This window comes from Miscanthus floridulus, chromosome 15 (genome assembly GCF_019320115.1).
Source record: "Miscanthus floridulus cultivar M001 chromosome 15, ASM1932011v1, whole genome shotgun sequence".
Taxonomy (NCBI): Eukaryota; Viridiplantae; Streptophyta; class Magnoliopsida; order Poales; family Poaceae; genus Miscanthus; species Miscanthus floridulus.
Window position 1 is genome coordinate 73,233,333 of NC_089594.1, and position 72,089 is coordinate 73,305,421.

General features: G+C 45.4%; 2 protein-coding genes and 1 long non-coding RNA gene across 6 annotated transcripts; 2 read left to right on the top strand and 1 right to left on the bottom strand.

The window, feature by feature from the left end:
• Positions 1-7,574: 7,574 nt before the first annotated feature.
• LOC136508512 (bifunctional nuclease-like) lies at positions 7,575-11,050 on the bottom strand. 4 transcript variants are annotated; one of them, XM_066503197.1, is made up of 10 exons: positions 10,820-11,043; positions 10,281-10,730; positions 10,012-10,185; positions 9,825-9,874; positions 9,664-9,720; positions 9,511-9,576; positions 9,353-9,427; positions 8,154-8,269; positions 7,975-8,066; positions 7,575-7,857 (listed from the first exon to the last, which is right to left on the bottom strand). In XM_066503197.1, exons 2-10 carry the CDS (start codon positions 10,621-10,623, stop codon positions 7,802-7,804), a joined length of 1,029 nt encoding a protein of 342 aa, XP_066359294.1. In that variant the 5' UTR covers positions 10,624-10,730; positions 10,820-11,043; the 3' UTR covers positions 7,575-7,801. The 4 variants fall into 4 exon arrangements, with proteins under 4 accessions (XP_066359294.1, XP_066359293.1, XP_066359295.1 ...); XM_066503196.1 differs by having other exon boundaries at positions 10,281-10,680; positions 10,820-11,042; XM_066503198.1 differs by having other exon boundaries at positions 8,163-8,269; positions 10,281-11,050.
• An 18,410-nt stretch (positions 11,051-29,460) lies between these two features.
• Positions 29,461-33,238, top strand: LOC136506797 (uncharacterized). The gene has a single exon (XM_066501693.1). It carries the CDS (start codon positions 30,241-30,243, stop codon positions 32,950-32,952), a length of 2,712 nt encoding a protein of 903 aa, XP_066357790.1. The 5' UTR covers positions 29,461-30,240; the 3' UTR covers positions 32,953-33,238.
• A 3,094-nt stretch (positions 33,239-36,332) lies between these two features.
• Positions 36,333-50,242, top strand: LOC136506466 (uncharacterized). Its single transcript, XR_010771616.1, has 5 exons — positions 36,333-36,548; positions 37,195-37,352; positions 48,930-49,086; positions 49,587-49,713; positions 50,224-50,242. It is a non-coding gene; the product is annotated as an uncharacterized lncRNA (long non-coding RNA).
• The last annotated feature ends 21,847 nt before the right edge of the window (positions 50,243-72,089 follow it).

The following is a 72,089-nucleotide window of genomic DNA, read 5'->3' on the forward strand; positions in this document are numbered from 1 at the left end:
GGCAAGTCAGAGGCTTTGGAGTGATGGACCGCCTGGCGGTGAAGCTTGAGCAAGACTTGGCGCCGATGGACGAAGGCAATGGTGAAAAGCAAGTGAAGTCAAGATCGATGAACCAATATGATCACATGATGATATGAAGTGGATCATATCATTGTTGATCGTGTTGGTGCCTGTGTTGCATTGATATTAGAGGAGATGAAATAAAATACGCAAGGCAAAGGTATAACCTAGGGCATTTCATTTCATCGGTCATAGGTGTGTAGAGAAGTTGATGACCGAGTTTAGGATAGATGGCCGTACTATTAAGAGGGGCAAACTTGTTTGCATTTCGGTCATCTAGTGACACTTGAGTGATCTAACTTTGCATCATCGCTAGGATCGAGTGGCGTGGCAAGTTGAGTGGCTAATCCTTTGGAAAATATTTATGAAAAGCTAACACACATACACATGGTGGTGTACACTTGGTGGTGTTGGCATATTTGCAAAGAAGAAGAAGTTGGTGAAGAAAAGGAGTTAGTTGTGTTGGTCATAGAGTGATCGAACACGTCCGGTGTGTCTATCGGACGTGTTCTGTATTCTATCTAGACTTCGGATTGTCAGACGGAAGTGACCAGACGCATCCGGTATGGTGACCGGATGCGTCCGTTATTTGGACCTAAGGTGAGCGACTAAGTGTTAGCGGTCAGACGTGTCCGATATGAATCAGCGAGTGTCGGTGTTTAGCGTAATAGTTGATCGGCCGCTGGGAGCGTCCGATTGACCTAGAGTGGCTCTAGGAGCTCTCTAGACTCTACCGGACACTGCGTCTCTTGTGTCCTATCTAGAGGGACCGGACACGTCCGGTCGGCCCTAAGAGCTTACTAGACTCGACCGGACGCAACGACTCAGCGTCTGGTCTTTTCGAACAGCACGTCTGATGCAACATGTCAGAGAGCCATTGGCAGCAACGGCTAGTTTGAATGGGACACATGGCGGGTCAGCTATGACTGGATATAGAAGACCGGACGTGTCCGGTCCAAACGATCTGTGCGTTCGATCGTCCTGAAATTTGCCCAGTGAAGGGTTTATGACTAGTTTAGCCCATGGGGCTATAAATAGAAGGTGGTCTCAACCATGGCTTGTGCTGAGCACCTCGGGGGACTTTGTGTCCATACTTGAGAGTGCTTAGGAGCCCTCCATCTCACATATGCTTGATAGTGATCATCTGATTACGTGAGTGAGCAATTCTAGTGCGATTGCATCATGAGATTGCATCGAGTGGCACTATGTGGTCATCTTGTAAGCCGATGGTGCTTGTTACTCTTGGAGGTTGCCACCTCCAAGATGGCTTGGTGGTGGTCTCTGTCGAAGTCCGCAAGAAGCTTGTGCGGTGCTCCAGAGAAAAGCTTTGTGAGGGGCATTGTGCTCGCCCCGTGGGAGCCACGAAGAGCAACCCTAGTAAAGCGAGACGCGAAGAGCGACAAGTGGTCCAGCCAGGTCAAGTGCTAGAGCTTGTGGTAAGTACTCCACGTGGAAGAGTGTGACTTGTGGGTCACCACTAGCAAGAGGACCGGCGGCAACCTTGGAGCTTGTCTCAATGGGGACTAGCGTGTTGGCAAGCACGTGAACCTCGAGAAAAAATCATCATGTCATCCTTGTATTCCCGTTGGTTTGCATCCTCGTTACACAAGCTTATAATTACTTTCATATCCATTATGCTTGTGTAGTTGCTCTTCTAACTAGTTAGCTTGTGTAGCTTACTAGTTACCTTCTTGCTTGTGTAGCATAGAAGTAGCTCCCTTTCATGGTTAATTTAGTTTGTGTAACCTTGTTAGTTACATTGCTTAGTTTGTGTAGCTAAGTATTTACGCTCTCTAATTTGGCATTGGTTGCCTTGTTATTGAGCATTGCTAGTGAGCTTAGTTGGCTTTGTGCTTTTGCTTACTAGCATGTGTAGGAGCTCCCTCATTGCTTAAAATACTAGTGGCATAGGTTTGTTTCGGTTAGCCGACATGATTAAGTTTTAGAAATGACTATTCACCCTCCCTCTAGTCGCCATCTCGACCTTACAGGGGAGCGGCGTCGGCCGATGTTTTTTGTCCCACCGAGATCGACACCTAGCTATCCGATCAGATGGACGGCTGTGAGCAATTAGGCCGAATTTGGCCCAGGCTCAGGTTGCGGCCTGGGCGCGGGGACCGCGGTGAGCACGGCTGGGCCACGGGCCAGTTTCGCCGCTGGGCCGCAAGTACAGTACGAGAAAGTTTAGTTTTATTTTTTTCTAGAAGCACTTTTTGATGAATTATGTTAAGTTTTGACGTTTAAATCTCTGCTCAAATTTGAACCAACGGAATGATTTGTTTAGAGAGTAGTTAAGTACATGGAAATGCTTCTGATAATATCATTTTAAGATTATTTTTTATGTTTCCGCTGCAAAGTTGATGTTTATTATCTTCTAATTAAATTCGAACCAATGGGAGGATTTAATTTTGAAGAGTAGTTATAGTATTCAGTAAATTATGATATCGTTATTTTTCTGACCAACGTTGATAATAGCAATATTATAATCTTTTTTCATGAGTTTTTTCATGCATTAATTCTATTTCTGCCCAACGGTGATGTAGAATTAGTGTAGAAGAATGTTATATGTTGTATGTTTTAATTTTGACCAACGTTAAATTAAGGCATGCAATTATTAAGTTATATTTTCTCACTATCTCTGATGGTGTTTTTTAGGACTCAACCTTATGGCATTTATCTCACACATACCGCCTCTTGAAGGGAGCAACTATCGTGTATGGCGAGAGAAGTATGAATTAGCACTTGCGCTATCTGAAAATGACCTAGCGCTTACCTCTCTGTGTCCTACTGAGCTAGTGGACCAGGTGAGGGAAGAAAATAAAACTGATGCTGATTTCAGTAAGAATGAAATATGATCTCGAAAGTAAGAAATAGAAAATTTCAAACCGCAAGTGCTTGACGGTGGCTAAGTCCACTATTTCAGATGTAATAAGGGGGTCTATCCTAGATTGTGACACCGCCATAGAGTATCTCAAGAAAGCAGAGAGTCGGTTTACTAGCTCTTCAAAGGCTTATGCCAGTACTTGATAAAGAAATTATTCAATGAGAAATACTATAGTGGAGGGAAAAGAGAGCACATACTGAAGATGAGCAACACGACTTCCAAGCTAAAGTCAATGGATTTGGGGCTCAAGGATGAGTTCCTGATTCATTTGGTTTTTGGTTCCTTGCCTAAAGAATATGAAACTTTTGTTGTATATTACAACATGCAGCCCGATAAATGGGATATTGAGAAACTCATTGCAATGTGTGTGTAAGAAGAGGAGAGGCTGAAAAGCTCACAGGGTGACTCTACTAACCTTGTGAAGGACAACAAGAAGAAGAACTTTAACAAGAATTCCAAACCTTAAGGGAAAGCCCCTCAGAATGACCAACATCAGAAGAACAACAATGCCCAAGTTGAAAAGGATCGGTGCAAATGGTGCAAGAAGCATGGACATTACCAGAGGGACTATCTAGATTTCCTGAAGAACCTTTTGAAGAGAGGTGAGGACTTCATTATATTCATAGATAAGTCCTTGTATTTAAGTTATGCAAAATCTACTTGGTGGATTGATTCATGTGCAACTATTCATGTTACAAATTCATTACAGGGATTCCATACGAGTAGGACCCTACAAAGAGGAGAAAGAAGAATTAAAGTTGCAAATGGAGTTGAAGCTTAAGTTGAAGCCATTAGAGATCTCTCTCTAGAATTAGATGATGGTTTTATACTTCAGCTTTCAGATATTCTTTATGTACCCTCTTTGCATAGAAACTTGATAAGTGTTTCACGACTAGACGATAATGGATATGATTGTCATTTTGGTAATGACACATGTCAGATTGTGTTTAATAATAAGTGTGTTGGTCTTGCCTTCTTACAAGACAAGCTTTATTTGTTATCACTTTCTGAGAATGTGAATGCTGTGAGCACTGAGAATGAGAATGCCTCCTCGTCTATGAATGCAACAAATAAACAAAAGAGAATTCATGATATATCATCGAAATTATGGTACTATCTTTTAGACTATTTTTGAGGAGAAGAATAGAGCGATTGATTAAGAAATCAATTCTTCCGCCTTTAGAATTTCAGATTTAGAACAATGCATTGATTGCATAAAAGGAATGTATGTTAAGAAAATAAAGAAAAATGTCAAATAAAGCACATGAATTTTAGAAATAGTTCACACAGACATCTATGGTCCTTTTCCTGTGAAGTGTGTGGATGGTTATGATTCATTTATAACATTCACAGATGATTATTCTCATTTTGGCTATATTTATCCAATTAAATAAAGATCAGAAGCATTGGATAAATTTAAGACATTTAAGGCTGAAGTAGAAAATCAGCACAACTTAAAGATTAAAGTAGTAAGATCTGACCGTGGGGGAGAGTACTACGGTCGACACACCCCATATGGCCAAGTTCCTAGACCTTTTGCAAGGTTGTTATAGGAAAATGACATAGTTGGCTAGTACTCTACATCGGGCGAGCCTCAGTAGAATGGAGTAGCTGAAAGACATAACTGTACCTTAATGGATATGGTAAGAAGTATGATAAGTTACTCTACTCTACCGATAAGTTTATGGATGGAGACGTTAAAACCCGCCATTCATATTCTTAATCGAGTGCAAAGCAAGTTGGTGCCCAAAACACCATATGAGTTGTGGATAGGAAAGGAACCCTCACTTAACTATTTACATGTGTGGGGTTGTCCAGCTAAGGCTAAAGCCTTTAACCCAAACATAGGGAAGTCAGACTCCAAGATAGCCAGTTTCCATTTCATTGGCTATCAAGAAAAGTCAAAAGGTTATCGCTTCTATTGTTCTGACAGACATACGAAGTTTATAGAAACAAGACATGCTATGTTCTTGGAAGATGATATGGTCAGGGGGAGCATGACAGCACGGGAAATTAATCTTGAAGAGAAGCGGGTATACATGCCCACTTCGATGGTTCAGGAGCCATCCTTCACGCTACTTGTTGTTGCTGTACCAACAGTGCAAGACACTGTAGTAACAGCACCCGTTGTTAGTTCTCCTGTGGCAATAATGAATGAACATGAGGACCTGTCGTTCAGCATCCTATAGAATCCATTGTCACACATGAGGAAGAGCAACAACAGCCTCATATAGAATAAGTGTTAACTAACGAGGCCCCTAGAAGGTCTCAAAGAGTCAAGAAGCTAGTCATTCCTGATGACTACGAAGTCTATGAATGTAAAGAATTTCAAATAGAGGGTGATCCCACCTCATTTGAAGAAGCCATGAGAAGCGCTCAATCATCAAAGTGGCTTGAAGCCATGCAGGATGAAATAAGATTAATGAATACCAACGGAGTTTGGGACTTAGAAACAATTCCTAAAGGAGCCAAGACAGTAGGCTGTAAATGGATCTACAAAACTAAATATGACTCCAAAGGGAATGTAGAAAGGTTTAAAGCGCAACTTATGGCAAAAGACTTCACGCAAAGAGAATGCATAGATTATAATGAGGCATTTTCTCCAGTCTCATGTAAGGATTCTTTTAGAATCATAATGGCGCTTGTAGCACATTATGATTTAGAATTATATCAGATGGATGTAAAGACAGCATTCCTAAACAGGGATTTGGAGGAAAAAATTTACATGGCACAACCAAAATGTTTTGTTGTGGAAGGAAAAGAACGTATAGGATGCCGCCTGAAGAAATTTATTTACGGATTAAAACAAGCGTCAAGACAGTTGTATTTAAAGTTTGATAGTACAATAAGGAAGTTTGGGTTTCAAGAAAATATAGAGGACAATTGTGTTTATGCAAAGTTCAAGAATGAAAAATACATTTTTCTAATCTTGTATGTGGATGACATCTTACTTGCTAGTAGTGATGTTAATCTACTACTAGAAATGAATAAGTTTTTGTCCTCAAAGTTTGATATGAAGGATCTCAGTGAAGCTTCGTTCATTCTAGGAATAGAGATTCAACGAGATAGAGAAAATGAGGTTTTAGGACTATCACAAAAGACATACTTAGAAAAGATTCTAAAGAAATACAGTATGTAAAATTGTAAGCCTTCACATACTCCCATAGTCAAGGGTGATAGATTTGGGGAATTTTAATGCCCTAGGAACCAATATGAGATCGATTAAATAAAAGCGGTTCCATATGCTTCAGCTGTCGGAAGTTTACAGCATGCTCAAGTGTGTACACGCCCTGACTTAGCATGTGTTATCGGGTTAGTTGGCGGATATCAGAGTAATCCAAGAATAGAATACTGGAGACTAGTAAAGAAAGTTTTGTGTTACTTGCAAGGCACAAAAGGTCTCATGCTAATGTACAGAAGATCTGATTCCGTACACATAGAGGGGTATACAGATTCAGATTATGCGAGAGATGATAGAAAATCCACGTCAGGATATATATTCACTCTCACAGGAGGAGCTATATCGTGGAAAAGCTCAAAGCAAACTGTCACTACATCGTCTACGATGTATGCCGAGTTTGTAGTGTGTTATGAGGCCACATGGCAGGTGAATTGGCTAAAGAAGTTCATGTCCGGATTGAAAGTGGTAGACGACATACATAAGTCACTCAAGTTATACTGCGATAATAATCCAGCAGTATGTTATGCTCACAACAATAGGTCAAGTGGTGCTGCCAAACACATTGACATAAAGTATTATGTTGTGAAAGACAAAGTCCGGGATCATATAATTAGTCTTGAGCATATAAGTACAGAAAACATGCTCGTGGATCTGCTTACAAAAGGCTTACCACTCAACGTATTCAGAGTACACTTAGCCGACATGGGTTTAAGGGAAAGTCTATGATTCCTGGATAATAAGGACCTATATGAGAATCTGTTTCAAAACAGAGAGGTGCATTGTAGCTGTTAATCTAATGGCAACTAACCGTGACGATGAAGCACGCCTTTTGCACTGATCTGTGATGGAATGAGAAAAAGATAAAGTAAGTTAAGTTTAAGTCGTAAGGTGAGATCAAGGGGGAGAATGTTAGATTGATCTCTACCAACTTGGCCCAACAGCCAATTGGCCCCTTGATCCGCGCCCTGATCGGGGGCGCCCAACCCTATCTATGGTTGGTGGACCCCATCGCACGGCGCCATAAAAAGGAGGTAGGGGCCGAGGCACAAGGCATGAGGTTCACCTGAGCCGCCACAAACCCCACCTACATTCTAACCCTAAGCCGATTTAGAGAGGGGACGCTGCCAGCGACGGAAAGCCGGCCACCGTCTTCATCGCCGCCTCTGCGACCGCGCCTCCACTGCGATGTCCACACCGTCGCCGGACTCCACTGCTACTCTACATCGACACCATGGCCAGCTCCTCCACCAAGCCTGCCGATGGTCTGTAACGCCTCTCCACTCTCATCCTCACTCTCTATCTCTCAGTTTTAGTTCATGTTCTAGGATTTACTATATCCTAAATACAAGTTTATACTTGCTAGATCTACTCCTAGTGATCTTAAGTTCTATTACCTATAAGTTCCCACCCCTTTGTTGCAAAAGTACTTATGGGTTCCCACACCCTTCGTTGCCTAAGCAGGTAAGCCCAACCAAACGGGGCTTCTTAGAATCCAGAATTATACTATCCGTGTGTCTATACATAAAGTCTGTAGGTATTTACATGGTGCTTCTTAGATGTTTGCCGAAGCTTCATGTGCTTCAGCAAAAGGCCTCCTATGTACACCCCCATCAAGGCCTAGCAAGTTGAATTGTGCACCCATCTGTGGATGTTTCATGTATAATGGCCTGGGCCTGCTATATTGCGTTCTTTTTCTTTGACCGCAACGTGAAAAGTTGGTCTCTGTATTGAGCTGGAAAAAAAAATAATAGGAGGAAGGAGATCAGTCGATTAGAAGGATTACTCAAAGTAAAACTGAAAAGAAAAACAGTCTTTAACATTGCAGTTGTGCAAGTCCGCAGGAGCTCACCAGCATCTTTGTAGCGTTCTTCCACTGCAGCGATGAGCATATTCCGGACCAAATCAAACTCTTGGGCCTCACTGCAATGTTGGTCATCAGGCCTGCAAAGTGGAATGGTTGCAGTTGCAGAGTTTAAGAAGACACTTGTCCATACAGGAATATATAAAAAACAGAATTTGTATGTCTACCTGTCAAACCTTGTGATTTGAATGTCGTCAGAGCCTACGTAACTCTCAGCCGCCTTTGGTTGTACGACTTTCAATCCATTGTTATATGCAATACGCCTGTTAACTTGTATAGGGACCTATGGATGAACCACCAAATTGGAATAAGTACCTTACCCAATGAGCAATAGAACAACTTACAGAATTTGTCTGCATATATTATACTAGTGCATCAACTCGTTTAGAATCTTAGGAGATAAAAGTATTATATGTTGCTGTTCAATACCTATGACTAATAAAAATTACTTATATTAATTTACATGTTTTTTTTTCTGTTTGTTCATTTTCTAACACAATCAGCATAATAGATACTCTTTAGTCACTGCTCAGTTATGATAAACTTCTCAACTACTGTTTAATATGTTTTTTTCATTTATATCCATATTTTTTATCCATTGCAAGACACTTTTGTGTCTTTTGCATGTAGTTGAAATAGACCATAGCGGCTCTTGACCTTGTTGCAACATGTGTCTTTTATTGTCATGACTCATGAATCTAGATTTTGATTTTCAAATTTAATCTAATTCGTTGCTATAGATTTTTTTTTATCCTCAAGTTAAGCTGAAACTTCTTTATTAACTCTCCTTTTGTTTCTTTTTTTTGTTGAAAATAAGAATTTTAGGTCGTAGACTGCACTCTAAGTACTAGAGTGACATGACGGTTATTTAAAATCTGCACCGTGTCACTTAAGATCTGCAACAGAGCTTCAAGTAATATCTAAGATCGGGTATCGGTGCTAACCTCAAGAGAATATTAATATTTTTCATAATCATTGTTTACCCGAAAAAAAATCTCTAGCGCATATGGTGAGAATTAAGGGGAAGACTCCGTTAGGTCTGTAATTAGTAATAGTAAGATTCCTAAAAGAGGAATTTATCTATCCATATCATTGTATTGGGATCATATCATCCCCCAACAGCAAGGTTTATAGCATCAAAATCAGAATAGAACGGGGAGGTTGCTTTGCTGACCAATCAAAGGAATCATGTTGTTTTGATTCTCCAATTGAATGGTTTATAGTTTATACTCAAACGAAGTATATATAATTTACATGGTCACTAGGCCAAAAAGATACAAGGTAAACCTTCAGTATCAGCAATAGGTGTGGTCCACACACAAATATTGTCATCTGGTACTGAAAAGTAAATGAAGCAAATGCATACCTTGCAACGGAAAGCAATGTTGATAGCATCCGATGGCTTGAGGTCGAAACTAATAGTATCTTGGTCATTCCCAATCTGGTGTCATGTTGACATGCTTTTTTTTCAGACCAATAAACTAAAAGGATTGTTTATGTGATATAACTTGGGATTGCAATTACCTTTGCAAGATATAGTCGAGAATAGTATGCGTCATGGACCATTTCTGTAATCCGCACCAAACGCACCTGAAAAGCAGAGTACGTGGCCAAAGTGATCGGTGAGGCAGCATATCGAGCAGCAATGCAATGGTTTTTTTTTTTTCTCCAACACACCTCATATCCCATCCTTGCAGTCATCTCCAATACCACATTATAGATAGTTGGCCTTGGCTAGAAAGAGTCGAAGAAATAGCAATGTCAGTGCAGTTTAGACACACCATGCTTATGAGCACCTATATACAGAAGTTTGTGCAGTAACTAAATCCAGCTCTTACAATTCGGATGTTCCGAAGCGCAGCCAGCAACATGATGCTCGGCGTCTCCACTGGGGAGGAGGAAGAGGAAGGTAGCACGTGCAAGCAACAAGATTAATTAGAAACAAAAGAATCTGCTGCCAACAGCAATTAATGACGTCAATGAGGAATTATTCATCCAAGCAGCAAGCAAGGAACTGGTACGTACTGACGATGATGGGGAGCAGAAGGTCGCTGCCGTCTTCCATCTTGAGCACAATCGCGTGGTGCGGCGCCGAGTCCCGGAGCCTGAGCACTCGAGGGTTGTTCTGCACGCATCTCAGGTTCTTGCCGTCGCGCATCTTGATGACGAAACCGCCGTCCGACATGCTCCTGAGTTCAACTGCGGCAAGCAAGCACGGATTTTGTTGAGCACCAGACAAGCAATGGACGTGTTGTGCTCCTAATAATGCTGAAATAAAAGAGATGGATACCAACCGGCCTCCATGACGCTGGAGTCGACGAACTCCTCCCCGCTGGCGTCGAAGTCCGCGGCGGCGGCGCCGTCGCCGTCGCCGTCGGAGGAGGAGCCGCCGAGGGTGCAGCGAGCCGGCCAGCCGATGGTCCTCCCGTGCCCGTGCCGCTGCTGCAGCGAGGAGAAGAACCTACGGGTCGTCGCCTGCAGCCCAGCGCAAGCGCTTCCGGTTCCTCTGAGGCGCACGCGCCGGAGCAGCTGGAGGTGTCCGCTGACCCTCGCGTCGGCGACGGAAGCCGCCGCAGCGCCCGTGACGGGGGCGGCGGCGTGGTAGCGCGGGAGCACGGCGCCGTTGATGATGTCCATCGTCGTTGTCCCCCGGACCGGAATTTAGTTTCGCCCGAGAGAGAGTGATCTGAGTAGCTGTGGACGGACGCCGCCGGGTAAGAACAACCAAGAAATCGGCGAGCTAGCTAGCATGACAAGATCGAGCATGGAAGAAATGGAAGAGGATATAATACGTGCAAAGTGCCAAAGTGGATGGATGCATATGCATGAGTACCTCAACGCGACGATCAACTCTCCATGGAGATCAGAGCATGATGGTGCAGGAGCTGCTTTGATTTGTTGGCGTGGACTGCAGCAGCCAGCAGGTGTTTGTTGGCTTCCTGTTCAGTGTTCAGTCAGTGCTCGCAACGCTTTGCTCAGAACCTCACATGTAGTAGACTTATCCAAAAACCCGGGAGATATTTTCTTCAACGGACGGCATGCATAAAAGGGGATGGATCGGAGATATTCAAGCCTTGCTTTTTGTGATTTTAACGAGCAGTGAATGAAACAAGAGATATCTCATAGAGAGAAGAGATGAGGTCTGGGTCTGCAGTCTGTATGTATAAGAGATAGAAAGACAAAACTGAGCGGTCGTACCTGACTGAGGTGGTGTTTAAATCCAGGCCAGGCCGTGTCATATGGGTATTACACAAGAGTGTTTAATAGTAATAATAAAATAAATTATAGAAGTTCTCCGAAATCCACGAAACGAATTTATTAAGCCTCATTAATTCATCATTAGCTTTATTGTAGCACCGTATTGTCAAATTATGGATTAGGTAGGCTTAAAAAATTCATCTCGCAAATTAGCCGTAATCTGTACAATTAGTTATTTTTAGTCTATATTTACGATACGATAGGGACTAAACTTTGAAACTAAACAAGCCCTGACGAAGCGAAAAGGAGATACGGATACCTCTTGTCAGTTGTCACCTTCATCGGCGACGAGCCGACTCCGATCCAACCCGGTGGCCTGTGTCAGCCTGAAATGTTCCGGCCAAGAAACTCTCAACCTCACGTACTGAGAATACAAGCACGATGAACACAGGGTATTTTTTTGGTGCTGTGCAAACTGCAGCAGCTTTTCTGTTTATGCTCCTCTATTATTTGTATCTAATTACAGAGAAGACTTCAACGGAAAGAAAATGGTGGCCGGGCTTTGCTCGCACCAACCGACATTCGTGGCCATGAACCGCACTACTGCATGTGCCATCCCACACGCCCAGTCCACGCCACGATCCTACAGAAATGGTACAAAGACGCGCTCGGGAGGAAAGAATCCAAAGCCGAGCTCTACGCTAACAGAACGCTAACTGAACTTAACTGAAAATGAAAGCAAAACGAACTGAACTCAGACTTACAGTTAAGACTCACATTTCACCCCCTAAGTCTGAAGTTCCTTGCCGACGTTGACGACACCAAGCTGAACACGTAGCTCACAGAAACGATCTCGTGCTAGCGGCTTGGTCAGTATGTCGGCGAGCTGCTCTTCAGTGCGGACGTGCTCAACATCCATCCTCCCATCACCAATGCATTCGCGGATAAAATGATATCGAACATCTATATGCTTACTTCGATCATGGTAGACAGGATTCTTACTGAGAGCAATGGCAGATTGACTGTCCATCTTCAACAGGAAGGCAGCACGCTCTTCACTCTTCAATTCTGACAGAAGCTGCGCCAACCAAATTCCTTGACAAGCTGCCGTCGTCCCTGCTATATACTCTGCTTCACAGGAGGAGAGGGCGACAACTTTCTGCTTCTGGGACTGCCAAGTTACTGGGCACGATCCAAGAAAGAACAAAACACCTGTGGTGCTCTTCCTTGAATCAATGTCTCCTCCCATGTCAGCATCACTGTAACCGAGCAGCTTCACATCTGCTCCAGTACGTCTGTAATAACAGCCATAATCCAGTGTACCTGAGATGTAGCGCAGAATTTTCTTCACTGCATTGAGGTGCTCAGTTGTTGGAGTCTCCATGAATCTGCTGATATAACCCACGGCGAAAGCTATATCAGGCCGTGTGTGCACTAAGTATCGCAGGCATCCAACAATCCCACGGTACTCAGTGGCATTCACCATCGGAGCCGTGCTGTTCTTAGACAACTTCAGCCGTGGCTCCATCGGGGTGTGACAGGGGTTACAACCTGCCATCCCTGCACGCTCCAGTATCTTCCGTGCATACGCTGCCTGTGAGAGCTTGATGCCCCCTGCTCCCTGCTGCACTTCAATGCCTAAGTAGAAAGAAAGTAGACCAAGATCGCTCATTTTGAACCTGGAACTCATCTGCTTCTTGAACTTGGCAATCTCGTCGGCGTTGTCCCCGGTGATGACGAGGTCGTCGACGTACACGCCCACTAGCAGACGCGATGAGCCCATGCCACGGGCATACACTGCATGTTCCGACACGCTGTGCTCAAAACCGAGGGCCACCAACGTCTCGTCGAGCTTTGCATTCCATGCGCGCGGAGCCTGCCGAAGTCCATAGAGCGCCTTGTGGAGGCGCAGCACCTTGTTCTCCTCTCCCGCGACGGCAAAGCCAGGAGGCTGCTTGACGTAGACTTCCTCCGTCAGCACGCCATTCAAGAACACGGACTTCACGTCCATGTGATGCACTGACCACCCCTCCTGAGCGGCCAGAGCAAGCAGCAGACGCACAGATTCTATCCGTGCCACAGGCGCGAACACCTCTTCAAAGTCCACGCCCTGCTGCTGAACATATCCTTTCGCAACAAGGCGGGCTTTGTGCTTGACAACCTCGCCGGCGCTGTTCTTCTTCAGCTTATATACCCACTTCAACCCGATCGGACGATGACCAGGAGGAAGCGGTACTAGCTGCCAGGTTTGGTTGTCTTCAGTAGACGCCATTTCCTCCAGCATGGCACGCCTCCACGGGGCTTCCTTCTGAGCCTCTGCAAATGTGCCTGGCTCGTTCTCGATCTGAAGGTGGAGCTCAGCTGCAACTGTGCGTGCAGCTAGGACAAGCTGTCGCACAGCCAGCCCTGGCGGGGTTGCCGGTCCAAGGACACTGTCCATGGAGCGGAAACGAGGCTCGAAGTCGTCGTTGTCGGCGTCCAGGTACTCATCAGCGTCTGGAGGAGGCGACACGAACTCCACCTCTGGAGCTGCTGTCGGCGCAGGTGTGGCTGGAGATGACGCTGGCGCGGCAGATGGCTCATGGTGCGCGTCCGCGCCAGGCTCTTCAAAGAACCCTGGTGCGTCCAGCGACACCGGTGACTGGACCCACCCGCCAGCATCTTCCTCCTGCTCTTGTGGCTCGATGACGAAGTCAAAGCCATTGACCCTGGACGGATCCGAGTCACCCCAGCTCCATGCTGCAGCCTCGTCGAAGACAGCGTCTCTGGACACGACCGCACGCCGAGAGGCAGGATCGTAGAAGCGCCATGCCTTCGCCTCGGGTTCGTACCCGATGAACACCACAGGCACTCCGCGGTCCTCCAACTTGCTTAGACGTGGCTTCGTCGACTTGATGTAGGCCACGCAGCCGAAGGTCCGCAGGAAGTGTACGCCAGGACGCCGTCCGTGCCAAGCCTCGAACGGTGTCATGCCGTCAACAGCTTTGGTGGGGGCGCGGTTCAGCAGGAACACGGCAGTCGCCACTGCCTCGCCCTAGAACGATGCCGGCATGTTCCGGCTCTTCAGCAAGCTTCTCGCCATCGTGATCACGGACTGATTTCGGCGCTCCACTACCCCGTTATGCTGAGGGGTGTAGGGCGCCGTGCGCTGCCTCTGGACTCCATGCTCGGCGCAGTACTCCTCGAACGCGACGGAGGTGAATTCGCCGCCGTTGTCAGTGCGTAGAACACGCAGCCGACGGCCGGACTTCACCTCCACCTGTGCCTGGAACTTGCGAACCGCGGCGAGCGTGTCGCTCTTCGCGGCAAGCAGCACACACCACATGTACCTGCTCTTGTCATCAACCAGCAGGAGTATGTAGCGCTTACCCCCGGGTGTTTGCGGCGAGATTGGGCCACATAGATCTCCATGGACCAAGTCGAGGACGCCTTCAGCTCGTCGCTTCGCCTGCGATGGGAACGGGCTATGCTTCAGTTTGGTGGTGACGCAGTCTGCGCAGAACTGGTGCACGTGGTCGACGGGAGGCAGTCCGTGCACCATGCCGCGCTGCTCCAACTTCCGGAGGGCATCGAAGTGCAGATGCCCGTAACGTTCATGCCACAGCCACGCGCTGTCGGATGTGCGCGCGGCCAGGCAGAGCGGCCGGGCGATCTTGACGCGCAGGAGGTACAGGCGGTTGGTCGAACGGTGGATGCGCATGATCAGCCGTCCCTTGTTGTCGCGGATTCGGAGAAGCCCGTTCTTGGAGTGGATCTCGCAGCCGCCTTCCTCGAGTTGACCATAGCTGATGATGTTGGTTGTAAGCCTGGGGATGAAATACACCCCCGTGAGTGGCAGGTGCTCACCAGTCTTGCCTTCGAAGAGGACGGTGCCGGACCCCTCGATCGCCACCTCGGAGCCATCGCCGAATTTGACGGTGCCGCGGACGGAGGTGTCGATGTCGACGAACGCGTCCCTGCAGCCCGACATGTGGTTCGTCGCTCCACTGTCCAGGTACCAGACGCCGTCGTCGCGCTCGGTTGAGCCATCAAGCTTCGCGAGCACCTTTGCCTCGATGACGCGTAGCGGCGGGGAAGAAGTGGATCGGACTCCGCCAGTCTGTGCGAGCGGCGCGTTGGAGGAGACAGAGGCGTGAGCCATCAGCAGAGTCGGCTCGTCGTCCTCGTCAGCTTGCGCCATATGGGCCTCCTCCTTGGGCTTGCTTCTGCAATCTTTGGCCCAGTGGCCAGTCTTACCGCAGCGTACACATTGATCCCGGTTGGGCTTCCTTCCGCCGGCCGGCTGCCCTTTCGTGCCATCACGCGGTGCGGAGCCGTCGCTCTTGCCGCGTCCGCGGCCACGACCACGGCCGCCGCGCTTCTTGCCGCTGGAGCTCGACGCCGCACTGCGCCCGGAGCTGTCCTGGTCTCGGCAAGCCTTGCGGCGCGCCTCCCAGTCTTCCTCGGTGAGAAGGAGACGCCCCATGGCGTCCGTGACGGACTTCTGCTTGCCGCGGTCCTCGAACACCCGAAGGCGCCCGATTACGTCCTCGATCGAGATGGTGCGGAGGTTGCAGAACATCTCGATGGAGACGGCGGCTTGGGACAGCTTCTCCGGCACTACCTGCAGCAGTTTCTTAACTACCTCGGATTCGGAGATGTTGTCGCCGAGGGTGCGCAGGTTCGTGGCGAGAGTGGTGATCCGCACGCCGAAGTCGCTGACGGTTTCCCCATCCTTGAAGGCGAGGTTGCCGAAGTCGCGGCGGAGCTGCTGCGCGGTGGCGTCGCGCGCACGCTCGTCGCCGACCCGGAGGATCTTGATGGCGTCCCATGCCTCCTTCGCCGTGCGCCGGACAGCGAGTGCGTTCCAGAGTTCCTGCGGTACGGACCGCAGGATGCCCGCCATGGCCACCCGATCGTCGTGGTAGTCGTCCTCGTCAGGATCGTCGTCGATGGCGTCGACGACGACGTCCCATACTCGGAGCGTCTGGAAGTTGACCTCCATGACCAACGCCCACTCGGGGTAGTTGGATCGCGTGAGCATCGGCCACGCGACGCTCGCGGACGGACGCTCCACAATGCGCTCCAGGACGCGCGACCCGCTGCGGGCGCGAGAGCGGCGAGTGTGCGAGCGGCCTCGGCGGCGGCGCGGCGAACGCGATGGAGTAACCTCCTTCTTCTTCGACGGAGACTCGGACATGGCGCCGGCGGCGTGATCTCGGCTCTGATACCAAATGTCAGCCTGAAATGTTCCGGCCAAGAAACTCTCAACCTCACGTACTGAGAATACAAGCACGATGAACACAGGGTATTTTTTTGGTGCTGTGCAAACTGCAGCAGCTTTTCTGTTTATGCTCCTCTATTATTTGTATCTAATTACAGAGAAGACTTCAACGGAAAGAAAATGGTGGCCGGGCTTTGCTCGCACCAACCGACATTCGTGGCCATGAACCGCACTACTGCATGTGCCATCCCACATGCCCAGTCCACGCCACGATCCTACAGAAACGGTACAAAGACGCGCTCGGGAGGAAAGAATCCAAAGCCGAGCTCTACGCTAACAGAACGCTAACTGAACTTAACTGAAAATGAAAGCAAAACGAACTGAACTCAGACTTACAGTTAAGACTCACAGCCTGGCCGTCTGCTGATGCAATACAAACCTCGGCGAAGACATTGTCACGAACAGGCTGTGGGCGCGCGCGCGCGCGTTCCATGCCGCCCTGGCACCGGCGCGGCAGGCATTGCTCCGCCGATCCTGCCGTGCGCTGCGCACGCACGACAGAAAAAAAACGCGCCCAACACCAGCTTGGTCCAAAGTTTTCCTCGATCGGTCCCCCGCCGGACATGCCGAGCCTGGGAGGTCCAGCTAGCGTGCCGCCGGACATGAAGATGAGCTGAAACAGGAGCGCGCCAAGGGAGCAGGCAGCCACGCACGCACACGTCGCCGGCCTTGAACGCGATCCGGTCCGGCGATGGCCCAAGAGGCCACGGCGCCCCAAGTCTATCCGCGTCCAGCCTGGCTGGCGGGTCAGAGCGACGGAGCCCCACACCCCCACCCCGGGCCCCCGTCGGCTCCACAGCACGCGTGGACCGCTCCGCCGTCGTTGCTTGGACACGCACACACGGATACCGCCACGTCCTGGCCCACTTATCGTGTTGGGCCTAGTAGTACCTTCATCAGGTTGCGGCCTAGTAGCACAGGAGAGAAAAGTTTTTTTTTCATTGCCTCTCACCTGCTCCCTCCATTTCAAATTTCAAATTATAATTATATATATATATATATATATATATATATATATATAATAAAATTGACGTATCAAGAAATCAAAACGACTTATAATTTAGAATGGAGTGGGTATCAATTTATCATCGTACTCAGGACGAGTATGGACGAGCTGTTCAGCTAATAGTTTTTGTGGCTGATAAGCCGATTGATGCTGTTTTATTGTGAAAGAAAAACACTAGCGAGTTTTATTGTGATAAGTTCAAGCGAACATGGCCTTATATCCAAGAGATTGACAGTGACAAAACTTTCCTCGGTTCATTCTCCTTATACAAAGGTAGAGCCGTAGAGGGTCGAATGGCGATGCTCATATCCTAGCGAGTTCTTTGTAGGAGAATACAGGGCGTCATGTGTGGCTTCTTAGACCGCCCGATTGTATTTGTATCAACTTTGCTTCTGTGTACACTATATGCAAACTTTGTTTCCTAAACAAGGACTATCAGCGTAGTGATCCTAGAAAATGGAGTACCAGTGCAATTCTAGCACAGTGTCATGGTTTAGTATATCTTAAGTTCGATCAATTATAGATAAAAATGGTATCAATATTTATGATATTAAATAAATATCATAAAACTAATTACGAAATGTATTTTCATAATAAATTATTTTGGAGCCGTAAATGTGAATAGTATTCCCTAGAAATTTGGTTAAACATGAACCACTTTTGATTTTACGTAACCCGTAGTTGCATTCTTTTCTAGACAGATGGAGTATCAGCATGGGCCCATTGTGTTTCATTGTAGTCTATATTTCCTCTTTAAATTCTAACAAATTATCTTTCTCAAAACCTTTAATACCTCCTTGCCTTTGCCTACACTAGAGGTGGTTTCATCAAATTTTAAATAAAACATGTAAAAACCCGCCAAGGCTTTTAAACCACAAAATATGCCTCTAAAATTCTGAAGAAACATTGAGATAGTTTGGACAAGAGAAACACAGAGAAAAATATTTAAAGCCCATAAACATAGACGCTAACTAGATTTAACTATAAAAAACAGGAAAAAATCTAGAAAATCTGAAATTTTCTCAAAACGTTCTAATAGATGTCCAAACGTGTTTTGCAAACTTTCCATGACAAAATCACGCGGTGAAACTAGCAAACACGGATACATTCAACATCAATTATTTTTATTCATCCTGGTTGGAAGAGGCCATGCCACCTGAGAGGGAAATGCATTAGTTAACTTAAAAACCTAATGGTCTTTCAAACCTACTTATCAAAGCCTATGTAGGATATTATCTAGATATGCACTAAAATTTTGTTAAGTGTTTGTTATCTCTGTTTAAAAGAGTTTTGCACCTAAGGCTTCAATTCTATTGACAGCCTAGCAAGGTAGACTAGGGCCATGTTTAGATTGCAAAAAATTTCAAACCGATGAATAGTAGCACTTTCGTCTTATTTGGTAAATATTATCCAATCGTGGACCAACTAAGCTCAAAAGATTCATCTCGTGATTTTCAACTAAACTGTGCAATTAGTTATTTTTTTTACCTATATTTAATATTCCCTGCAAGCGGCTAAAAATTGATGTGATGAAGAGAGAGTAAAAAAACTTAGAATTTGGAGGTAATCTAAACCAGGCCTAGAAAAAGGTCAAACACACATCGAGGAATGCAAGTAAATGCAGAAAGCTAAATGAATCCGAGAATGCAAACTCTTGCATCAACTTTTTCCCGAGGTATTGAGAAATTAAACTCGCATTTTCCTCTAGTCCTTGAGCGTGTTCGGCTGGTTGGCTGGCTGGCTGACCAGCCCACTCACATGGGCACTGTTTACATGAACAATGTCTTTCAGCTAGAACAATATTTTTTTCTTACAATAATTCAGCCGGAACAGTATTTTGATTTATTAACCATCCAGCCGAACACTCCCCTTATTGAAGACCCTCGTAAAGATGTCCTTGCTAGAGCAAAAAAAACTTCATATTTCGTCCATGGACCTTGCCCACGCACAAATAGGTCTTCGTGTGATCTTCTTCGGATCGCTCTCCGTTGTATTTACTATCGAGTTTTTGACCAAAATTTTTACGAGCCTCATCTCCCTTAGTACGACAGCGGCTGCTGCACACGTTAGAAGGTGAAGGTCTCATATTCGAATCCATGACATGCACACGCAAAAGCAACGACAATCTAAGTGTGGATAAATCATTTTAAAACAATATGGCTGATCTTTTGGACCATCCTTAAAAATATATTTTTAGGGATAATTATATCGGAAATGTTGTGGTCAGGGCGTCCGATCGTCTGGATATTTTCATTCGCGGGCCGCGACACTAGCCTAACGGCCCAACAGTCTTATCCTCTCGTCCACTCACCTCTAACCATAGCATGTTGTCTCCATTCTCTAGAAGGCTCTTCACCGCGCCGCAACCATGCCCCACCACGACCGCGCTCCGCATGCCGCCGCAGTGTTCTCCATGGCGTCCCTGGGGCTGCCGAATGGCATCTCTACCGCGCCCGAGAGTGGCCACCCGCCTTCCTCTATCTCCATCGCGCCTCCTGTCCGCCGCGGGCTTCTCTAGCGTGTGGATTACCTTCTCCACCGGAGCGGTGATAGCTCGCGCCAGATCAGCCGTGGCCTTCTCCACCAGAGCATCTTCTACATCAGACCTGTCACGACCTTCCTCACCAGAGCGGCGAGCTCCGCGCACACCAACGAGTTGTACTCCAATGAACTCCACATGCCGATGAGCCTTCATTCTCCCAAGCAGCAAGGAGATGTTGTGCTGAAAGCACATATTGTAAACATATATTTCAAGTGTCTCAGATGTTTCAAAGGTATGTTCTAGTGTTTCATATGATGTTGCAAAAGTAGATTGGGATGTTGCAAATGTTGCGATGGCTATACACGTACGTTGCAAGAGTTTGTTCAAAATCTGTTTTATCTGGATGTTGCAATAGTTTTATCTGGATGTTGCAAAAGTAGATCTGGGTGTTGCATATACATGCATGTTGCAAGCGTATGTTTCAAGTATTTCAGGTGTTTCATAATATGTTGCAAGCGTTTCATCTGGATGTTGCATACGTTTGCAGTGGCTACACATGTGTTTTCAAGTTTTTCGGTGTTTTGCATGTGTTTCAGATGTATGTTGCAAGTGTTTCAACTGTTTCAGACGTATGTTGCAAGTGTTTCATCTCGATATTAAAAAAATAAATATGGTGTTGCACATGTTGTAATGGGACCCACCCACCGCAGCCGCCCGCCTCAGCTGCTGGGCGCAGCCATGGGCCACCGTGCGGGTGCTTGAGGCCGGCAAATGCATCCGCGACGTGCATCCATAGGCGGGGCAGGTGACTGGGACCCACGTGGCATTCCCGCGTGCAAGCGTGGGCGCGCGGCGGTCAAGCGAAGCAGAGCGAGTGCGATGGTAGGGCAAGAAGCAGCATGGGGTCCACGCGGTGGGGCACGCGAAAACAAACAGCGTGGGCTCCACTTCTTACGCAAGCGGCACCGTCCGACGCTAGCGCTCCGGAACATAGTCTAGATGCTAGCAAATCCGTAATTATATATACAACCGCTTCTACAAATGCTTTGTTTAGGTAACCTTGTGTAGGGAGTACGGTACATAAATTGTTTTGGAGAAATCATTTATGCGGAGGTTGATCTTATGGTCTGTCCTTAGACGGTTCCGTACCTCTGCTTCATTTCTTGATTGATGTTCCTGCATAGATGTGGTTGCGAATTCCTCTGTAGAAGTTGTTTTTTACCGCGGCTAAGCATTGCGAATTCCGTCTATATAGTAGTGCAGATCGTGAACGCTAAAACCATATAACATGAACCGGCATCTGGCACCGAAGAGTGTACTTATACAAATGTATATATTCGCTACTAGTTCAGAACCAAGAATCTTGTGCTAGTTCTTTGACATCTGACATCTCTCTTCTAAACTCGGCGCGCATAAAACCCACAAAGTCAGAATTTGCTTCGCCAATCAAGAACCAAAAAAAAAAAAGTCAGCACGGCAGATCCGGGAAGATGCTCTGTCACTGCACGCTGAAATACGGAGGCCGTTGAACTCATCGATCGGGGGACTAAATTAAATAAACTACTGAGTTACTACCTTAATTTACCACTGCAGACCACATGCATGGCGCTGTCTGTTCATTCGTAATATAAACAAAATTAACAAACAGGTTTCAAACCCCTCGATCGCTCCGTTGCCGACCCAGTTTCTTCAACGCTTGCAACCGGACGCTCACGCCATCTCCGGACGGACCTCGAGGCTGAAGAATCTGCTGGGGGGAGCTGCAATGCAGCCATTCCGAGACGACAGGTAACGAGCGAGAGCGACCCAGCAAGGGCTTGCATGGCGGACACGGACTTGTGAGCGAGCGCAAGCCAACAAGATCCCTGGGACTCTGGGAGCTCCGCCATGCCCCTGCTTCTCTACACTCTACGCTACGCAGCGCAAGCCATGGGGTCAAACAGACAAGTGCTGCTGTGCTACGACTAGGATATGCTGTGTCTGTGACTGTGACTGTGACTGTGACTGTGACTGTACTTATGTACTAGACGGCGAGTAGAATTTTCCTTTAGGCAAATGGATGGCAGTGACTAGTAGGGGATTTTACTAGTGGCAAGGCAAATGGGCGCTGGTGATTGGTAATTAGTAGTTGGAAGAGAGATTGGAGATGGACATGGACATGTGGTGGACCAGAATCAGCAGGTTCCATCCCTCATTCAAACTCAAATCTTTTTTTGGGCATCTTGGCTTGTGTTATGTCACCTTCCTACTTTCTCCGTTTTTTTTACAGTATTAACTTCGTCCTAAATCAAACATTCGTATCTTGGACCATCGATTTCAAAAAGATTATATGGGTTCATGACGTAAGGTTTATGCTTTTAGATCACTATGAGAAATACTTTCGTAACATATAATTCATATAAGTTGTGAGACTCTAAGTGGTGTACTCCTGGCTGCCTGTTTTGAAAATATGTAAATTTGTAAATAGCTCATTCTTTCATTTAATGAAAAAGAAAAAAAAAATAGGTAGAGGACTCCCCTGCTAATTTGGTCAAAAAAATTGATGGTTAAAGATAGTAAAGTTTGACTTAGGACAAAGCTAACAAGACATGTAAAAAAAATAGAGGGAGTAACTTTGATCATCAATGGATTGGGAGCGTAAGCTTAACATTGCATTATTGAGATCTGTCGAGCAATACTTTAATAATATAAGATAACAGTTGATAATATAATTCATACACGGATATATTGCTAATTAAAGTTTCATATTAGAAACTATGTCATCCTAAGACCATCTCCAAGAGTCCCTCAATACCTCATATCACTATAAAGCTGCCATATTAGAGTTAACTATATTTTTTCTTGCTTCAGTAGTTACCCGATACCTATTCCCCTTTTTTGTGGCAACTAATAATTATCTTATCTTCCCTCAAATAAAAGGGAAGTTGCATTTCTGTAGCAACTCCCCTAATATTTACAAAAATAATATTAGGCTACCTCAATACATACATGTTAGTGATAGATTATTGATAGACTGTTGTAGATGCTCTAATAGACTTATATCATTTTTTATGGAAGGAAATCCTTAATATAATGACGTGAACTCTAGCATGTCCCATAATGGCATGTTTGGAATGCAAGAATTCAGTCTAATTTCATAAAAAAATGCAGGAATAGAACAACATTACCACATTCCAAACACGACATGAAAAGATAAAGATTAGCATTTGAACCTGGAACCGAGAATTGAGAATACGCACACGACACACCAAATTGCTATTTTGTCCTAAAACCAATGTACCAAACTGTTGTTGGGTATCACCGTCCGACAGAAAATTTCAAATTTTTTGAAACCCAATGAATCCGTCGCATTAAGTAGCTAGCAACACGGAGCAGAAGAAAACAACCTAAACATTCGCAGTAGTCTCCTCTTGAAACATCCTCTCCACTCAAACACCTAGGCTTTGTTTAGTTTGCAAATTTTTTGGTGATATGGTACTGTAGCACTTTCGTTGTTATTTAGCAATTAGTGTCCAATCATAGTCTAATTAGGCTTAAAAGATTCGTCTCATAAATTTCGTCTATACTATGTAATTAGTTTTATTTTTTATTTATATTTAATGCTTTACACATGCGTCCAAAGATTTGATGTAACAGAAAATCTTAAAAAATTTTGTAAAACGAAGTGGAACTAAACGGTACCTACACTTTAGAGACTCGAGTGAAGTGGAGACCTTGTGAGCCGAGCCTGAGTGAGCTGCCTGCTGCCTGCGAGCATGTGACACACTGCAAGCAACAAGCGAGTAGTCGCCCAATGCACCCTAGCTTGTTTCGACGTGTTGTGCCTGCGACCTTGCCCATGTCCTCACCCAAGTGGCCATACACGACCAAATACCTGTACTACTGACGTAGCTAGCCTCCACGCCTCCATAAAAAATGAGTAGGTTTGCCTTGGACCTTTACTCCAGCCTGCCTCTTGTAGTTTTGGGTCCTGTTTAGTTCCCTCTTAGAATACCAAATTTTTCAAGATTTTTCATCACATTAAATCTTTAGACACATACATGAAGCATTAAATATAAATAAAAAATAAAACTAATTACACAGTTTAGACGAAATTCACGAGACGAATCTTTTAAACCTAATTAGACTATGATTGGACACTAATTGCTAAATAATAACGAAAACGCTACCGTAACATTTTGCCAAATTTTCCGGCAACCAAACTGGCCCTTGTATTGTGCAAGAACGAACCTACCTGACTCTGCAGACGTTTTGCAGCGCGTGAAACAAGCTGATGCTTGGTTTCTTCAGACTTCAGTCAGTTCAGATCATCTCTAGTGTGTGTAATTATTGGTGTTTGATTTCAGATCGATCGATTTGTCAATGATAAGGTCAGTGAGTTGGAGCAAGTGGCAACGCAATTTGCAGCTAATAATCCTGTACTGTGTTAGTACTAGGGAGGAGGGGATGGGATCTTTTAGGGGGTGTTTGGTTTCATAGACTAAATTTTAGTCCATGTCACATCGGACGTTCGGATGCTATTTAGGAGAACTAAATATGAGTTAATTATAAAACTAATTACATAGATGGAGACTAATTTACGAGACGAATTTATTAAGCCTAATTAATCAGCCATTAGCACATATTTACTGTAGCACCACATTGTCAAATCATAGACTAATTAGGCTTAAAAAATCGTCTCGCAAATTAGCCACAATCTGTGCAATTAGTTATTTTTTTCGTCTATATTTAATACTTCATGCATGTGTCCAAACATCCAATAGAACAGGGACTAAAATTTTCCTGTAGGAACCAAACACCCCCTTAATCTGATTTGTGAATTGGTATCTAGGGGCACCCCCTTAATCTGATTTGTGAATTGGTATCTAGGGGCATTATTTTAGTGCACCAGGATCTGACTGGAAATGAGGTCTGTCTGCCCTACATGAGCTGACCCTGACCTAGGAAGTCAGTAGTCTTGTCTACGCAGAACCAATTGATCCACATTGGTACATTTTTCTTTTTCTTTTTTAAAATAATATGTAGTTTTTTAGCATAAAAATAATATGTAGCTGAGCAGATTGCTGTTTTATTATCTACTCGTATCCTGAATTCCTGATAGGTAGTGCCCCCTTCAAGAAAAGATGCAATTCTAAAATAGTATCGGGTTAAATCTTCTCAAGTTTGATCAAATTTATATAAAAAGATATTAATATTTAGTAATTAAATATGTATCACTATCATTAGATTTATCATGAAATATTATATACCTATTTGAAATTATAAATGCCGATATTATTTTTAACTTAATCAAAGTTAAGATAGTTCGACTTGGTCTAAATTAGAATCGCATCTTTTTAGTATGGGGAGGCTTTTACTCCTTGTTCCAGTACATATTCAATTCCAGGGATAGGGAAGCAAAGGCATAAATAATTGGAAGGTACAGCACCATGTCCTGGAGTTTATTTATCTCTCACTTAGACAGAAAAATGGGTGAAGTTTTAGGCTTGAATGCGCAACCAATAACAGTTGGGATTTTATTACGGGAATGGACTAGGCGGTGTTTGGTTGTTTAGTTGTTACTAAAATTTATGTCACATTGAATTTGTTTAGATACTAATAAAGAGCATTAAATATAAATTAATTACAAAACCAATTACATAGATGGAGGCTAATTTGTGAGATGATTTTTTAAGCCTAATTAATCTGTCATCCGCATATGCTTACTGTAGCACCACGTTGTCAAATCATGGACTAATTAGGCTTAAAAGATTCGTCTCGTAAATTAGTCGCAAGTTGTGTAATTAGTTTCGTAATTAGTCTATATTTAGGGCCTGTTTGGGACTGCTCTGCTCCACCTTTTATCGCTCTGCTCCTAAACTTTCCTGCCAAACATGTCCAACTCCACAAACTCTGCTCCCAAAAAAAGATGAAGTTTTGGTCCAACTCCATGTTTTTCGCGGAGCTCCTCAGAGGGTACTCCACAAACCAGCGTTTCGTATGTCCTCGTGGAGTTGGAGGTAATTACCCGCAATTGCCACTCGTTATGCAAATACCGGTTCGTTCTATTTCCTCCCGTCGCCTCTCTCTCCTCTGCTCTAGCCCGTCCTCCCCAAACCACCGGCGAGCGGAGCCCTGGCCGCGCTCGGCCCCTCCGCCCCTGGCGAGCGGCGGCCCGCCCTCGCTTGGCCCCGCCACCACCGGTGAGCGGCGCCCTGGCCACGCTCGTTCCCTCCACGGCAGCGCTAGCGGCGGCCGCACGCCTAGCACTCTGAGCCCCCAGCAAGCCGCGTCCGCAGCAACCGCACCTCAGGCAGGCGGCGCGTCCCCGACGGCCGCGCCCCCGGCGAGCCGCGCGTCCCTGGCGACTGTGCCCCTGGTGGCCACGCCCGTGGTAGCTGTGCCCTGGGCTTGTCCGCGTGTCCCCGGCCATGCCCCAGCAAGCCACATCCGCATTTTCACCATCCCCGGCGGCGCCCTTCTTCATGTATGCATCTTCTTCCTTTCTTGTCTTTGCGTGGCTCATGCGCCCCTGATGGTCGCACCATGGCCGCTGTGCTCTCGGCAGGACAACCGCTCACGCCCAGAGGTTCTCCACGAGCCCCGCTGCCTCTGAGGACGACCTCCACTTGCTCGCTTCCTACGACGGCCTCCAGATCTCCACAAGCCCCGCTGCCTCGGATGGATGTGCCAAGGGCATAGAAGGACATTCCACCAAAACCTCCTGTTACTGAAGGTGGAGCAGAGCTGCATACCAAACAGTCACATTTGCTTCAGGAACTCTACATCATTCTGCCGTCTGTTCGGCTGATGCTGATACGATCGTATACGATCATAGATTATTACTGCTGGCTGATTTGGTATAAGAGAAAAATATTGTTCTGGCTAGAAATTTACGATCGTTTACGACCAAGCAAACAGGCGGCTGATCTCTACACCAGAGTGTACAGTGTACACCGCCTCCTGCGTCCTCCTTGCAAGCGTGGAAAGCCATGTCTGTGCCTCCAAAGGCGCAATCAACAAAGGAGGTTGGGTGATGGTTGATTGATGTACAGTTCTTGGATGGCAATATTCCAACTGTAACGGATTCAGCATTCAATTGAGTTACCGAATCGTATAAACAGTTCTCTTCCAATTATGATTTCAAAAGATTTCACAAATTTATGTGAAAAAAATGCTATCCTTACTCTAGCAAGCAGGTAATACATGAAAAGTACTAGGAAAACATCTGAATTACGAAATTCTTGTGATATTTCAGTTATCCTCCTAAAGCATAACTGCAAGATTTGACAAGAAATTGACTTTAGACCCAATGGACAAAAGACGAGATTCAGATGCTCGGCCTGTTCACTGGTTGGTTTCTGGGCTGATTTAAACTGACTGATACTGGTTTGTTGTAAGAGAAAAATACTGTTGACTAACTAGTTTAGACTGGCTAAAACCAACGAGCGAACATGCTACTATTGCCATCGTTCAGCATGAGTGGCAGCATGGACGATGGATTATTGGATTGGATGGGGCGATGAAAAAAGCTCCCTTGGCCGATTGGATGGGGCGATGAAAAAAGCTCCCTTGGCCCCGAGCCTTTTTGGCGACAGCTCACTGCTTCACGAGGCCTATGCTATGTGGCCATTTGACTGTCCACTGACACGCTGGATTCTCTGTGCAGCAGCAGCTAGGAGTAGATGCACACACACACACGCCTCACCTGACCTGATCCATCCATCCATCCACATCACGAGTGTCATGCCAAGTTGACAAAAGGCAAAGGAAACAATAGTCATATGGATCGATAAAGATAGGCCCATGGCGTGAGACGACCAGAATCATGAAATGGAAAACGTCAATGGATAAACACACAACACCAAAAACACTGTTTGAATGTCAATGCTAGCACTACTAAACCTGGTTTAGATTGGGGTTAGGAATCAGTATTCGATACTGTAGCACTTTCGTTTGTATTTGATAATTATTGTCCAATTATGGCCTAACTAGGTTCAAAAGATTCGTATCGTAATTTACAATCAAACTGTGTAATTAGTTATTTTTTATCTATATTTAATACTCCATGTATGTGTCCAAAGATTTAATATGACGGAGAGAGAGTGAAAAAACTTGTAATCTAAACAAGGCCCTACAGGTTTTCAATGATGGAAGTCAATGTCAGTTTGGGGTAGGAGTAGTTCTCACCATTAAAATTCAAGCTGATGGAAACAACACATTCGTTCTAAGGAGTAAGGAGTAATGACTATCTAACTTTGGTGGGACCATCTCAAAGATAAGGAGCTCCTTGAACAGATACAAACTTGTTGTATGCATTATTATAACAAATCATCATGAAGTGCAAGAAAAGCAGCACGAAACTAGGCGAAAAGGCCAAAGACAGCTCCACAAATCAGTCAAGAAGACGATCATTGTGGCATGCTTTTGCTTTAACCCCATAGACAAAAAAAAACTGATGACCAATAACACTGCATTTCAATGAGGAAAAAGTTTCCCTAATAACAAAAAAAGAAAAGGAAAAGTCAATGCACAAGCACTTGTTTGGATGCAGCTGCTGCTTTACAGCCAGCCCACTCTGTTACTACACACTGTAAGGTAGGGCCCAGGGGAAAATTAATGCTACCAAACCAAACACTTTGTTTTTACTTGTGCGTGTTTAGTTCGTGAATTTTGAGAATTTAGCTACCGTAGTACTTTTGTTTTTATTTGGCAATTAGTGTTTAATCATGGACTAATTAGGCTCAAAACGTTTGTCTCGTAATTTCCAACCAAACTGTGTAATTAGTTTTTTCTCGTCTATATTTAATGCTCTATATACGTATCACAAGATTCGATATAATAGCTACTATAGCACTTTTTGAATTTTTTTTTAAAAACTAATCAAGCCATTGGTGAAGATAGTACACTTGCAAACAAACGGCGGCCCCTAAAATAGTGACTGTCAGTACTTTATTACTCCAGTCCAGAGCAAGAGGTAGGAGGAGGACGGAGGAACAACCAGAAAGCGAGCAAGAGGTAAGAGGACGGAGGAACAACTTAGAAAGCAAATAAGGCCAAATAAGGCCAAGTTTGGTTTCTATGTACGTTACTAAAATTCTTGTTACATCGAATATTTAGATACATATATATATATATATATATAAAGTATTAAATATAGATTAATTACGAAATTAATTATATAACTTACGACTAATTTACTAAACGAATCTTTTAAGGCTAATTAGTCCATAATTTGACAACATAGGGTCTGTTTGCTAGGAGGAATTATATAGGAATTTGGATGGTTTGGAGGAATGCTGGAGGAATTTGTGAGAGAAAAAACACTGTTCTAGATGAAAAAAGAAGCGGATCAAATCAGGTTTAAGAGCACGTAAATAGGACATGATGCTAAATAACATGTGCTAATAATAGATTAATTAGACTTAAAAAAATCGTCTCATAAATTAACCTTTATAATTAATCTATATTTAATGTTTTTTATTAGTATTTAATGTTGGTGACGGGTGATGTGCTGCTGCCTGCTAGTAGCTCTTGCAAAGGCAATGAATGCAACCTCCTCTTCATCATGACGCGCTGCATTTAGTGGCATTGAAAACACCTGCAAGGGGTTTGGTGAGTTGAGAGGAGCTAGGGTGTGTGGCTGGGAGCTGGTTTCTGCATCTGCCTCTGAGCTCGGGTTTCTTTCTTCCTCATCTGTGAATCGAGCTGGACTCTGTTCTATCTCCTGTTTGTATGTAGGAGTAGCTGTAGATTTCAAGAACTATTCAGTCATATCTCACCCCACCCCATTCCATTTCATTTACCAAGCGGTTCTTGCTGAACGGCTGGAGTGGCGGAAAAAGTGGAGTCAAATCTTTTGTTTTTCTCTGCTTTCTTTTTCTCCCCTTGTTTGATGCTGTGCTCTTTTCTTTAATTTGAGTTCTTGATCCTGCCAAAAGCAAAAGACCTCACGTTTTGTTTGCAAAGATGAGGGGTGTCCTGGCATTTCAAACCCTCCCCAATCCCTCCCACCACAAAGCTCGAATTTCTGTCTGCAGTTTCCTCGCCTCTCAATCCCGTTCCCTCCACGAAAACCTCAGATTTCCACGCCCAGTGCTCCACCACCGCAGTTCTTGATTCGCCCAGAACCAGCTACCCAAAGATCCAGTTTTTCCTCCCGAAACTGCAGTTTTCCTGCACTCGTTGGTCCAAAATCTCCCCATTTCGCACGGAAATCTCGGGGGGTTTGCCCACTCCATGCCTCACTCCGCTCGTTGATCCAAACCGCCACCGGAAAGCTGCGATTTTTCCGCCGGAGAGCGGCGTCTTCTCGATCCGAGGCCCATGCATCTGTCGCTATGGAAGCCGTTATCCCACTGCGCCGCCGTCCTCCTCGCCAAGAACCACCGGCGCCGTGGCGGCGGGGGCGGTGGGCACGGTGGTGGCAGCAACGGCCACCGTGACGACCCGTCCTCCTTCCTGCGGCAGCTGCGGGACGCGCTCGACGCAGCGTCGGAGGATGGCTCCCTCTGCCCGCCGCCAGACACCGCCGGCGCCGATGCGGACGCCGCCGTGTCCCGCTCCCGCTCCCTGGCGCGCCTGCGCGCGCAACGGGACTTCCTCCGCGCCACGGCCCTTGCCGCCGCCGCCGGCCCGTTCCGGTCTCTCTCCGACCTCCCGCTGCTCCCCCACGCCATCGCCACCTTCATCGCCATGTACCCGGACTACGCCTCAACCGCCGATGTCGACCGCCTCCGCGTCGACCATTATTCCCACCTCGACGCCCCCGGTGCCGGCAGGGTCTGTCTAGACTACTGCGGTTTCGGCCTCTTCGACTCCAGTTGGGATTCCTCCTCGTCGTCCTTCACATTGCACGAGCTCAATGCCAATTTGAGCAACCATGCGCTCTATGGCGGCGCTGAGCCCGGCACCGTGGAGAATGACATCAAAGAGCGCATCTTGGAGTACCTGAATGTGCCAGCCAGCGAGTATGCGCTGGTGTTCACAGTGAGCCGTGGGTCAGCGTTCCGGCTGCTTGCTGAGTGCTACCCCTTCGAGACCAACCGGAGGCTGCTGACCATGTTCGACCATGAGAGCCAGTCCGTCAATTGGATGGCACAGAGTGCACGGGCGAAGGGTGCCAAGACGCTCACTGCATGGTTCCGCTGGCCAACACTGAAGCTCTGCTCAACGGAGTTGCGGAAGGAGATCGTCGGCAAGAAGAAGGGGCGGCGACGGGATGCTGCAGTTGGTTTGTTTGTCTTCCCTGCGCAGTCTCGGGTGACCGGCGCCAAGTACTCCTACCAGTGGATGGCGCTGGCGCAGCAGAATGGGTGGCACGTGATGCTTGATGCTGGTGCACTTGGCCCTAAGGACATGGATTCACTGGGGCTCTCCCTATTTCGGCCAGACTTCATTATAACTTCGTTCTACAGGGTGTTTGGTGCAGACCCAACTGGGTTTGGTTGCCTTCTGATCAAGAAGTCAGTAATTGGGACACTGCAGGGGAGAAATGGGTGTAATGCATCAGGAATGGTGAGGATTGTTCCAGTGTTTCCACAGTATCTCAGTGACTCAGTTGATGGTTTTGATGCATTTGATGGGCTTGAAGATGATGCAGGCGTTAACAAAGATGAAAAGCCGTCTTCTAATGCTCAAAATGGGTCGCAGCTGCCAGCATTTTCAGGTGTCTACACGTCTGCTCAGGTTAGAGAGACTTTTGAGAGTGATCCTGGTCGGGACAGCAGCTCAGACAGGGATGGGGCAAGCACCATCTTTGAAGAAACTGAGAGCGTCTCTATGGGTGAGGTCATGAGGAGTCCAGCCTTCAGTGAGGACTGTTCATCAGAGAACTCTTTCTGGGTTGATGTTGGCCAGAGCCCATTGGGGTCAGAGAAGTCTGGTCAGTTCAAGAAAGGGAAACTGGGTTCACCATTACCATCTTCTTGGTTCAACGGAAGAAAGTGTAACAAGAGGATGTCCCCAAACTTAACTTCCAGGATATCTAGAAGCCCACTTTATGATGGTCATGTGATTTCCTTTGATGCAGCCGTGCTATCAGTCTCGCAAGATGCAGACTGCCTCAAGGAAGACCCTGAAGAAGAAATTTTTGAGAATGGGCGGAGAACTCATTTCAGGCAGGTTAGTGAAATCCAAGAGGAGCCAGAGGTCGAAGAGGTGGCATGCCAACGTGCTATGAATGGTGGTGCAGAGCACAAAGAAAGTGCGATAAGAAGGGAGACTGAAGGGGAATTCCGGCTGCTGGGAGGTAGGGATGGCAACAGCAGATTTACTGGGGGGCGACTCTTCGGTGTTGAAGAGATTGATGGAGGTTTAAGCATGGGGCGCAGAGTTTCTTTCAGCACGGAGGCTAATATCATTGCTGACAGGCTGAATCGGGCCTCAGATGCTGCTGAAGCTTCTGGATATACATTCCGTGATGATGATGGTTGTGCAAGTGATGGATATGATGATGCTCAGGACTGGGGCAGGAGGGAGCCAGAGATAATTTGCAGGCACATTGATCATGTTGATATGATGGGACTCAACAGAACTACTCTTAGGTTGAGATACTTGATCAATTGGCTAGTAACTTCACTTTTGCAACTGAAGTTGCCAGACTCGAAAGGTGGTGATGGAGTCCCTCTTGTACACATCTATGGTCCCAAGATTAAGTATGAAAGGGGAGCAGCTGTTGCTTTTAATGTGAAGCAAAATGATGGAACGTTTGTTAATGCTGAAGTTGTTCAAAAGATTGCTGAGAAAAACGGCATATCTGTTGGCATTGGTTTTCTCAATCATATAAAAGTAGACATGAACCAGAAACAGTTAAATGGCATGCTCGATATACCTGAGGCTTCATTTTATAAGAATGGACGCAGAGACAATAAAAAGGTGACCATAAGAGTTGAAGTCGTGACTGCTTCACTTGGCTTCCTTACTAACTTTGAAGATGTTTACAAGATGTGGGCTTTTGTTGCCAAGTTCCTTGATCCTTCATTTCTTGAAAGTGAACGCCTCACCATTGCTGCTGACCACTCAGAAGGACAAAATTAAGCATGACATGTAACATAGCAACAAAAAGTGAGAGGAAGGTGATTTCTCCTTCTGTTGAAGCATATGTTGTCTTCTATGCTTTCAAGGGGTAATCAGTAGTGGATTTAGCAGATTTGTTTATTCTTTGCCTAGTTCCTCGATATGAGTCATATGACTTGTTTTTATTCATGTAGAGTTTGCTCAACTCAAATATGTACCAGCAGCTCATCAGTAGAGCTCTTTCCCACGGAACAATGTCTGTAAAGCAGCTCATTGGAAATGAAATAGTTTGAGTGGTTTTGTGCAAGTTCAATTTAGTCAGATACTCAGTCTCAGATGTGTGTTCGTAATGTGGTTTTTACATCTTAGCAAACATTTCATTTTGGTCAACTTATGTGCGTCTCTTGCTTAAAATTTGTGATCTGAAAGTTTGAATATGTTCTGTGGTCTGTGGATCCTCATAACATATGGATGTTGCTGAATACTTCTTATCTGTTCATAAAGTAAAACCAGAAACTTAGAATGCTGTGAGTTTAGGTTCCAATATTCTTCCAATTTGCATCTAGGGCTGCTTAATCTGCACAGTACATGTTTAGGTTTCATAAATATAATAGTAAAACATCCAGTTGGGTTTGAAGTTTGAGTGCAGTACCATTGTTTTCTTTATGAGCGCTGAGCAAATATCAACCACATATTGCCTGTATTGTATTATGCCATTTAAGTTTCTTGTGATCACATAGAAACAGGATATTTTTTTAATGTTATTTTTTTATCACAATGAAAGTTGAATGCCTTGATAACTATATTCTAGGATGTATAGTCAGATGCTGCTGTTTCTGCAGCCTGGGACCATCTTTGTTCAATGCAGCCCTGAAGTCTTTTCATATCCTACTGTCAGTCCATGGCATACACATTCCTAGGATCCTCTCTGAAATGGAGACGGTCTCATGAATTCATGATATAACATGGAGAAGGTCTGATACAACCTTAATGTTCCCTTTGTGCTAATAAACCAAAATCAGGAAAGCAAACTACAAATTTGTTTTGTGCTTTGCTTTTAACTATCCAGGAAAGGTAACTCCTATTTGAACTGTTCCGATTTCAGTTTGTTCATGACTTTTGATGGTCCCCATTCACCGCAAGGCGATACTCTGGAACTTTATTATAGTTCCCACTCTGTGATGCCATAATATAGATCCAGGTAGTGGTCCCTTCTCCTTTATGCTAGTAATCAAAATTTTGAAGCTCATACAAATTACTGTCTTATCTGTGTTAGATACTTAGATGCTAATGCTCAGTTGTAATTTTTTTGGGATGCTCAAAGAATCTGTGATGTTGGATGACTCTTTTGATGACACCAATAGGCGCTTTGTGCGGAGAATCCAAGAATCTGAGGTCAGAGAGGCGTTGAAAAGGATGAAAGGAGGTAAGGCGATAGGACCGGATGGTATCCCAATCGAGGTGTGGAGATGCCTCGGGGACATAGCTGTAGTATGGTTAACCAAGCTGTTCAACCATATTTTTCGATCGAACAAGATGCCTGATGAGTGGATGAGAAGTATATTGGTACCGATCTACAAGAATAAAGGGGATATTCAAAGTTGTACAAATTACCGGGGAATTAAGTTGATGAGCCATACTATGAAGCTATGGGAGAGAGTTATCGAGCATCGCTTGAGAGCAATAACGCGGGTCTCTATGAACCAATTTGGTTTCATGCCCGGAAGGTCAACCATGGAAGCCATTTTCTTAATAAGACAAGTTATGGAGCGGTATAGGGAGAAGAAGAAGGACCTACACATGGTTTTTATTGACTTGGAGAAGGCTTATGATAAAATACCAAGGAATGTTATGTGGTGGGCTTTGGACAAACATAAAGTCCCAACGAAGTACGTCGGGCTTATTAAGGACATGTACAGCAATATTGTGACTAGAGTTCGAACAAGTGATGGAGACACGGATGACTTCCCGATTAGGATAGGACTACATCAAGGGTCAGCTTTGAGCCCTTATTTGTTTGCTTTAGTGATGGATGAGGTCACAAGGGACATACAAGGGGACATCCCTTGGTGTATGCTTTTCGCGGACGATGTAGTGCTAGTTGATGAAAGCCGGACAGGAGTGAATCAGAAACTGGAGTTATGGCGGGAGACTTTGGAGTCCAAAGGTTTTAGACTTAGTAGAACTAAAACTGAGTATATGAGATGTGACTTCGGCACTACTACTCGGGAGGAGGAAGATGTTAGTTTGGAAGGTCAAGTAGTGCCTAGGAAGGATACCTTTCGATATTTAGGATCAATGCTACAGAGGGACGGGGATATTGATGAAGATGTTAGCCATAGAATCAAAGCAGGGTGGATGAAGTAGCGGCAAGCGTCTGGTGTCCTATGTGACAAAAGGGTACCACAGAAGCTAAAAGGCAAGTTTTATAGGACGGCGATTAGACCTGCTATGTTGTATGGTGCAGAATGTTGGCCTACGAAAAGACGACATATTCAACAGCTAAGTGTCGCGGAAATGCGTATGTTGCGTTGGATTTGCGGTCATACAAGAAGGGATCGAGTTCGGAACGATGATATACGTGAGAGATTAGGGGTAGCGTCAATTGAAGAAAAGCTTGTCCAACACCGATTGAGATGGTTTGGACATGTGCAACGGAGACCTCCAGATGCACCGGTGCGTAGTGGAATCCTAAGTCAGGATAGTAACGTGAAGAGAGGCAGAGGAAGACCGAAGTTGACTTGGGTAGAGGCAATAAAAGGAGACTTGAAAGGATGGAATATACCCAAAGACTTAGCCTTAGATAGGAGTGCTTGGAAGATAGCTATTCACGTGCCTGAACCTTGATTGCTTCTGTTGGGTTTCAACTCTAGCCTACCCCAACTTGTTTGGGACTTAAAGGCTTTGTTGTTGTTGTTGTTGTTGTTGTTGCTCAAAGAATCTGTGATCTCATGGGTTTTCCTTCCAAGTACAAATGATGGAGTATACGAAGTGAACTTGTGATACTTAAAGCAGACATAGTTTGCTCTTGCCTAGTCCACCTTAGTACATAAGGGAGATGTGAATCCGGAAAAAGGTGATTGATGTTTTCAATATTTTAAATTTGAATTGTATCCCATGTAGCATTAAAATAGTTAACTTGGAAACTGAGTTAACAATGGATTTCAAATGAAGGAATTTTATTGGTTCCAAATACATTTTTTTGTTTCATTTCAAAATCTTCAGTTTTTGACAGTTTAGTTGAAGTAAGGCAATGTCATCATAGGTTTGAAGTCTTTGGCACAAACTGTCTGTTTCTTACCTGACCAGGGCACCAGGCCTTGCTGATTCTGCCATGCCATGCCTTGCACTGCTCGCTCAATATGACAGCCAGAGGTGCAGAGTTGTTCAGTCTTGTTGAAAGCAGAGATGTTCGAGCTCTATGGCTGAAAGCCCTGGATGATTCTTTTACTAGCTTACTAGGTGTCTATGCTTTATCGATTGATTTGATGCTTGATAGGTCATGCCTTTGCTCAGTCAATTTCACAGTTAGAGATTCTGGGATATCTCCCAATGTCAAGCAGTGTGGTGTCAGTTTCTCAGGGTACTAAACAGAGGCACCTGGAGGATCAATTCAGGTCTGTATCTCTCCGTTCCCTCATCCCTTCATCCCATTCTTCTCGTTTGCATGGTGGGTGTTATTAGTTGCACAAATAAATTTCTTTAAGTGTCTGTTAACTGTTTGGAAAGCGTGGACTGTGGTCAGAGGCGGAGGGAAGGGGGCACCCCCCCCTAATCCTCCAGTTAAAACAGAAGAACACCTTTGATTCTTATGCTAATTATTAAGGCGTATTAAGTGAACTTGGACCCTCCTGCCAGCTAACCAATGCTTTGTTGTTGACAATGGTCCCCTCTATATCAATTTTCTGGCTCCGCCCCTGACTGTGGTCCAAATTCAGAAATTCTTAAGGTTTAAACAGTTTGAAGTTGAGGTTCCTAGAGCTTGAGTGTTGAATTTGGGTGATTCCCCCTTATTTCTGTGATTTTTTTACTTCCACTTTTGAAACCACTGCTTTGAAGTTGTGAGTTTTAACAGTTGATGTCTTGCAATAGTCCTGGCAATATCTTGTTTTGGTGTCTTTCATTGTATTGCAACACTAGAAGACAAAATCTACATCATCATTTTTTTTAGAAAAAATGATTCTATTCAATTTCTCGGTAAACAGTCTGTAAAACCTTACCGAATCAAAACACCCCCTGCGGACTAAACTTTTATGTCAGCAGATTCCTTGCAGCTTTTGGTGCTTGAAAGTCAATATTCTTGTACCAGTAATCATGACGGCCCTATATCTGGAGTATGCGACTATGCTGGGGGCCGGGGCTTTCCATGACTAGTTTCGAAGCTGCCTCCTTATGGAAGTTGTAGTGCTTCTTGGCAGGAGGTATGGGCCTCTTGTCTTTTTTATCATGAAGTGTTCGCTGTCCTGCATTTATGCATCCTTGAGGTAAGGGCCTCTCGAATATGCACTGAGAGAAGACATGGATTTGATTAAATGCATTTCGTGAAGCACTAGTTCTTTGAATGCTTTTAGCTATCAGGGGTGCCCTTTGATTTATTTGAAATAAGACTGCTGTTGGCAGGTTTTGATGACCGTTTATGCCATTGCAGTAACTAAGAGTGCAGTCTAAAACCTAGAACCTTATTTTGATAAACAACTACAAAATGAGTATTTTGAATAAAAGGTATAATCATAAGCACAAGAATTTCAACTTAACATGCAGGCAAAAAAGTTTAGCAACTTATATGATCAAAATTTAAAAGTCAAAATCTAGTGCAAAACATCATGAGACATGGGCACTGCCATAACTTTAGCTATGTTTTAAACAAAATATATATTGAAGATACTTGAAGGTACAATGCAGAGGGAGTCAGATGAAGACTTGCAGCAGACCTCTGATATTTTGGCCTGTGCAATCAAAGACTTCCCGTGTACCTATTTGGGTTTGCTGCTGACCTTGAGAAAGCCAACTAAGGAGGTGTTCCAGCCCTTCATTGACAAGGTCGCGGACCATCTACCAGGTTGGAAAGCTTCACTGATGAATAGAGCAGGCCGTTTGGTTTTAACACGGGTGGTTCTGACAGCCACTGTAATTTACCTTCTGATTGCGGTGGATCTTCCCAAATGGGTTATCAGAGCCATTGACAAGAAACGGAGGGGATTTTTATGGAGAGGACAGGAAAAGGCTAATGGAGGAAATTGCCTGGTAGCCTGGGAAAAGGTTCAGAGGCCTTTTGAATATGGAGGGCTAGGCATTCACAATCTGGAATATTTGGTTGGGCACTTCGGATCCGCTGGCTTTGGGCACAGAAAACAGATCCATCAAGACCTTGGGCTGGTCTCACCATTCAGGTACCACAAAAAGCTCAAGCCTTGTTTCATATGGCGGTTGATGCAATAGTTGGAAATGGGGACACAATTTTATTCTGGTCAGATCGCTGGATAAATGGCAACACTATGGCAGAAATAGCTCTCAACCTTTATAAAGCCATCCCGAAAAGGGTGGTGAGATCAAGGACAGTAGCACAAGCTCTAAATAATAGGGTCTGGGCGTCTGACATAAAAGGGGCTCTCACTGTCCCAGTTCTGATGGACTATTTTAGGATTTGGGACTTGTTGGATAGAGAAGTTCAGGATCATTTTCGATGGAAGCTGACCCAAACTGATACATATAGCAGCAAGTCCGCTTACGAGGCCTTCTTTGTTGGTTCCATAAAATTTGCAGCATGGCGAAGAATCTGGCGGAGCTGGGCACCTCTACACTGCAAATTCTTCATTTGGTTGGCATTAAAAGGAAGGATCTGGATGGCGGATCGCCTGGCCAAGCGTGGGCTGCAACACCCAAACGCCTGTCCTCTGTGTGACCAGGCACAGGAAACAGCCCAGCACCTTCTTTTATCATGCGTGTTCACTCGTCAGGTTTGGTTCTTCATTTTCCAATATCTGAACCTGGTCATCGACTTGCCCACGGCTGAGTCCTCTAGTTTCTCGGCCTGGTGGTGCAACACCATCCGGGCAGTTCCAAAAGATATGCGGAAAGGTTTGAACTCTCTCATCATACTTGTGGCCTGGGAGGTTTGGAAGCACTGCAACTCCTGCGCAATGTTTTCAAGTCGTCCAGTTGAACCTAGTCGCCATGGGACCGACCAAGAGACTAATCATGATTAGTCGTCGACCAGGCCGATTAGTCGAGCCTAGTCGACCCCTGGTCGTTCTATATATCAGGACATATATGTTAGAATTCTAGGCATATTTCGGTATATTTTAATTCCAAAATTAAACATGTAAAATATTATTATGACTATGTTGAGTGATTCAGTGACCAGATAATATGTGCTAGTGTTCAAGTTTAAACAGCTAATAAACAAGAACAAATATGTGGTAGTGTTCAAGTTTAAACATCTAATAAACAAGAACAAATATAAGCACAGATGAATTAGGTTGTACCCTGAGGCGGGGCCAGTGCCGAAGGCACCGGAGGCGCCGTTACCATCTGGACTAGTCATACTAGTCGTGGGAAGCCTCAGTCGATGTAGTCGTACAACAATGATGCAGGAAGAGGTCGTTGCACTGCAGTGTCTCGAACGGCCTCCAGGAAGAAGAGGAAGTAGTCGATCAGTGCTGCGCCTCGGCCACCAGGAAGTAGTCGTTGTAGTCGATCGGTGCTGCGCCTCGGCCATCAGGACGTAGTCGATCAGGGAGGGAGTGAGCTGTCGCGTTCAACGCTTTCCAAAAACCTTATCGCCTGCCTATCCCGAGCAGGATCTCTGGCAGAAGGCGAGGTTCCGGAGGCTTTGCTCTCGCCAGAACTTGTGCGTGCAGTGCTGACGATGGGAATACAAGAGCGCAACAGAAGACAGTGGGAGAAGAGAGAAGTCTCCTCAAAGGAGTACTCGGTGCTCGTATGTATTTCAGGAAGGAAGAGGAGAGTGCCTTATATAGACGAGCAGTGAGGGAGGGGAAATGAACCTGGACGCCTGGCATTCAGCACCGTCATCAATTTGCGGCAATCAATTTAGTAACCGTTGGAATATACCAGAGATTAGTACGTAGCCGTTACTAGAATGAATTCTCTCAATTGACGACTCTGATAACCGGCAAAAGATTCACCGTACTGCATCACGTCGCTTCGCTCGCTCGGCTCAGCTCGGCTCGGCTTGGCGCGTCGCCTCGCCTCGCTCCGTCCAAGCCCGGCTCGGCGAGGCGAGCTAGTGCGCGCGCGTGTGGCACGCCAGTCTCCTTGATTGACTTTGCAATAGGTGTACTCAGAGTCCACCATTTAAGTCAGTTAAGATCTTTCTCAAATCCACTTATCTCTCTAGCATTTATTGGTGGGCTTTTAATTCTTGAATTGAATAAATAAATGGGCCAGCCCATATATTCCAACAATCCCCACCAAGAATTTCAAGCCACACCAAAAATGCTCTCAGATCCACTGTAATCTTTGATATACCAGTATTTGATGGAGACTGTTAAGTTGAACTTTCATCTAGAACTAAGGCTACACTTATTCACAACTGTACGATGGACTATGCCTTAATTGACAGTCTTGTGCAAACAAGTTTGACTAGAGTCCTTCACTGATACTAGGCTGCGAAAGCATCCCCGCGGTTTGGAGCTTATAAGTCATACTCCAGGCCTTTCATGAGTTTCTAGAGATCACCCACATCTTATAGACTATGACCAGTAGTCAGACTCATATAGGTACATTCCTCAAAAGATATTCTATAGGACAACATCTTTGCTTCAAAGAAACAACTACCTTGTTTCAAAGAGACCACTCGGAATGCATTAAGGTATAAACCAACCTGCCATACAGGATTGAAGAGAAATGCATCTTTTACTAGAATGAGCCTATTCAAAGGTTTCTTCTCTCAGCTAGACTATAGCTTGTTTCACCATCCTACTTCATGGGATCTCCGATCACATAGAATAGGTTACCACTATAGAATAACTCACGTGGGTCTCAAGCCCAATTCCATAGATGCATTGTCTATCACATTTCATGAAAGACCCTTTGTAAATTGATCTGCCAGATTCTTAGCTGTTTGAACATAGTCCAAAGCTATAACTCCGGAGTTTCTCAATTTTCTGACAGATTTCAACCACCTCTTGACATGCCTTGACGACTTCATGTTGTCCTTTGAACTGTTCACCTTGACAATCACAGTTTGGTTGTCAGAGTTCATTAGAATTGCCGGTATCGATTTTTCAACTATCGGCAAGTCCATTAGGAGTTCACGAAGCCACTCAGCCTCTACAGTGGCGGTGTCTAATGCTATGAGTTCGCTTCCATTGTTGACCTCGTTAAGATGGTCTGCTTGCAAGACTTCTAGGAAACAGCGCCACCTCCAAGTGTGAATACATATCCACTTGTGGCTTTTATCTGATCAGCATCAAAGATCCAATTTGAGTCACTATACCCTTCAAGTACCCTTGGGTGACCAGCATAGTGAATCCCGTAGTTCACAGTACCTTTTAGATAGCGCATTACTCTCTCCAGAGCATTCCAATGATCATCTCCCGGATTTGAAACAAATCGGCTTAGTTTGGTCACAGCAAACGAGATGTCAGGCCTTGTAGCACTAGCCAAGTACATAAGTGAACCAATAATTTGAGAGTATCTCAGTTGATCTCTCATTATCCTTTTATTTTTCCTTAAAATTATACTAGCATCATAAGGTGTTGAAACAGGTTTGCAGTCACTATAACCAAAGCGACTTAGAACTTTTTCCACATAATGGGATTGCAAGAGTGTAACCCCACCATCACCTTCTCTTACTAGTTTTATATTAAGGATAACATCAGCTTCTCCCAAATCTTTCATCTCAAAGTTTTGAGACAAAAAGTTCTTGACTTCCTTAATCACATTAAGGCTTGTCCCAAAATCAATATGTCATCGACATATAAGCACAATATCACTCCTTCACCTCCACCAAAGCGATAGTACACACACTTGTCGGCTTCATTCACAACAAAGCCAGCGGACGTAAGAGTTTTATCAAACTTCTCATGCCACTGCTTAGGAGCTTGCTTGAGGCCATACAAAGATTTTAACAGCTTACACACCATTCTTTCTTGATCTTTTGCTACAAACCCTTCTGGCTGATCCATATAGATCTCATCTTCCAACTCTCCATTTAGGAAAGCTGTCTTAACATCCATTTGATGGATGAGAAGACCATAAAAAGTTGCTAGGGAAAGTAACACTCGAATTGTGGTCAATCGAGCAACAGGTGAATAAGTGTCAAAGAAGTCTTCTCCTTCTTTCTGAGTATAGCCCTTAGCCACAAGCCTTGTCTTGTACTTTTCAATAATACCATCAGGCCTAAGCTTCTTCTTGAACACCCACTTGCATCCTACGGGTTTACACCTATAAGGACGTTCTACGACTTCCTATTTTCCATTAGACATAATAGAATCCATTTCACTCCTTACAGCTTCCTTCCAATAGTCAGCATCAGGAGATGAATATGCCTCTTCAATGGTTCTAGGGGTATCATCCACGAGGTATACAATGAAATCATCACCAAAGGACTTTTCAATCTTTCGTCTCTTGCTCTTTCTGAGAGCTTCATTGTTATCCTTCTCAGGATTTTCCACAAGTGTAGGTTCACTGTGTTCTATCACATCGGTAGAGATATCCTTCTCGATAAACTCTTGCCTAGATGAACTTGTTTCATCTCTCATAGGAAAGATGTTCTCAAAAAATGTAGCATCTCTTGACTCCATTCTAGTACCAACATACAAGTCAGGTACTTCTGATTTTACTACTAAAAATCTATAGCCAACGCTGTGAATAGCATAACCCAGAAAGACACAATCCACAGTTTTAGGTCCAAGCTTACGTTTCTTAGTTATCGGCACACTAACTTTTGCCAAACAACCCCAAGTACGTAAGTAAGAAAGTGTTAGCCTTTTCTTCTCCCATTCCTCGAATGGCGTTATTTCTTTATTCTTTGTAGGAACACGATTTAGGACATGACAAGCAGTCAATATATCCTCACCCCACCTTTCCTTGGATAGTCCCGTTGTATCAAACATGGCGTTAACCAAATCAGTTAGAGTGCGGTTCTTTCTTTCGGCAACCCCATTTGACTGAGGTGAGTAGAGAGGCGTCCTCTCATGAATTATACCATGTTCCTCGCAGAATGAAGTAAAAACATTTGAGAAGTATTCGCCACCACGATCTGACCTAATTCGTTTGATCTCTCTCTAGTTGGTTTTCTACTTCAGCTTTATACATTTTAAAGTAATGTAATGCTTCATCTTTTGACTTCAACAAATAGATGTAACAAAATCTAGTGCAATCATCTATCAAAGTCATGAAATATTTTTTACCATATTTTGTCAAAACACCATTCATTTCGCACAGATCGGAATGAATTAATTCTAAAGGTGCCAAGTTCCTCGCCTCTGCAGCCTTGTGAGGCTTGCGAGTTTGTTTTGATTCAACACAAACATGACACTTAGAATTTTTGACAGAGGTAAATTTTGGAATTAAACTCAAATTAGCTAAGCGCGTCATACAACCAAAATTAATGTGACAAAGCCTCAAATGCCAAACATTTGATTCATCAACATTAACAACGTTATTCACACCTTTATTACAATCATTAGACAAAGACAAGCGGAACAAGCCTCAGCTATCATAACATTTTTCAATAAAAGTACCAAACTTAGACAGAATGCATTTATTGGACTCAAAGACTAACTTATACCCATCCCTACACAGTAGAGATCCGCTGACTAGATTCTTCTTGATAGTGGGGATATGCTGCACGTTCTTCAATTGCACGGTCTTTCCCGAAGTAAGCTTCAGATTGACCGTACCAGCACTAAGAACACGTGCATGTGATCCATTTCCCATTAACAAGGAGCCAGTCCCTCCGACCTGGTAAGAAAAAAACAAGGAGATATCAGCACACACATATATATTAGCCTCGGTGTTAATCCACCACTCGGGTGAGTAACATACTGAAAGAACTATAGGTAATAAATTACCGTACCCCGATGTTCCTCCAGCCTCGCTTATAACCATGTTGGCAGATTTCCTGCCTTTGCGATTCGGACACTGTGAAGCAAAGTGATCCGGACTCTCGCACACAAAGCAGACTCCCTTCTTCTTTTTAGCCGGTGCAGTTGTTTGTTTAGTCTTTCCTTGGTTCTTCGGTGGCTTCTTTCTCTTCTTTTGGGAATTGGAATTGTTCTTCTGAACAAAGTTGGCACTTGAAGCTCCAACAATTCCTTTTCCTAGTGTCTTTTGCTCTCGCCTTCTCTTCAACATCAAGAGTCCCAATGAGATCAGAGATACTGAACTCTTTCCAGTCCCTCCAAGAAGGTGGCAGCTTAGAGATAATAGCTCCGACCACAAACTTGTCGGGCAAAACACAAGGAATCTCTTTGCTGTAGTCTTTGAGATCTTTTGATAGCGTCTGAATCTCATAAGCTTGTTCAACTATAGGACGGTCTTCAACCATCTTGTAGTCAAGGAATTGCTCCATGAGATACAGCTCACTGCCAACATCAGACACTCCAAACCGAGCCTCAATAGTTTCCCACATCTCTTTGCCAGTTGGCAGCGAAAGGTACGTGTCAATAAGATTTTCAGCTAGAACACTTATGATGGCGCCACGGAAAAAGCTGTCAGCACGATCAAAGGCATTTGCATCCTCTGACGTGCTGCCCTCGGGCTTTCCGGCTACGACATGCATAACGTTCATGGCTGTCAACCACAACGTAAGCCTCTCACGCCAACGCTTGTAATTGGAACCATCAAATACGTTTGGCTTAATGGACGCAGCAAAACTAGATACCGAAAGCCTATCAACAATATAAGGTTTTTGGATTGTTAGAATTCTAGGCATATTTCGGTATATTTTAATTCCAAAATTAAACATGTAAAATATTATTATGACTATGTTGAGTGATTCAGTGACCAGATAATATGTGCTAGTGTTCAAGTTTAAACAGCTAATAAACAAGAACAAATATGCGGCAGTGTTCAAGTTTAAACATCTAAGAAACAAGAACAAATATAAGCACAGATGAATTAGGTTGTACCCTGAGGCGGGGCCAGTGCCAAAGGCACCGGAGGCGCCGTTACCATCTGGACTAGTCATACTAGTAGTGGGATGGCCTCAGTCGATGTAGTCATACAACAATGATGCAGGAAGAGGTCGTTGCAGTGCAGTCCCTCGAACGGCCTCCAGGAAGAAGAGGAAGTAGTCAATCAGTGCTGCGCCTCGGCCACCAGGAAGTAGTCGTTGTAGTCGATCAGCGCTGCGCCTCGGCCACCAGGACGTAGTTGATCAGGGAGGGAGTGAGCAGTCGCGTTCAACGCTTCCCAAAAACCTTATCGCCTGCCTATCCCGAGCATGATCTCTGGCAGAAGGCGAGGTTCCGGAGGCTCTGCTCTCGCCAGAACTTGTGCGCGCAGTGCTGGCGATGGGAATACAAGAGCGCAGCAGAAGACAGTGGGAGAAGAGAGAAGTCTCCTCAAAGGAGTACTCGGTGCTCGTATGTATTTCAGGAAGGAAGAGGAGAGTGCCTTATATAGACGAGCAGCGAGGGAGGGGAAATGAACCTGGATGCCTGGCATTCAGCACCGTCATCAATTTGCGGCAATCAATCTAGTAACCGTTGGAATATACCAGAGATTAGTACGTAGCCGTTACTAGAATGAATTCTCTCAATTGATGACTCTGACAACTGGCAAAAGATTCACCGCACTGCATCACGTCGCTTCGCTCGCTCGGCTCGGCTTGGCGCGTCGCCTCACCTCGCCTCCGTCCATGCCCGGCTCGGCGAGGCGAGCGAGCGCGCGCGCGTGTGGCACGCCAGTCTCCTTGATTGACTTTGCAATAGGTGTACTCAGAGTCCACCATTTAAGTCAGTTAAGATCTTCCTCAAATCCACTTATCTCTCTAGCATTTATTGGTGGGCTTTTAATTCTTGAATTGAATAAATAAATGGGCCAACTCATATATTCCAACAATATATACCTACTGTATATATACCTTTATATACTATATAGTATACACAATAAAGCAAGCATCAAGACTACATTAATGTTTGGCTGGTGACTTACTTGTGGGAGTTGTTTTCTTCTCTTTTCTGCCATGTCCAGAGGTCCATATTCCTATCCCAAACTCTATTTCTTTGCTGACTTGCTGCTGGAAGCCTAAAATACCAAAGAAGACCATAATTAGCAACACTAATGTAGTCTTGATCTTGACACAGCTCAATAGCAACACTGCTGCAGTAGCAAATAACTAGCATTTAACAGTTAGCACATAGCAGACCATAGCAGTCACACAGCCAAGATATTACATAACCAAACAAGTTCAGTACACATAAGCTAAAGTGTTCGACACAGAGTCACAAACATTGACATTTAACAGTACAAAAAAAAGTAGGCAACTAGTCATCTAATTAAGCAAATCAACATTAAAAGTAGGCGTGAGCCTGCGTGCCTCCTGCTTTTTTGTGTCTATTCTAACCCTAACAGACCAACTTGCAAGCCCAATAGGCCACATATAGGCCTGGTTAAACAGGCCCAAAAAAACAGAGCAACCAAACTAGTCGTCCCTGTCCTGGTCGGACGATTAATCGTGATTACTCTTCGATTAATCGGACGACCAGCTTTCTGATCGAGCTGGTCGCCTCGGTACCCCAAATCGGTCACTAAGGACCGATAAGGATGATTAGTCGCGATTAATCACGATTAATCGGATGACTTGAAAACATTGCTCCTGCGTGTTTGAAGGAGCACGTCCAAGCATCCAGATACTACTCCAAACAGTGGCAAATGAGAGCTCTTTGTGGTGTATGGCTGGGGCCTCAAAGCTCCAGGAGCTCCTCACTAGGTCGTTGGTGCTGGGCACTTAGGTGCCTTGGCTACCGGTCAAGTCTGCGATTTTTTGTTGGCAATTTTTGTTTTCTGTTTTGGTGGGTGTGTTGGTGTGCAAGGATTGGGGGGTCTCCCCTAATCTTTTGTATTTGTTCACTTCTTTCTTAATGAAATGACGCGCAGCTTGATCTCCTGCGTAGTTCGAGAAAAAAAAATGCAGAGGGAGAAAAACTATAGATATAAAAAAAAGGGCAGACCTAGTGCCGGAGGCTCCCACATGAGTGGGGTCTGGGGAAGGGATAAACCGAGACAAGCCTTTCCCCCGCAAAATCTACGGAGAGGCTGCTTCGAACCCACGACCTGGTGACTCAGTGAGACAGGTCTCACCACTACACCAGGCCTGCCCTTCTAGAAAAACTATAGATATGGATGAGAAAAATATATAGAGTAATTGATACATTTATCATAACATGATAAAGATTAAAGAGTGTCTATGTTAGATATTTATTAGAAAAATAAAAAAGAGCACAAATATAAATTACTTTAATTACTTGTAAACATTAAATTTATCCACAAACTTCTAATACCTATGTCTCCATAGATTATAGCTCACAGGAGCTTGTGTTAATATACTAGTTGTATTAGTTCTCAATACATCTCTCGAATATGCAGAAAAGTTGCATGTAAATTGATTAAGACGAAAAAGGTACAAAGAACCGACACCAAATATTTTTTTTATTCAATGCTTACATAACGAGTGAAGCAGTTTTGTGAAAGTGAAAACAAGGTGGTCATCATCATCATATGTCTGCAACCTATGGCAGAACCGTGGCTGATTCTGATCTGATCAGTGATCACTGAGTTGTCACACTTGGCACTTCTCACTCGGTTGGCAGCCAGAGATGCTGGAGAATCTCTGATGATACCTTCAACTTTTTATACTATAGTACTGTAAAATTGTTCAGTTTAGTTGTTAGCAGATTTTATATATTCATTCAAAGGTTCATGGAAGAAAACACTGCTGTACTCGATTAGGCCAAGTTGATTTGACCCTGGTGACTGGACATGCCATGTTCTGTTCCATCAATTTCTCTGTCAGAGATGCTGTAAAATCTCCCACAGGCCACAGGATACTGAGAGGGTGTTTAGTTGGGTGAATTTTGGATTTTGGGCTACTGTAGCATTTTCGTTTTTATTTGGCAATTAGTGTTCGATCATGGTTTAATTAGGCTCAAAACGTTCGTCTCGCGATTTCCAATCAAACTGTGCAATTAGTTTTTTTTTCCACCTACATTTAATGCTCCATGCACGTATCGCAAGATTCGATGTAACGGGTACTGTAGCACTTTTTTGGAATTTGGGTGAGCAACTAATCACGGGCTGAAGCAGTGCAATGTCATCGTCTTCATTGGGATAAAAAGAGCTCAGTTTCAGTTCAGTTCTATTCCTCCCCTCTTCCCTATCATTAATGACTCTTTTGTACCAAGTGGGTTTTAATCCACATAAATAATTATTTTAGTGTTATAAGTTCGGTTACCTAACTTTAGGGCTTCCCATTACTACAAAGACCTTTGGGGTTTGGTTTGCCACTCTTGAATGTAACCCATTAGTTCATCAACCCATGCTTCATCGATAAATATAGTAGTATAATTAATTAAAACTGATTGTCTTCACTCTCTTCATTTCCTAATACAACCAATTTGGATAATCTATAATTCCCATCCTGTTTGTTGTGATAAATTTACCAATTACTCTATATATGTTTTCATCCTTTGCATTGTACCCCTGTAAGTTTTTATTGGTGCACCGAGAACCCGCTTGCAGAAGAACCGCTTCTCTCTTGCTCATTGTTTTCCAATTCATTTGTTATTGGTTGCTGCATCTATTTGGATATTAGCATTCTCCTTTATAATAATTTATTTAGTATATGAAACGAAGTGTCACTAGCATATTTCATTAGATTCCTCGCAGCCTTTGGTTCTCACTAACTCTAGATTCCCAGAATCCCAGTGGAAGTAATCATGCATGCCATTCTTTTTTGTGCGTCAATATTTTCAGTAGAAGTTATGATTACCTACATTGGCTAATGTGCTAGAGAGAAATCACAGGAACGCAGGTACAGTATCCACCATGTAGGTACTAGGCAATGTGAGCCTGTGAGGCTGGCCTTGCCCTTAAATAGTCTGGACTGGAGCTGGAGTTTGGGCATCTGGTGTTGAGGCTACTTTTCTGAAGGTGCAACGACTTGTGGAGCTCCTTTCCAAGGTTAGTGGCCTCTTCATCTTTTCTAAATCTTGATCACCTAATGAAGTTCGTAATTTGCTTCTGGCCGGGTACCCATTTTGATTTTTTTATTTGGCCTGAAAAATCTGAATGTTATGCGTAGTCAGGAGCACAAAAAAATGTTTTTTGTTTTGTTGCAGTTGCATTACCCTACAAACTAAAATTGTTTTGAGTTATTGTTCAGTCAACATGATGTTTATGTATCTTTCTCCTTTTTGGGGGCAAAGGAGCAGCACTGAGCTGTGGGTCCTAAAAATATTTGATTTACATCCTCACAACTTTGGTACAATGACCGACCAACTACTTATCATGCTATATTTGCAACATACTTGCTGCGGCTATCATTATAATTCTGAAAAAATGGCCGATATATTTGGGTTATTTCTCTTGTACTTGCTTAGTCAGGTTGTGCATGAGTAGGGTAGGTGCATGCATTGGATTTAATATTCCCCTAATAGCTTCATCTCAAATTACATTATTAGGAGAGGTGGTAGGATGAGCAAATCTGGGACAGTCTTCAAAGAGTGCATTGCACATCATTATTGGCACCACATGGATGATCGGAAGCGTTTCGTCAAGATTATGATTGGTCATTTCAAAAATGGGGTGGTAAGACATTCTCCGTGACCCTGTTCGTTGCAATCTTGTGCACAGATATGTTTCTTTTATTTTCGCAAAAAAAGAGATCTTTTATTTTGATGGAAAACCAGAATATTCCATTTTTGAATCCAAACGTGAAAACTTTATATTTATCCTCTAACCACATGTGCTCCCAGAGTCCCAGTCCCAGTTCCCTTAAAATGAATGATGTAGAAAAGGATTCTCTTGAAATTAATGATGTAGGAAAGGCGACCACAATATCAACCTGGCTGTTAGAAAACTACAGGTGTGATGAATAGGCTTACTCTATATGCTCTAGTCATTGGTTCTGTTTGGACTGGCTGTATGCACTTATCTGTAAGTGCAGAGATCGGAATGTTTGTTTTCCTTTATCTAAAAAAAGTCAGTACTGATTAGTAGCTGTGGTGGTTCCTGGCCCATTTTTTCACTTGTATTTACCTCAGTCATCAGTGTTCACCTCTTTGTGATGTAAAACACCTAATTCGCTAACTCATGCAGACCATACCGAAGAAGTTTGTGGCCAACATCAGAGAGCAAATGTCTGAACAAGTCACATTCAAGGTGCCGAATGGCAAGACATACACCGTTGAGGTTGCTAAGGAACAACAGAACAAGCTGGTCCTTCGGTCTGGATGGGCAGAATTTGTGAGTGCTTACAAACTTGAACAAGGTGATCTTTTAGTGTTCAAAAACAGTGGGAACTCACACTTGAAAGTCCGAATCTTCGATCCAAGTGGCTGTGAGAAAGAGCTCTCCTGCGTTCTGCTGGACAGCACCCCTTGTATGCAATAAAGGAAAGGTTCTCATGGTAAGCAAATGCAATCACCAACAGGCAAAAGGTTGGTAGTTGGTAGCCCAAGCGGCAGCAGAAAGACTCCGAAGATGAACCCAACAGACTCTCCATCAAAGAAGAAAAGCAAAGAATTTGATGTGTGTAATGTACATAAAGTTTCAGCATTTTCTTGCATTCTTTGTTTACTACTAGTCTGCTAATAATGTTTCTGAATCTGATGACCGTCCATGTTTGTGACTGGGCTTCTCTGTAGGACATGTGTCTCCTACTAAGAGGCATGGAGTTGCTAAGCCTCAATACATGCTCCCACGGCACACATCTCTAACTGATGAACAGAGGAGTAAAGTAGAAGAGAAAGTTGGAGCTATCCAGTCGGAGACTCCCAAGATGAACCCAACAGACTCTCCATCACAGAAGAAAAGTAAGAATTTGATGTGTGTAATGTACATACAGTTTCAGAATTTTCTTGCATTCTTTGTGTACTACTAATAATTTTTTTTCCCTGGTTGGCAACTTGACATTATGCAGCTGGACATGTCCCATCTTCTGAAGGCATTCATCAGGAGCCCATCAATTCAGGTGTCTCCCAGAAGCTCATCAAGTCTTGGATAGCATGCAGTATGACAAGTGAGCAAAAAGCTAAAGTTATCGCCCTTGAGCAGAAAATCCAACCCAAAATTCCTTTTTACATCACGGCAATGTATAAGGACAGTTTGGCTTCTGGAATTCTTTTTTTTTGGAACGCAATGGTAGAAGCTCTGCCTTTCAATTAAGATAGGGAAAACAAGTTTATGTACAATCAAAGGCACTCGAGATTAGGTTTTCATCCCCCCACTAGCATACAAAGTAGGGAGACACACAGGCCGAAAGGGTTGGGGGCAACAACTAAACATAAGGGAGTGCTCTCTTCCTTTGCTCTATGTCTTCCTTTATCCTTGCGGCCACTTGCGGTACCGTTTCTATCTTGTTGTCGAAGATTCTCCTATTTATCTCTTTCCAAATATTCCAAAAGGTGTAGATTACTACCCCGTTAAGCCGCCTACGCTCGGATCTTGGCACTTTCCTCGCCACCTCTTCCCACCATGAACTGATATTGGTGTGCTCCACCTGTGGTTGCTGTAGAATTTGATTGAAGATTTCCCACGAAAGGATTTGATCCCAAACCGCCTTTGCAAAAGGGCAACATAGGCATAGGTGGAGGCTGGTCTCTAATGGTCCATTGCAGAGCACGCATTGTTGTTGGTGTGGCCACCCTCTCCTCTATAGATTTTGCGCTGTTAGAATTTTATCTTGCACTAAGATCCAGGCAAAGATCTTGCATCTGTTCTCCACATGCGCTTTCCAGATCAAATCCGTACGGAAGGGGACAAGGGAGCCTTTGAATTGTATTATGTAGGCCGAGCGGGTGGAGTAGTTCCCGTCATTGGTCCATCGCCAGATGATGGTGTCCTGGACGCCATGTTGTAGGTGCACATCTTGTATCCATATCCAAAGGGGCACAAACTCCTCTATGTAGACAATAGAGGTGATTTTTCTTCCTAGCTTGTGCATCCAATTGTTGTTCCAGAGCTCTTGTTGCACCGTTCGGTTTGTCCTTGCAACTAGGCGAAACAAGTTTGGGGCTAGGTATCTAGGAGCCTATCCATCGAGCCAATTGTGGTGCGAAAACTTAGTCTTTGCACCGTCCCCAAAGTTATAATGATTGAGGAGTTGAAGAGGAGACGATCATCATCAGAACATGGAAGCTGGGAGCTGCTCCAAGGCTTGGGATCGTCCACCCATTCCTGCCAAAGCCTTCGCAACCGGAGGGCTCTCCCAAATCTATCAAGGACGGGGACGCCTAAACCATCGAGGTCTTTTGGCTTGGTAACTGTGCGCCAGTTAACAAGGTAGTGCCTGCCATTGGCATTCTCCTCCCCCGTCCACAGGAACGATCTCCTGATTTTGTCGATCTTTTTCTTAGCCCATGCAGCCAGAGGAAACACCGTCAGGTGGTAGGTTGGCATGGAGGAGAGGACAGAGGTCACTAGAGTGAGGCGTCCCGCTCTATTAAGCCATCTTCCTTTCCACTTGGATAACCTCTGCCCAATACGGTCTATGAGAGGTTGCACATGGATCTTTTGCAGCGATCTGATGTGGAGTTGCAGCCCCAAATACTTGCATGGGAAGCTCCCTCTAGTACCGGTGAAAGGTGAGAGAACTTGGTCAAGGTGTATGTTGATGTTTTACCACCGACAACCCGTCACGGGGTACCCGGGACGGTGATTTGTTCGGAGGGGTATCGGCGTTTGTAGGAACTCGATGGTAAACGCAGAGAGACAACGATTTATACTGGTTCGGCACGCTGGAAAGTCAAGGCACCCTACGTCCAGTCTGGTGTGGATAGTATATTGCGCCCTGCGCTATTTGTTGTGTTGCGAGGTCTGTTGTGGTTGTGAGTTCTGTCGGTTATGTGTGTCCGTTGATCTAGGGACCTCTGCCCTCCTTTATATAGTCCAGGAGAGGCGGGAGTCCTAGTCGGTTATAAAGTAGAGATCCTAGTAGGATTACGTGTAACTAGTCCTAGTAGGATTACATGTAGGGAATCCTAGTTGGACTAGGTCTTCTTCTCTCTTCTCCATGGGAAACCCCATGGGTCCCGCATCGACAAGCCCCCGAGCATTTCATGGATGAGCTTCAGAAGCCTTCTTGTTCTTCTTGGTCTTCGTTGAGTTGTTGTAAATCTGTTCCAGGTTCTTCTGAAGTAAAACCTTGAGATGGTCTTCTTTGTCTTTTCTTCGGCTGATGTGCACTTTTGGATAAAAGTGCACTCAGTGAGTGTAGCCGCCGAGCCTCTTGCTTGTTGAGACAAGAAGCCAGAGGGTCCCTTTAGTCTTCTTGGTTGCTCCGAGTTCTTTTTCGGTGGGTGCAATTTTTCGTAAAAATTGCACTCACTGAGTGTAGCCCCTCGAGCCTCTTGCTTTTGCTTGCAAAAGTTGGAGGGTCTAGATTCTTGTCTTCAAAAAATTTTTGGGGTTATGTATCCCGCAGCCCCCGAGCCTTCTCCGAGTACTTTTCTTTAGAATAGAAATCGGATGAAGGGTCTTGATGTGTTGTCTTTGTTGTAGTCTTGAGTACTTGTATTCTTGGTCTTTCATCCTTTTTGAGTTGTTTTTATTCATCCAAGTCATTTCTAGACTTCTCTGGTTCTTGATGTACCTCTTCCAGGTTGTTTGTACTTTGTCCAGGTTCTTTCTGAACTTGTATGTACCTTATCCGGGTTGTTTTCTGATCAATCCGGGTTCTTTCTGAATTTGTCTTGGTACTTGCAGCACCTCTTTGGGGTTGTTTTCTAATCGATCCGGGTTCTTTCTAAGCGTTTGTCTTGGTTCTTGCCGCACCTTGTCGGGGTTCTTTTTTGATCAAACCAGGTTGTTTCTGGGCTAGCTCTCAGGAGCGTGTTTTTCCTGATCTCATGGTACAGATGTAGCTCCCCTTATCCGGGTTGTTTTCTGATCAATCCGGGTTCTTTCTGAATTTGTCTTGGTACTTGCAGCACCTCTTCAGGGTTGTTTTCTGATCGATCCGGGTTCTTTCTGAATTTGTCTTGGTACTTGCAGCACCTCTTCGGGGTTGTTTTTTGATCGATCCGGGTTCTTTCTAAGCGTCTATCTTGGTTCTTGCCGCACCTTGTCGGGATTCTTTTTTGATCAAACCAGGTTGTTTCTGGACTAGCTCTCAGGAGCGTGTTTTTCCTGATCTCATGGTATAGATGTAGCTCCCCTGCATGTTAAACATAAAAAATATGTTGTAAATGACATTCCAGATATGAAGTCGAGAGCATGTCCCATATTTGAATAATTAATCGGGGGCGGGCCCTGGCATCATAAAATGCATATAAACTTTTTTTCGCGTCTTGCTCTTGCCAGACCATGCAAATTCCTCAGGTAGTGTCCTGTTACGTTTAAGCACTTGAATCTCACGTATGGTTCAGAGGTTCTTTGACGTGACCATCCGTATGGTTCAGAGGTTCTTTGACGTGACCATCCGTATGGTTTAGAGGTTCATTGACGTGACCATCCATTCGAGAAAACAAGCTTCACGGATTAAGGCATGTTCTACCTGAGGACTTTAGCTACCATTAAGAGAAGACTTAGAGCACTATGTTTGCTCACATGATGATTTTACTTAGAGCACTATGTTTGCTCGCATGATGATTGTAGAGCACTATGTTTGCTCGCATGATGATTTTTTGTGTCTTCCCTTGCTAGGTCGGTTAATTTCCTGGGTAGTAGTTTGTTACGTTTAAGCACTTTAATCTCGCGTATGGTTCAGAGGTTCATTGACGTGACCACTCCGTATGGTTCAGAGGTTCTTTGACGTGACCATCCATATGGTTCAGAGGTTCATTGACGTGACCATCCATTCGAGAAAACAAGCTTCACAAATTAAGGCTTACTATCCGAGTAAATTAACAGCCATTAAGGGAAGATGACATGGCCATAGAGGCATACGAATAATATCCGGAATGTATTTAAAAATTTAAGCGTCACTTAGCTTGGTTCATGGCAGAGTTGTTGACCGCCGCAGCCGGGTAGTCGATCGGTGCGCCGTTCAGCCTAGTAGCTGGTCACCGTAGTCAGATATCGTATCCGAGTTGTTTGCGGAGGTCGTGTGTTCCTTTCGCTTAAATTGTTTCCGAGTACTCGGACTCCTCGGCTGAGTAGTCGGTCTTGGCTTGCTTGCTATCTGGCTTGGACGACTTGTTTCTTGATTCGGTTTGCTTCCGTGTTGTGGTAGCAATCGGTTAGATGCTTGGTACTTGGCTGCTCGCGACTTGATAGCTTGCTTGTTGACGTAGTTGATTCAAGTACAAGATGATTCTCCCATACGACCATATGTTGGCATAGTGACGGATCCAGACGTGATGCATGCATGGGCACTCGCATGTTTCTTGTATCTTGTATGTATATGTGTATATATGCCTCAATATTTAATTGGCTTGCATGCTCGTCTCTGATTAATGGTATGGACTTCTTTCTTGCGTCATCAACATGTCATGGAGCTTGTAGAGCATGAATAATTTGCTTGCTTTTTTGCTGGCTGGATCCGTATTGTAGTCGGCTTGCTTGCTAGGTTGCTCGGTGCAATCGGACATGGTGCTTCTGGATCAAACTTTGGATATTGATGTGGCTAGATGTCGTAACTAACATGGGGTCTGAATTTAAGAGTCTGAGTCATCATCGTGACTGCTTGATCTTGTCTCTTGTGTATGAGTATATACACATATATGCTGGCCTTGCTTGCTTCCTCATCCTTGTCGTACTCCTCCGTTTGATTGGACTGGTGAAAATTTTCGTGTACTCATCGTATCAGAGTAGAATTAGTATCCGAATTCGAGTAGACATCACCATGACTTCTTGCCGTAGTTGATGCTGACCGATCCTTCTTTGGCTTTGAGATGTATTGGACTCAGATGAATTGCGGTGCTGATTGACTTGTTCTAGGGAAAGCTCTGACTTGCATGTTGCTTGATCGCTTGTAGTCTTCAGTGGCAGTGCTTGTTGACCGGCTGCTGGAGTTGGGATCCCTTGCGGATGTTATCGTCCTTGTTGACGAGAGTTGTAGCGAGTTGTCGACGAAAACCGCAGTGAGTTGTCGACGAAAGCCGCGACAAATCTTGATCTTAAGGTCCACCGAGCTCTCGAACGCAAAGCGCCAAGAGTCCCCTACCTGGCGCGCCAGCTGTCAATGTTTTACCACCGGCAACCCGTCACGGGGTACCCGGGACGGTGATTTGTTCGGAGGGGTATCGGCGTTTGTAGGAACTCGATGGTAAACGTAGAGAGACAATGATTTATACTGGTTCGGTGCGTCGAAAAGTCACGGCGCCCTATGTCCAATCTGGTGTGGATAGTATATTGCGCCCTGCGCTATTTGTTGTGTTGCGAGATCTGTTGTGGTTGTGAGTTCTGTCGGTTATGTGTGTCCGTTGATCTAGGGACCCCTGCCCTCCTTTATATAGTCCAGGAGAGGCGGGAGTCCTAGTCGGTTATAAAGTAGAGATCCTAGTAGGATTACGTGTAACTAGTCCTAGTAGGATTACATGTAGGGAATCCTAGTTGGACTAGGTCTTCTTCTCTCTTCTCCGTGGGAAACCCCATGGGTCCCGCATCGACAGTGTACGTTTGTGCAGCTGATCGGATGCACCGAGCTCTTTTGTAGGTTAATATGGAGACCCGAGAATGTGCCAAATGCCTCTAGGATGGATTTGATGGCTTCTACATAGTCTTTTGTCGAGCTGATGAAAATGGCCGCATCATCCGCATACATGGAGGTTCTCCATTTTGCCGTCGTGATTGGTAAGGGGGTGAGTATCCCATGTTTGGTTGCCCGGTCAAGCAAACGTTGAAGCGGGTCCATAGCTAGGATGAATAGCATGGGTGAGAGTGGATCTCCCTACCGGACGCCTCTGGCATGGCTAAAAGTGGCACCCTGCCGCCCATTAAGCAAGGGTGTGGAAGTGGATGTACGTAGAAGGATAGAGATCCATTCACGCCATCGCTGTCCAAAGCCCAGAGCTTGAAGAATCACTAGCAGGTACCCCCAATGGACCGTATCAAAAGCTTTGTGAATGTCTAGTTTCATGAACAAAGCCGGTATCTTCTGCTTGTGTAGCCTTTGTACCATGCCCTGGACGTAAAGAAAATTATCATGGATGCTTCTCTTTTTTATAAATGCGTTCTGGCAGTTGGAGACAAGGGAGTTCAGTCGAGGGGCAAGTCTGTTAGCTAACACTTTGGAGAAGATCTTTGCAATGCTATGGACGAGGCTGATGGTTCTAAAATCAGTAATTCTTGTTGCATCCATTCTTTTGGGTAGAAGGATGATGCAAGCCGAGTTTAGCCATTCAAAGCCCTGGGCATTCAAAGTGAATAGGTTGTTCATGGCTGCCATAAGATCATCCTTAATGATTTCCCAACAAGCTTTGAAGAAGGCACCCGTGAAGCCATCCGGTCCTGGCACTTTGTCGGAAGGTATGGAATATATAGTGTTTTTTATCTCTTTCTGGGAGAAAGGCACCTCCAGATTGGAGAGATCATGTTGGTTGTAGCCAAGGGATTTCCAATTTACTGTGGAAGCTCTCGGAGCCACGGAGCCAATGTGATTTTTGAAATAATCTCGAATCACCTTTTCTTTCTCTTGATGAGCCACCCAATCCTCCATCCGTATGTAGACAATGTATGTAATTCTTTCTCCGGCGTGCATTGGCTCTACTGTGAAAGAATTTAGTGTTAGCATCTCCACACCGTATGTATGTTAGTCTCAATCTTTGTCTGATTCTTGATTTTTCGATGGCTGCGAGCCCAGTGCTACGGTCTTTGAGGCAGCGACATAGGTGAAGCTCCATGGCAGTGAGCAACCTATGCTCTTGGGCTGCTTCTAATTGTAACAGTACTTCTTTCACTATGGCGAGCTGCATCCTCATATCCCTATCTTGTCTTTCTTCCAACGCTTGAGACCTTTTGCCACATGTGCCAATTTGATATGCAAGCGTTTCATAGGAAGAGCGGAGGCGACTGGTCTATTCCAAGTGTTTTGGACAAGATCTTGAAAGCCTTCCATCTTGGTCCAGTAATTTTCAAAGCGGAAGGACGTGTTGTGATGATGGTCAAGTTCTCCCTGGAGTAGCAGCGGGGTATGGTCCGACATGAGTGATGGAAGGGAGTGTAAGAAACATGAGGGGAAGAACAACTCCCACTCGGGGGTACATAGTAGTCTGTCAATTCTAGTGAGCGTCGGGTTGTCCTGTTGATTGCTCCAAGTGAAGCGGCATCCGTTTAGCTTGATTTCTTTGAGCCTCAAATGATCGATCATCGCTCTAAATGCCCCCATGAGTCTCCGGTTTAGATTGGAGTTGTTCTTGCCTTTTGTCTGGTAGATGAGATTGAAATCTTCCAGGATGAGCCATCTATCATTCTCCAGTGGTGGAATGCTCTTCAATTCTTGGAGGAATTGAAGTTTGGCCGCCTCTCCTTGCGAGCCGTATACCACTGTAATTTGCCACCTTGTTCCATATGCCCTCATGTTGATCTGCGCGGTTATAGCGTTCGAGGTAAGTACAATGTCAGAGAGGTCGAAGAAGTCTTCGTTTACCGCAAGGAAGACGCCCCCTCGGGTTTGTTCTGCCGGCAACATAATATAGGAGTTTACAAATTTTGCTCCGACTGTTCGGCGCACCACATTATGATCCATAACTTGCATATTTGTTTCTTGTAGACAAACGATGGTGGCACCAGTAGTTCTCACTAACTCACTGACCGAGTCTTGCTGGGCGCCGTCATTCAAACCCCTGACGTTCTAGTTAAGTAATTGACAATTCAGCTGTGCCATATGGAAACCAATGGGCCCCTATTTAAGGTTATTCCTTGGAGGGAGATAAGCAGGAAGCCATCTGGGGCTGTGGCACTAGCGATGAGCACAAAGATAAACACACAGAGGCACATGGTCATAAAAGCATCAAATTGGAGTGGCCGATGCATCTGAAAGCCAGTGGCTGTCGGCTTAGTGATACAAAGCAAGCATTTCTTACTCACCGAGTTTTTGCTACAGCTAACTACTAGATGAAGGGTCGTTGCAGTGTGGTGGGGAGGCGACTGTAGGCCTCTGGCTGTCGCCCCACGCAAGCACCATGACTAGACGCTCACAAAATATGCAGAGCTCCTAGAGTAGTGATCGATTACTAACATTATTACAATGCTCTACCCATGCGCAACAGCAGCTATCTAGGCGTGCATAGCAGGCAGCGCTGCCATAGCATCAAGGCCACACAACGCTGTCAGCTTCTTCATGGTGTCGTCGGTGAGTGGTCCCCTGAACAGGCTGAAGTAGCGCAACAACGCATCATCATGGCTGAGTACTTCCACGTCGAGGATGCCAAGCCTTTTCATGAGCACTTGCCTGGCCTTCGCCTGAGTGTCACCCCTTGGCCAGTTCATGGCAGCTATATGGACGCTCCTGCGTGCTAGGACTAGGGGCCTCTTGCGTCGTTGTGGCGGGCTGGGCTGGCGCACCGGGACCTACAAGATGGGTGTAGGCAGAGGCTGTGAGATCCCCTGTAGGAAATCTGACACCGCCGCTGTGTTGACAGTAGTGCTTTGGCCAGCGTCATTCACCTCTAGAGTGTCATTGGTGTGCTCCGGCTGTTGGTGCTGGAGGTCAATTGTCATGCATGGACGGCGAGAGTAGGTGCTTGCCGAAGCTTGGGCACAACGTCTGGAGTAGACAAGTCTAGGGCGGAAACGCACCACCTAGGTGCCTTCGGCCTGTTGTGTGTGGTTCCGGTGCCTGTGGGGAACATATGGCCGCCTGGAGTAGACCCAGCCCATGCGGAAGCGATGTTCTGCAGTGAGGTGGGAGCGCTGCTGCGTCGCAATGTCCCGGTCACCGACGGGAGGAACCTACAGTTCATTCAGGCAAGATGGAGATAAAGTGACCGTCAACAGTTCCGATGAAGAGTTGCACAGTGGTGCGGCCTCGCTGAGCGCTGCGGTATCAGGTGGGACGTTTGGCTCGTAGGTTGGAGGAGGTGAGACCGAAGGGATGAAAGGCAACTCTTTGGAATTATTGTGGTTAGCACACACCTTGGGAGGACTTGGTGATGGGTGGTGGTTGTTGCCGTCGCCACCGCTAAAATCAGATGAATTGTAGCGCAGGCGTGGCGACAGGGATTCTAAACGTGTCGTCGCGGTCCTCGGCTCCGAACGTGCACGCCTGTGCAGCCTCCAATGGGGCATCCGTTCCCTGCTTCGGCCCCTGGCTCCACGATGAACATCCACCTGGCGGCCGGGGGCAGCAGGCCTGGTGAGCTACTGCCGAGCCCTCATGTTTGCGCCTGCAGTGTCGCCTAGGGCAGCTTGGCGAGCACCGTGGCCAGCAGCGACGTCGTGCAGTGGGCGTCGACGACCTCCATGTTCTGGGCTCCAGTGTCGATAGCCTCCGTGCCTGGACTCCGAGCGCTCCCGCTCGTGGTCCTTGGGTGCCCGCGAAAGGCTATGGGTGAGCCGCAAGTACTAGTTGTCACCCTGGCGTTCACGGCGTCCATGACAGTCGTTGTCATCGTCGCGATGGCTGCCGTGGATGTCAGCAGGCGGAGGGTCGTGGCGGTCGTGTGGCGTCCTTTCTCCATCGACGACTCCGTAGTCCCATGTGTACACTCGGGGAGCAGCAACACGCCCGTCTCTGTCTGGAGGGTCCTCCACCAGATCAAGGTGCACCAGCACCCTGAAGGTGAGTCCCCGGCGTCCACGAGCAGGCTGCGAACTATGGAACTCGACTTTCCTGCATGACAAGGTCAGCCAGGTTACCTTCGGAATGTCGGACGGGTTGTGTGTCCAGGCCTAGACACAGAGTGCCCTGGTGTCAGCACGGTCTAGCGAAGACTTCTCGACGTAGTCAAGGTCGCAAGTGAAAGGATCAAGATGCCCAAGAGGGGGGGTGAATTGGGCTAATTCTAAATTCTCTTGCAATAATCAAATCCTACGGATAGCCCAATTAACCCCTTGTGCCTAGAAAAGTGTTTATATTAAACTAATGCACGACAACCTCTCAACCTATGTTCCAAACTTACTCTAGCAAGCAATTCTATGGATGTAAAACAAGTATTGAATTGCTCAAAGTAAATACTCAAAGTAAGTGCTCAAAGTAAGTAGAGAGAGAAAGGAACGCGGCGATGTTTTGCCGAGGTATCGAAGAGTCGCCACTCCCCACTAGTCCTCGTTGGAGCACCCACGCAAGGGTGTAGCTCTCCCTTGATCCGCGCAAGGATCAAGTGCTCTCTACGGGTTGATTCTTCGACACTCCGTCGCGGCGAATCACCCAAAGCCGCTCACAACTTGAGTTGGGTCACCCACAAGCTCCGCCGGGTGAACACCAAACTCCCAATCACCACCAAACCGTCTAGGTGATGGCGATCACCAAGAGTAACAAGCACGAACTCTCACTTGACCACGCGAAGCCTAATGAGAAGATGGATGCACACTTTGCTACTCTTGATTTGCTAGTGAGGCTACTCTCTTGGATTCTCAAATCACAAACACCTCACTAGGATCTTGCTCTTCTTGGCACTCACAAACGTGTTTCTCAGCTGTTGGAATGAGCAAAAGATGATTCTCCACTCACGAGTGGAGCTTCTATTTATAAGCCAGCCTGAAAAACTAACCGTTATGAGCTTCTGCGGGGTGACTGGACGCTCCGGTCGTGATGACCGGACGCTCCGGTCAGTTCAACCCGCGAACCAGTATTCAAGTGATGACCGGACGCTGTCAGGGTCCGGTCAGTATCGACCGGACGCGTCCGGTCGCTCTTGGATGCTTACTGTAAACGACCGGACGCTGGATACTCAGGGTCCGGTCACACTGACCGGACGCGTCCGGTCACACTTTTCCAAGTCTGGACCCTTACTGGAGTTGACCGGACGCTGGCCCTCAGCGTCCGGTCACATGACCTCCCAGCGTCCGGTCACACCAGACTTGAACTTCTCGGTCAAATGAACTGACCGGACCCTACGGCCAGCGTCCGGTCGCACCGGAGCCAGCGTCTGGTCAGTATTTGACCCTCCATTCACTTCCAACTTCCGAACATATGTGAATGAAGTTTGCTCCAAAGGATCTTAGGCATTCATAGGAGCTACCTAGAGCTAGTTTTAACAAGTGTGCACCACACCTAACTCACTAGACTCAACTAGGTCAAGCTACCCGTTCATACCCCCCTTCATAGTACGGCCAAAGGAAAAACAAAGTCCTAAACTACTCTAAGTGTCTCTCCAACTCCAATCGACACTTAGAACTAGTCATCCTTAACCTTGTCGTCCATCCTTTGAAAACCGAAACGATTTCCATCGTAGGGGCATGACAACCTCGATTGCCCAATCGATCTCTATTACCATGATCTAACTTAATTGCCTCTGCAAAACACACGTTAGTCATAGTAATCTTTGTATTGACATTAATCACCGAAATCCAACTAGGGGCCTAGATGCTTTCAATCTCCCCCTTTTTGGTGATTGATGACAATACCACCTCGAGTATGTTATGGAGTGAGGTTTTTGATGGGCTTGGTTCATATAAGCTTTTGTCAATAAGAACAAAAGAGTTAGTCAAGCTTATATGACCCAAGCCAACATAATGTACTCAAAGGATATGAATTAAGCATGAGTACAAATAACAAAGCTCATTTGCTTCGAAGTAAAAACGCGGAAGCAAAAGCAAATGAGCATTCCACAAGTGATATGACATATAGACAAAGCAAAGTAGAGATCACATATGTCAAATATCATAATCATGTAGATAGCACTATCACATGAATATATAATAGTATGCATGAAAGAAAACACACGAATGCATAAGTAATAGTGTATCACACAAATAAAACTCCAAATGTATATAATAAGCTAATACTAGATAACTAGCTCCCCCTAAAACTTGCTCCCCCTAAGTCTACATACTCAAACCCTCTCCCCCTTTGGCGTCAAACACCAAAACCTAAGGGTCGGTCGGCGGGGCTACATCGGACGAGTCGGGCACTGAAGTACGTGGAGCAAGGTGGAACTGGGCGCCATCATCATCTGACCCTGAGCTCTGAACTGACTGACCCTCTGAAACAGGAAGTGTCGCTGAAGCAGTCTGGGTCTGAGCTGGGGCTGGTGCTGCCTGTGAAGCTGCAAGTATGTCTGTCGTAGGATCTGACGAGGCGACAGACGAGGGGAGCCTCTGAGTAGTCATGATAGCTGGAGCTGCTGTAGACGGACCGGCAGTATGCATGTGAGGCGGAGTAGGCATGCCGGTCAACTCGCTGAATGATGCTCCAAGACTCCTAGAGACTGACGACTCAGGCACGAATAGCGAGGAAGTCTGCTCTGGTGAGAAACCCGTGTGATAAGGAGTGAACTGCGGGGCTACACCAGGTGAAGCTAACCACTGGGACACCTATACAGGAGGTGAAGTAAACTGAGCTGGAGGCTGTCCCTGACTCTGAAGCCCGATAGGCTGTACTGCTGGAGTCGTCGAAGTGGTAGGAGGCTGTGCAAGCTGAGGCGAAGTCTGTGGCAGTGGGATCCCAATGGCTGTCACTACATGCTACATGAATCCCATGAGCTGCTGCTGCATAAGTAACTGCTGGTGCTGAAGGAGCTGCTGCTGCCGCTGAAACTCGTCCTGACGAGCCTGAAACTGTGCGAAGTTTGTAGCTGTCTCCTGTGCCTGTCGTGTCTGATCCTGCTGCATCCGCTCAAGAATAGCAATGAGAGCGGGGTCTGTCTGTGGAGCAGGTGGAGCAGAACTGGAGCTACCGGCCTCTGCATCGTGTCTGCGTGGAGGCATCTGAGGTATAGGCTGGTAGTCGTCGTCGGAGCTGTCACTGTACTCACTCACCTCCTGCTGTGCCTCTAGCTCCGCCTCCTCAGTGGCTGCAATCCCTCTGATGATCTCGTCCTGCTGAGCTGCAGACTCTGGCACATCGGGGCGACGGCTAGGCTGACTGGGTGCCTGAGGAGTGGCGTGTCTGATCCTCTGTGACAGGTTGTAAGCTGGGAACTCTGTAGTGGCACCAGTATACTCATCCATCATGCCAGGGGGCTTATCAATCACAACTCTGCGGATGAGGAACGTGATCCAGTGAGCATAGGGAAGCTGCCTGCGACCCTTGAATCCCTCAGCTATAGTATCCTCCATCTCTGAAAGAAGGAGGTCCCAGATGTCAAACACTGTCATCTGCATGATGGCATTGAGAAGCCAGAGCTGTAAGCGAGTCAGGCCCTCCCTGTATCCCAACCTGGGAAGCAATGTCCTCCTGATGATGGCCTCTAGTATACTCACTGTAGGAGTCAAGTCACTGGGGTTCCTGCTCGACCCCTCACCAAATGGCTCCTTGAAACAATGGCGCACTAAGTCTATAGGGGGCACCAACCCTCCATGAGGACGCCTGGGAGGCTCCTGATGTCCATAGCAAACCTCATGCATCCTTACAGGCTGCTCCTGTAGTCTCAGTATCTCTCTAGCCCTGCTACTCGTCACTCTATAGTCTTTGCCATTGAAGGCAAAGTGAATGAATCTGTGATGAGGATCGATGTAGAGCGAGGCATAAAACTGACGAACCCAAGAAGGTACATATATCCCTGTTCGTCCAATCAGATCTGACAGTCCTGGCAAATATGACAAGTATTGCCGAATGCCCTCTCCGGCTGCTGCCACAATGGACTCTATCGAACAGACCCTCTGTGATCTGAACACTGCTCCACTGTTTAGATATGCATTGTAGAAATCCTCCTACAGTGGCGTGTAGAACCCCTCAGCTGCTCTCTCATCCCTCCTCGGAGGAAACCAAACCTCAAACTCAACAAACCGCAGCTGCTGAACCTGCCTGGCTGTAGCGGCCCTCAAGTCGAGGTGAACCACTGGAGGCGGACCCTATGGTCTGGGCGGAGGGCGTGAACCCCTGCGCCGTGTAGCTAGCCTCGGTGGAACTGCAGCACTGGTACGACTCGAGCGGCGTAGCTAAGGTGCCGGCTCGGTCTCCTGACTCTCCTGAGTCTCCTGGGCTAGCTGAGGCTCTGCTGGTGGAGGCTGCTGCTGTGCTGACGGACCCTCCTCAATGGCAACCCGTCGTCCTACAAACGTGGCAGTCCCAGCTGGACTACCATGACGATGCTCAACCTCCTCAATCGCAGCTCTAACTGCGGGTGAAACTGGCTGATCTGCAATGACAATTCCCCTGCGGGTGCCACCTCTCTCGGCATGCTCTGCGGCCTCTGCAACAGCTGCTGCTCTGGCTGTCTCTACGTCGGGGTACTTCCGCTTCTTGGATGTTACTTGCTTGGTTGATTTGCCCTTGGATCCAGCTGGCTGACGAGGCGGGGGCCTCCGATCATCATCACCTGGACCACCACCAACATTCTTGGTGCGAGCCATCTGAACTGACAAGATGGTGAACTGTCGCTGATGAAGATCAACTGTCAAACTGCTGCTTTCGAGGCTTGGCCTCGATCCTTACTCGCGAGCTTGGCTCCGAGTTTACTGCCAACTGCCAGACGAAACACAACGGAACCGACTCGCTGCACGATAGAATAGATGGATATACAAATAAATACCATATGTCTAATGGATGCGAAAACCTAGCAGAGAAAGCAATGTAGATGCGAAATTGAATCGAATGGCTTTCTACCTGACGATCAGCGATCCGAGAATAGATAAGACGTCACGTGGGGGATCACAGAACCGGTTAGGGTTAGGTCAAACGCCCTGAATGCAATGGGGAATCAATGTATTTGGAATTTGATCTAGGTCACTATTGGAGATCAAGATTGAACCACAAGATTTGCCTTACCAAACAATGGGAGGATAGGGCAAGATCACTTGGCGAGGATTTTCAGCCTTGGCACCGATGGAACAACGAGCTTGGGTGCGAGAAGCTTGGAGCACGGCGTGGAGGCGAGCAGGCGCGGGGCTCGGTGACGCGTGAGGCCGGGGCGCGCAGCTCGGCAGCGGGCCCTGGGGCGCTACAGAGGCGCGGCAGTGAGCAGGCGCGGAGGCCCGCGGGATGGCAGCGCGGCTTGGCGAGGGGACCGAGCGTGGTGGCGCGAGGGACGGTGGCGACTCGGGCTAGGTCACGACGGGTGACCGAGGACGCGGTTAAGTAACCCCCAAGAACGTGACAGAAAAGGAAACGGGGAAAAGAGTCCTTAAGACGCGCGAGATCCACTGACCGGATGCTCCGGTGGTAGCGACCGGACGCTACCACCCAGCGTCCGGTCGATTCCAGAGAGGTCCGAATCCTCTGAAATCGTGACCGGATGCGTCCGGTGGTCCATGACCAGACGCAGGCAGGGTCCGGTCAGTACTGCTTGTCCTTCCTTCGATCGACCGGACGCAGAACCCTTCCTGACCGGACGCACAGACGCAGCGTCCGGTCACTCCTTCATCAGTAGTTCACCTCCTATGAACTGACCGGACGCTGGACAGCAGCGTCCGGCGCAGCGTCCGGTGCACCTTTTACAGCAATCCTTCAACATTCCTTCGCGCTACCTGTTCCCAATCAAGTCCCAACTTGAATAAGATCCAAATAAACACCAATTGGGACTGATGTGAGTGACCTCTCTCAAACCCTCATATTTTTCAAAATATTTTGCCTTAGGCTATAGTTCTTTTTGAGAAAATAGGCAACAAGAGGGCAAATGGAACAAAACGACAAAACAACATTCATGCATATGTAATACTTGTAAGTAAATCTAGTTGCTTGTCAAGTTTGATCCAAGGTTAAGCTTCTTCACACGCTTTTCGGCGGTTATCTTAACCATGTTAGACAAGCCCTATATGCATTGCCACAAATTAAACATGTTGTATATTACAATGAATGCAAGGGACAACACAAGCTCAATTTTTAGTGAAGTTACTAAAATCAAGTACATTGAGCTCGTTCCGCAATCTACAAAATGTAGCCTCATCTAGCGGTTTAGTGAAGATATCCGCTAATTGATCTTCGGATCTTACACCTTCTAGTGATATATCATTTTTAGCTACATGATCTCTTAGAAAGTGATGGCGGATATCTATATGCTTGGTGCGAGAATGTTGAACCGGATTATTTGCAAGTTTTACCGCACTTTCATTATCGCACAAAAGAGGTACTTTCTCTAGAGCTACTCCATAGTCTAGTAAAGTTTGTTTCATTGTATAATATTTGTGCACAACAAGCACCCGCGGCAATGTATTCCGCTTCGGCGGTGGACAAAGCCACACTATTTTGTTTCTTGGAGGACCAAGACACAAGTGATCTACCAAGCAAATGGCACCCTCCGGATGTGCTCTTTCTATCAACTTTGCATCCGGCGTAATCCGAATCGGAATAGCCAATTAATTCAAATAAAGCTCCTTTGGGATACCAAAGGCCAATGCTTGGTGTGTGCTTAAGATACCTAAGGATTCTTTTTACGGCAATTAAATGAGTTTCCTTAGGACTAGCTTGAAATCTAGCACACATACACACACTAAACATGACGTCGGGCCTAGATGCGGTTAAATATAACAAGCTACCAATCATGGAACGGTAGAGAGTTTGATCAACCGAGTTACCTCCCTCATCTAGGTCGAGATGTCCATTGGTAGGCATTGGGGTCTTGATTGGCTTACATTCATCCATCTTGAATCTCTTGAGAAGATCTTTTGTGTATTTCTCTTGAGAGATGAAGATGCCTTCTTTCATTTGCTTGACTTGAAAACCAAGAAAGAATGTAAGCTCACCAATCATTGACATCTCAAACTCCTTAGACATCAATTCACCAAATTCTTTGCATGAGTCTTCATTTGATGATCCAAAGATGATATCATCAACATATACTTGACAAATGAAGATATGCCTATCAAGCTTCTTGGTGAATAGTGTGGTATCGACCTTCCCAATGGTGAAGCCCTTCTCAATAAGGAAGTCCCGAAGGCGCTCATACCAAGCTCTTGGGGCTTGCTTAAGCCCATATAGTGCCTTGGACAACCTATAAACATGATTATGATATCTAGGGTCTTCAAACCCGGGAGGTTGATCAACATAGACTAGTTCATTAATAAAGCCATTTAAGAATGCACTTTTCACATCCATTTGATATAGTTTCATTTCATGATGTGATGCATATGCAAGAAGGATACGGATGGCTTCTAATCTTGCAACCGATGCAAAGGTTTCTCCAAAATCTAAACCTTCAACTTGAGAGAACCCCTTTGCTACTAGTCTTGCCTTGTTCCTCACAACAACACCTTGATCATCTTGCTTGTTGCGGAACACCCACTTCGTTCCAATGACTCTTGCACCTTTTGGTCGCTCTTCAAGATTCCAAACTTCATTGCGAGTGAAGTTGTTCAACTCTTCATGCATGGCATTGATCCAATCCGGATCTTTGAGAGCTTCTTCTACCTTGGTAGGCTCATAGCAAGAGACAAAAGAGTGATGAGCAATAAATGAAGTAAGTTTTTGAGATCGAGTCATCACCCCCTTTGTTGGACTCCCTATGATGAGATCTTGTGGATGATCTTGTAGGAGAGGTGTATTTCTTCTATTGACCACTTGAGGAGGAGGTTGTGGAGCATCAACATCTTGTGCTTGTACCACCATTTGCTCATGGGAGATATGAGTATCTTCATTTTCTACTCTCCTAACTTTTTCACCATCTTGTGGTACATTTGATGAAGAGGGTTGATTAATGACTTGTACATCATCTTCATCATCTTTTGGCTTGATGTCTCCCACCGGAATATTCTTCATAGCCTCCCTCAATGGTTCATCACCTACATCATCAAGATTCTCATGTGCTCCTTGGGAGCCGTTAGATTCATCAAATTCCACATCATATGTTTCTTCAACCAAGCCGGTGGCATGATTAAATACTCTATATGCTTTGGACTTCAATGAGTAACCAACAAGAAAACCTATATCACAACGCCTTTGAAACTTCCCTAGGTGTTGCCGCTTCTTGTAGATGTAGCACTTGCAACCAAACACCCTAAAGAAGGAGACGTCCGGCTTCTTCCCATTGAGCAACTCATATGGAGTCTTGACAAGGAACTTTTGAAGAAATAGGCGATTGGATGCATAACATGCGGTGTTGATTGCTTCCGCCCATAGAGCTTCGGGGGTGTTGTACTCATCTAGCATTGTCCTTGCAAGAGTGATCAAAGTCCGGTTCTTCCTCTCAACTACACCATTTTGTTGAGGAGTATAGGTTGCGGAGACTTCATGTTTGATTCCAACTTCATCACAATAAGCTTCTATGTTTGTGTTGTCAAACTCTTTGCCATTGTCACTTCTTATCTTCTTGAGCTTCACTTCAAATTCATTTTGAGCTCTCTTGGCAAACTTCTTGAAACAAGATGCAACTTCGGATTTGTCATGAAGGAAGAACACCCATGTATATCTTGAATAGTCATCCACAATCACAAGACAATAGAGATTTCCTCCCAAACTCTTGTATGTTGTTGGTCCAAATAAATCCATGTGTAGGAGTTCTAGCACTCTTGTGGTTGACATGAAAGCTTTGGTTGGATGAGTGTTTGCAACTTGCTTGCCGGCTTGACATGCACTACAAAGCTTGTCTTTTTCAAACTTTACATCCTTCAACCCTCTCACCAAATCATTCTTCATAAGCTTCTTGAGTGAGCTCATCCCAACATGAGCAAGTCTTCTATGCCATAGCCACCCAAGTGTTGTTTTGGTGAATAGGCAAGTCTTCAAGTTTGCATCTTCGGAGGTGAAGTCAACTAGATATAAGTTGTTGTATCTAAATCCATTGAATATCACTTGATTGTCATCTACCTTGGACACAACCACCTCCTTCTCGGTGAATAAGCATTGAAAGCCAAGATCACACAATTGCCCAACGGATAGCAAGTTGAAGCTCAATGAAGCAACATAAAGTACATTGGAGATGGAATGATCATTTGATATTGCCACTTTGCCCAATCCTTTAACCTTGCCCTTTGAATTATCTCCAAATGTTATTTTCTCTTGTCCATCTACCTCTTCATCTAGTGAGGTGAACATACGAGGGTCACCGGTCATATGTTGAGTGCAACCACTATCAATAACCCAATGACTTCCACCGGTCTTGTAGTTCACCTACACACAAGAGATTCAAGCTTTAGGGATCCAAGCTTGTTGAGGGCCCTTCACCTTCTCAACAAGTGACTTAGCCACCCAAATTTTCTTAGGCCTACTCTTGTTGGGGGGACCCAAGAACATGACTTTCATCTTTCCACTCGAATCTTTTCTAAGCATGTAGTGAGCATTGAAAGCAAAGGGTCTAGCATGCTTGGGCAAGGGTTGTGGCGGTGGAGTTTGACACTCATGAGCAAAGTGGCCTTCTTGTCCACATTCAAAACATCTCTTTGGCTTTGGCTTTGGCTTTGATTGTTGATGTTGAGCTTGAGCCTTCTTCTTCTCTACACTTGCCATATATCCAATGCCACTTCTATCCATCTTCATGACGGTATTCATGAGTAGCTCACTTTGGAGATGCTTGCCTCTAGCAAACTTGCTCAATCCCACCTTGAGATGCTCTTTCTCCATCTTGAGCTTCTTATTCTCTTCCTTGAGAAGATCATTGTTCTTCTCCTCCTTGAGTTTCTTGACTTCTTCTTTTAACTTCTCATTTTCAAGGATCACCTCTTTGTCATGATCAAGAGTTTCTAGCACAATGGTGTTGTGACTTTTCATTTCTTCAAGATCTTTCATGAGCTTCTCATTGTTACTCTTGAGCTTGACATACTCATCATAGTTATTGCACTCAACCACTTGCTTGCCCTTGCTACTAGATCCATGCTCAATGCTTTCATCAATTAAATCATCACATGAGGTAGCTATATCAATCTTAACAACATGGTTAGTAGCATCATGTGGCTCATTTAGGTAAGAATTCTTGTGCAATAATAAGGGCATCATAATTGATCTTTAGAGTTGCATATTCATCTTTTAGCTTATTGTGACTAGTGATAAGCTCATTGTGCACCCACTCAAGTTTATCATTTTTATCTTTAAGCTCTTTCTTAGAAGATTTGAGCTCCTTGAGTTTGGATGATATAGAATCATTTGTTTCTTTGAGCTCATCATTAGCCTTTTCTAATGTGTCACATTTAGCTAAGAGTGAGTCATTTTTAGCATCAAGTTTTTCATTTGTAGCTCTACTCTTTCTAATGATCTTAGTATATTTTCTTAGTATTTTGACAAGATCATCATAGGTAGGTGAGTCATCATCATCGCTATCACTATCATTATCACTAGCATGTTCATCATCACTACTATCATCACTCTTAGTTACCTTGCGTTCACCTTTGGCCATAAGACATAGGTGTGTAGAGGATGATGGCGATGGTGGTGGTGAAGATGCAAGATCAATAGCAATGGCGGCCACCTTTTCATCGTCACTATCATCATCGGATGATCCACTTGATGAATCAATGTCCGTGAGCCAATCACCGACAATATAGGCCTTGCCATTCTTCTTCTTCTTGTAGAACTCCCTCTTTTTGCCATCTCTCTTCTTGTATGGCTTGTTCTTCTTCTTTTCATCTTCATCACTTGAATCATCTTTCTTGCCCTTGTTCTTGAACTTGTCTTTCTTGGGCTTTGTGCATTGATGAGCTAGATGACCAAGTTCGCCACAATTGTAGCAATCCATCTCGGAGATTGGCTTTCTTCTTGAGCTAGTGAAGAACTTCTTCTTCTTGCCATCAAACTTGATGCCACTCTTGTTTAGCCTTTTTAGCATCTTGGTGGTCTTCTTCACCATGAGGGCAAGGCTTTCTTCATCATCTTCATCACTTGAGCTCTCATACTCAAGTCTTGCTTTGCCCTTGTCTTGGCTAGCTTTGAATGCTAGGTCCTTCTCTTTCTTCTTTGTAGAGGATGAGCCATCTTGTGGTGTGATGTGCATGTACATCTCATGAGCATTGATCTTTCCCAAGATTTGTGTCGGTGTAGCGGTGGAAAGATCACCTTGATGTAGCACGGTCACGATGTGCCCATATTTATCAATGGGGAGGACACTCAAGATTTT

Coding starts and splice junctions, on each gene's coding strand:
- LOC136508512 (XM_066503197.1), bottom strand. CDS start 10,623: ATGGACATCATCAACGGCGCCGTGCTCCCGCGCTACCACGCCGCCGCC. Junction 9,721..9,824: donor CGCTTCGGAACATCCGAATT/GTAAGAGCTGGA, acceptor GACTCTTTCTAG/CCAAGGCCAACTATCTATAA. Junction 9,428..9,510: donor CTCGACTATATCTTGCAAAG/GTAATTGCAATC, acceptor ACATGACACCAG/ATTGGGAATGACCAAGATAC.
- LOC136506797 (XM_066501693.1), top strand. CDS start 30,241: ATGCATCTGTCGCTATGGAAGCCGTTATCCCACTGCGCCGCCGTCCTC.